Raw genomic sequence first — 72,089 nt, 5'->3', positions numbered from 1 at the left:
AATCTGAATATTCATATCACAATTAAGAAGATTTGCATTGAAATTATGCCAAGTAGCATTCAGCATCAAAAATTCTCTTTTTATCATTTACCTACTTGAGGACGAGTAGGAATTAAGCTTGGGGATGCCTGATACGTCTCCAATGTATCTATAATTTTTGATTGCTCCATGCTATATTATCTACTGTTTTGGACTATATTGGGCTTTATTTTCCACTTTTATATTATTTTTGGGACTAACCTATTAACCGGAGGCCCAGCCCAGAATTGTTGTTTTTTGCCTATTTTAGTGTTTCAAAGAAACGGAATATGAAACGGAGTCCAAATGGAATAAAACCTTCGGGAACGTGATTTTCTCACCGAACGTGATCCAGGAGACTTGGACCCTACGCCAAGGCATCGGAGAGGCGGTCACGAGGGTGGGGGCGCCCCCCCTAGGGCGCGCCCCCTTGCCTCGTGGGCCCCTCGATGCTCCACCGACGTACTTCTTCCTCCTATATATACCTACGTACCCCCAAACGATCAGAACAGGAGCCAAAAACCTAATTCCACCACCGCAACTTTCTATATCCACGAGATCCCATCTTGGGGCCTGTTCTGGAGCTCCGCCGGAGAGGGCCGTCATCACGGAGGGCTTCTACATCATCATAGCCTCTCCGATGAAGTGTGAGTAGTTTACCTCAGACCTTCGGGTCCATAGTTAGTAGCTAGATGGCTTCTTCTCTCTTTTTGGATCTCAATACAAAGTTCTCCCCCTCTCTTGTGGAGATCTATCCGATGTAATCTTCTTTTTGCGGTGTGTTTGTTGAGATCGATGAATTGTGGGTTTATGATCAAGTCTATTTATGAATAATATTTGAATCTTCTCTGAATTCTTTTATGTATGATTGGTTATCTTTGCAAGTCTCTTCGAATTATCCGTTTGGTTGGCCAACTAGATTGGTAGTTCTTGCCATGGGAAAAGTGCTTAGATTTGGGTTCGATCTTGCGGTGTCCTTTCCCAGTGACAGAAGGGGCAGCAAGGCACGTATTGCATCGTTGCCATCGAGGATAACAAGATGGGGTTTATTTCATATTGCATGAATTTATCTCTCTACATCATGTCATTTTGCTTAAGGTGTTACTCTGTTTTTAACTTAATACTCTAGATGCATGCTGGATAGCGGTCGATGAGTGGAGTAATAGTAGTAGATGCAGAATGATTTCGGTCTACTTGTCATGGACGTGATGCCTATATACATGATCATGCCTAGATATTCTCATAACTATGCTCAATTCTGTCAATTTCTCAACAGTAATTTGTTCACCCACCGTATAATACTTATGCTCTTGAGAGAAGTCACTAGTGAAACCTATGGCCCCCGGGTCTATTCTCATCATATCAATCTCCATCACTTTAATCTTGCTTTGCTTTTTACTTTGCCTTTACTTTTTACTTTGCATCTTTATACCAAAAATACCAAAAATATTATATCTATCAGATCTCACTCTCGTAAGTGACCATGAAGGGATTGACAACCCCTAATCGCGTTGGTTGCGAGTAGCTATCGTTTTGTGCAGGTATGAGGGACTTGAGCGTGGCCTCCTACTGGATTGATACCTTGGTTCTCAAAAACTGAGGGAAATACTTACGCTACTTTGCTGCATCATCCCTTCCTCTTCGGGGAAAACCAACGCAAGCTCAAGAGGTAGCAGATGCCCCTGCGGCCCCGACAAGGCTCCTTGCCGAAAACACTCGCATGGCCCCGGCAAGACCCTTGCCGAGGGCGGTCACAAGACCTCGGCAAGACCCTTGCCGGGAATATACACGGGACCGCGACAAGACCTTGCCGCCCCGTCACCACCCCAGCTCAGCGGCCAACCCACCAACTGAGGCTAGTACCCATGTGGCAGTATGTGGATGCTAATCCAGCTAGTCAAGCACCTGCGTGGTGGAATGCAGATCTTCATGAAGACCCTACCACCACACCATCTCAGCGACCTGCCAGCTTACATGGCGGTGCATGCCTCGTTGGCCTGGACGCGTGCCGGAGTGAGAAGGAACGGCGAGGGACGGGACATGCCTCGCTGCCATCCCCAATAAAGCAACGGGACACCTAAGGAGCGCATTTAATGTGCCTTGTCCCATAATGACAGGCGATAAGCTTGTACACTATTTACCTTTCCACCTCCTGTGTGCCACTATGGCGACCCCTTTTTGACTATAAAAGGAGGTCCGAGGTGTACTGGAGGAGGATTCAGATCTTTTGGACTACACACGCACCGCAGCTAGTTCGGAAGCTCAAGAACACTCAAATATACAACAAAGCAGGACTAGGATACTACGCATCCTTGCGGCCCGAACTTGGGTAAACGATCTTTGTGCTGGCTACTAGACCCTCTCTTTGCACAACCCCGCACCCGCCAACCGTAGAAGGGATCCCAGTGATTCCACAGGTGTCATTTCCATCGACACAAAGCTTTCTTAAGTATTTCAAATGCTTCTACACAATCATCATCAAAGACAAATGGAACATCTTTTTGTAAGAGATTAGTCTGAGGCCCAGAAATTTTAGATAAGTCCTTAATGAACCTCCTATAAAAACCGGCATGACCAAGGAAACTTCTTATATCTTTAATGTCCTTAGGACATGGCATCTTTTCAATAGCATCAACTTTAGCTTTATCAACTTCAATACCTCTTTCAGAAATTTTATGCCCCAAGACAATACCTTCATTAACCATAAAGTGGCACTTCTCCCAATTCAACACAAGATTAGTTTCTTCACATCTCTGCAAAACTCGATCAAGGTTGCTTAAGAAATCATCAAAAGAAGTTCCATATACGGACAAATCATCCATGAAAACCTCAACAATCTTTTCACAAAAGCCAGAGAATATAGCAGTCATACATCTTTGAAAGGTAGTAGGTGCATTGCATAAACCAAAAGGCATACGTCTATAAGCAAAGCTACCGAAAGGGCAAGTGAAAGTTGTATTTTCTTGATCCTCTTTTGACACAGGTATTTGAGAGAAACCAGAATAACCATCTAGAAAGCAGAAATGCGTATGTTTGGATAATCTTTATAGCATTTGACCAATAAAAGGTAAAGGGTAATGATCCTTTTTAGTAGCTTTGTTTAATTTGCGGAAATCAATTACTATTTTATAACCTGTAACAACTCTTTGTGGGATCAATTCATCTTTATCATTAGGAACAACAGTAATACCTCCCTTCTTAGGGACACAATGGACAGGACTTACCCACTGACTATCTGCAACGGGATAAATTATACCTGCCTCCAGAAGCTTTAGTATTTCTTTTCTTACCGCTTCTTTCATCTTAGGATTTAACCGTCGTTGGTGATCAACAACCGGTTTCGCATCTTTCTCCAATTTTATTTTGTGCTAGCATAGAGTGGGACTAATGCCCTTAAGATCATCAAGAGTATATCCAGTAGCAGCGCGGTGCTTCTTCAGAGTTTTCAATAATTTCTTTTCTTCATGCTTTGAAAGGTTAGCACTAATAATAACAGGATATATCTCTTTCTCATCAAGATAAGCATGTTTAAGAGTATCAAGCAAAGGTTTAAGCTCAAACACGGGATCACCCTTGGGTGGAGGAGGATCCCCTAGAATTTCAATAGGCAACTTGTTTTTCAAAATAGGTCCCTGTTTAAACAATACTTCATCTATTTCCCTTCTTTCATTCATAAACATATCATTTTCATGGTTGAGAAAATTCTGTTCTAAAGGATCATTAGGAGGCACGACAATAGAAGAAATACCAATAAGTTCATCTTTACTAGGCAATTCTTTATCATGGGGTCGTCTACGGAATTTAGCAAAATTAAACTCATGAGACATATCTCCCAACTGTTTAAAGAAATACCAATAGTAACAACATCCTTTTTGTAATCTATCCTAGCATTAACAGTATTCAAGAAGGGTCTAACAAATATAATGGGACAAAAGTTATCTTGTGGGGAACCAAGAAAAAGAAAATCAACAGGATATTTAACTTTCCCACACAAGACTTCAACATCTCTAACAATCCCAACTGGTGAAATAGTGTCTCTATTGGCAAGCTTAATTGTAACATCAATTTCCTCTATCTTAGCAGGTGGAATATCATGCATAATTTCTTTGTATAAGGAATAAGGTATTGCACTTGCACTAGCATCCATATCACATAAGCCATGATAGAAATGATCTCCTATTTTAACAGAAATAACAGGCATGCCTACAACAGGTCTATGTTTATTTTTAGTATCGGGTCTAGCAATTCTAGCACCTTCATCACAGAAGTAAATAACATGCCCATCAATATTATCAGACAAGAGATCTTTAACCATAGCAATACTAGGTTCAACTTTAATTTTCTTAGAGGGTGTAGGTCTTCTAGTATTACTCTTACGAACCACAATTGAAGATTTAGCATGATCCTTTATTCTAACAGGGAAAGGTAGTTTCTCAATATAAGCAGTAGGAACAACAGGATCAACATTATAAGTGATAGTATTTTCTTCAACTTTAATAGGTGCAACTACTTTTACTTCAATGGGAGGATTATATTTAAACCACTTCTCCTTAGGGAGATCAACATGGATAGCAAAGGATTCACAGAAAGAAGCTACTATCTCAGAGTCAAGTCCATATTTAGTGCTAAATTCACGAAAGGCATCGGTATCCATAAAAGATTTAACACAATCAAACTTTGGGGTTATACCTGACTCCTTACCTTCGTCGAGATCCCAATCTTCAGAGTTGTGTTTAGTTCTCTCCAATAAATACCATTTGAATTCAATAGTCTTCATCATAAAAGAACCAATACAAGAAGTATCGAGCATGGAGTGATTATTGAGAGAAAGCCGAGCATAAAAATTTTGAATAATAATTTCTCTTCAGAGCTCATGATTGGGGCATGAATATAACATTGACTTAAGCCTCGCCCAAGCTTGAGCGGTGCTTTCTCCTTCGCGAGGCAAAAAATTATATATATAATTACGATCACGACGAACAAGATGCATAGGATAAAACTTCTGATGAAATTCCAATTTCAATCGATTGTAGTTCAATGATCCCATATCATCACATAGCCTAAACCATGTCAATGCATTTCCCTTCAAAGATAAAGGGGAGACCTTCTTCTTGATAACATCCTCGGGCATAACTGCAAGCTTAAATAATCCACAAACTTCATCCACATAGATTAGGTGCAAATCGGGATGTAATGTTCCATCACCTGTGAAAGGATTAGCTAGAAGTTTCTCTATCATACCCGAAGGAATTTCAAAGTAAACATTTTCAGTAAGTTTAGTAATGTGACGCCCCGAGACCGTTGCGCCAGGTGTCTTCTAGTTATTCGCCGTCGTTGCCATGTCATTTGTTTGCGTGTTGCATCTTGTCATGTCATCATGTGCATTGCATCATCATGTTTCAAAACCTGCATCCGTCTGGGTTTCCCCCAGTTCTTTCTGTTGTCCGTTCTGAGCCCAGACACACTTGCACGCGGTCGCGGCATGTCCGAAATATTATTTTATAAGTGGCCAAAAAATGTTATCGGGATGGGATGAGAGTTGACGTGTGGTCTTATTATAGTGTAGATAGACCGCCTGTCAAGTTTCATCGCGTTCGGAGTCCGTTTGATGCCCCAATGGATAACTATAGTGGCAATATAGCCGGTCTAACGTCGGACGTTTTTGGTCTCCGAAAACAGTCGCTGGGCCTCCCTCTCTTCTCTTCTCTCAGCTCGAGATCGTCTACACAGCCCACTACCTACCGCCAGGGCCAACCTAACCTCTCTCGTCAGCCCGCTGCCCTCCCCTCGCGCACGTCCGGAAATTGGCCCGGACCCGGCCCGAGCAGTCGTCACCATTGTGTCCGGATCATCCCCAAACATCTACGAAACGTCTCCGTTTTCTTATTTGGGCTCCCTAGCCTATTTTTCCTGACCATCCCTTTACGATCGAAGGGTTCCGTTAGCCCCTAACCTAACCCACCAGCGTATATAATGGGCAACCCTAGGAATTAGGGATCCTGTCCCATCCTTCCATCCATCCAATCCATCCCCGTCACCACTCTTCTTGTTTTCAGCGCCCAACCAACCACCAAGCCGATCCAATCCATCCCCGACCAACCTCACCGGCCTCTGCTCGATCCCTCTCCTTCCTGACACCATGGACATGCCGCCGCCGCCTGTAGCTTCCACGCCCCCATACCCGTGCAACAGTGAGCAGCGCCTGAGCTCGCCTCATCTCCGCGCCGCTGACGAGCTTCGTTCAAGTAGGAGCTCCTGCAAGACCCTAGGAACGAGACCGCATGCTCGGCTTCGACCAGATCGCGTCGCCGCCCTTGGCGTTTGCCGTCCGCCGCCGTTCTTCACCGGATCCGGCCATCCCAGACTCGCCGAACCTTGCGCCATCCGCGACCTCCCCATTTTGTCCCTTTCACCAGAGTTGCGCCAAGTCCGTCGCCAGCCACCGTGTCGCCCTTGCTCCCTCGTCGCCGGCGGATCCAGCAGATGTGCGTCGGTGAGCCACAGGCCGTCGTGCCCCGGCCAGGCCATGTCCCTGCTCCTTGTCCTCTCTCTCTCTTACATCTCCCTCTCTCTTTCTTTGAACCAGCAGCGCCATGGATGGACACCGAAGGAGCCCGCCCCGGTCTCTAAACCCACACTCGTCGGAGCCGCGCTCCTCGTGCCCTGTGCTTCAAGTTCCTCCCGCTGGAGCCCCGAGTCCTCCTCTGCCCTGTGCCAAGCCCCTGCTTCCTCTGCATCTCTGCGTCGCTGCCAGCCTACGCCTCCTCTCCATCGATACGCTCTTCCTCGCGCACGCGCCTTCGTTGACCGAGATGGCCAGATGCGTGGGCCGCCTCCGCGCATCTGACCCAGCGCCAGCTCGTGTCTGGGCCACGTCCCTTCGCCATTTACCGCGGCCTACCCCCCTCCTCCTCAAACGAGCCAAAGCCCATGGGTGAGGCCACCCACAGCGCCCCTCTTTTGTTTTATTTCTCTTGTTGGGCCAGACAATTTCGGCCCAGTGTATTTTTTTTTCAGATCTGCGAGTTTGTCTTTTTTTAGAGACAGCAGTTTTGCAGAATGGCCCCTAAACTTCATGCATTTAATAACTTATATATGAAAGTTGATTAGAATTTTGTCTAGTTTAAAAATATTCAACTTTCATGCATGTTTGAAATATTTAAAATACTGTATGTGTAACTTTGTCCATATGCCATGCTAAAATGCTTTAATTCATAACTAAATAACCGTAGCTCGAATTTTAATAAACTTTATATGTATATGGGGTAGAATTTTGCCTAGTTTAACATGGTGGCTTTACTTTGCATGTTTAACAACTCTAAAATTTTGTTTAGGGCAGAACAGCACCAAATCTAAAATATGCATATGGGGATTTACCGGAATTTGGTGTTCGTTGTTTCCGGCCTCATTTAAACTTGCTTAGATAGGTTGTTTTGCTTTTTTCTTCACCCCTTGCCATGCTAATCAACATTGAATATTGTTGAGTACATAAACGAGATCGAACTAAATAACTTGTTGTGGTGTTTCGTCAATTTGCAACTCGTTGCAGGTTGAGCTCCACTTAATTTGTAGGATTGTTTGTGCTTTTTGCCATGCCATGCTTCATTAAACCGCACATGCATCATACTTGATTGTGCATCATGCCACGTTCATGTCGTGGTTGTTTACTATGATGTTTGCTTCTTTCCGGTGTTGCTTCTTCAGGTTGGTTCCGATAACGTCGTGTGTGTGAGGATCTGGTCGACTACGTTCGTTTGACTTCTTCATGGACTCGTTCTTCTTCCTTGCGGGATTTCAGGCAAGATGACCATACCCTCGAAATCACTTCTATCTTTGCTTGCTAGATGCTCGCTCTTTTTCTATGCCTATGCTGCGATACCTACCACTTGCTTATCATGCCTCCCATGTTGTTAAGCCAAGCCTCTAACCCACCTTGTCCTAGCAAACCGTTGTTTGGCTATGTTACCGCTTTGCTCGGCCCGTCTTATAGCGTTGTTAGTTGCAGGTGAAGATTGGAGGTTGTTCCATGTTGGAACATGGATATTTGTTGGGATATCACAATATCTCTTATTTATATAAATGCATCTATATACTTGGTAAAGGGTGGAAGGCTCGGCCTTATGCCTGGTGTTTTATTCCACTCATGCCGCCCTAGTTTCCCACATAACGGTATTATGTTCCCGAATTTTGCGTTCCTTACACGGTTGGGTTATAATGGGAACCCCTTGACAGTTCGCTTTGAATAAAACTCCTCCAGCAAGGCCCAACCTTGGTTTTACCATTCGCCACCTAGCCTTTTTCCCTTGGGAGTCGCACATCCCGAGGGTCATCTTTATTTTAACCCCCCGGGCCAGTGCTTGTCTAAGTGTTGGTCCAAACTAGAGCCCCTTGCAGCGCCACCTCGGGGAAACTCGAGGGTTGGTTTTAGTTGTACGGATTGCTTATCTGGTGTTGCCCTGAGAACAAGATTTGTCCAGCTCCTATCGGGATGTCGGTGCATCGGGCGGTCTTGCTGGACTTGTTTTACCATTGTCGAGGATGTCTTGTAACCGGGATGCCGAGTCTGATCAAATTGTCTTGGGAGAAGGAATATCCTTTGTTGACCGTGAGAGCTTGTGATGGGCAAAGTTGGGACACCCCTGCAGGGATTTGAACTTTCGAAAGCTGTGCCCGCGGTTATGGGCAGATGGGAATTTGTTAATGTCCGGTTGTGGAAAACCTAAAGTTTATCTTAATTAAAATGCATCAACCGCATGTGTAACCGTGATGGTCTCTTCTCGCCGGGGTCCAGGAAGTGAACACGGTGTTGAAGTTATGTTTGACGTAGGTTGTTCTAGGATCACTTCTTAATCATAGTTCATCAATCGTGCCTTTGCCTTCTCTTCTCGCTCTCATTTGCATATGTTAGCCACCATACATGCTAGTCGCTTGCTGCAGCTCCACCTCATACCTTTTACCCTTCCTATAAGCTTAAATAGTCTTGATCGCGAGGGTGTGAGATTGCTGAGTCCCCGTGACTCACAGATACTTCCAAAACCAGTGTGCAGGTGCCGATGAAACCGTGCAGGTGATGCAACTCAGCTCAAGGAGGAGCTCGATGAACATCTCGTTCATTGTGTTGTTTCGTTTCAGTTGATCAGTAGTGGAGCCCAGTTGGGATGATCGGGGATCTGTGTAGCATTTGGGGTAGTCTTCTTTTATTTTGGTTCCGTAGTCGGACCTTGAGTGTATCTGGATGATGTAATGTTTTATTCATGTATTGTGTGAAGTGGCGAGTGTAAGCCAGCTATGTATCTCTTTCCCTTATGTATTACATGGGTTGTGTGAAGCTTACCTCACTTGCGACATTGCTTTCAATGCGGTTATGCCTCTAAGTCGTGCTTCGACATGGGGGAGATATGGCCGCATCGAGGGCGCTACAAGTTGGTAATCAGAGCCTTCCCCGACCTTAGGAGCCCCCTGCTTGATCGAATCACTAGCGTTGTTGAGTCTAGAGAAATATTTTGAGTCCTTTAGGATTATATATATCGGAGTGTTAGGATTTCTTTTTACTCCCCAGTCCCTTCGTCGCTCTGGTGAGACATCCTGACGTAGGGTCACGCGGGTATCTTGGAATCGTTCTGATGGTTTTGTGACGAGAACATTGTTCTTGGTGCCTCCTGTCATTTAGGGGTTGTGGCAGTGTCCTGGGGAGTTGAGCTCCGAGGTGTTGTCGTCACAATTTTATCGTTGCAGTTCTGGAATACCTGAGTTTCGCCGACATCAAAAATCTCTTTTATGCAGTTGTTGGTGAGATAACATCGACGCCACCCAGTACGGGGCGGGAGTTCGGGAGTATTGCCATAACTCGTATAATGGATGCTTTTCGAAGGTTGAGGTAAACGATTTCCGAAGGTTTCTTGGTTATGTGTTGAAGGATGGATACAGCTGGATGTAGGATTTGCTAGTTTTGGGTGAGATATTATGCTTCCCCTGTATCCCCAACACCTGATTGCATAACCGGAAAGTTTTGGGAGTTTATAAGTGGGAATTCAAGTAGATCTTAGGATATCTTTCCGACAGATGTATGATATGAAATTGGGGTTCGACGTCTAGTGGTCCGCCTATCCACGGTTGGTTTTACAGTGGTCTCGTTGTGTCTTAAAGAGTCCTTGGCTATGCCGACTCGGGGACGCTTCGTATGTCATGTGCACTGCCTTGTACATGATGGTGCTATATGATCGAGCCCGTGTAGGCCCCACCATGAAAACTTCAGACGAAATCTCTATCATATGTTTGTTCTGGCTTATTCTGCAAGACAATCCTTTTGTTTTGTTTTCATTGTGGTATTTGAGTTGCTTCGAAGTCAAGTGTTGATTCCAAACCTTCCCTAAGCGGTGTTCTCATACTTCTTTGTGGATGCTAATCCTTCTTGATCATCGAGTTTGTCATTTCAATTTCTTGTCAACCGGTGTGCTTCTCTTCCAGTGGATCCGATCATTTCAACATCCGCAAGATCAACTCAAGCTCTCTCAACGGTGTTTGTTTCATCCTTCCCAAGGTGCCTTTGTTTTCCCATGCTCCCACCCTTGGTTCTTCAAGGAGTCGGATTTCTTTATCGAGTATCCATCTTATTGATGTGAAGTGTCTCCATTCTTTTCCGTCAATGTCCTTATTCGGTGATTCTCATGAAGATCCTAACGGAACCTCAAGTTCATCATTATTCATTCTTTTCTTCTCCGGTGGATTAAAATCAAGCTTTGGTGTTGATCATATCCGTTTTCCTCGTTTCAAATACCTTCTCATGCTAGTGCACCTCATATTGTTTCACTTCTCGCTATTTAATTATTCCGGAGTGCTCAAGATATCTCGAAGATTCGTGTTTTCCACTCTGCATTCGTTAAAGATCTTTCGAGGTTGTTATCTCATTTAAGTCATTTAATTCAACCGGTGCAACCTCTCTTTTAAATCATTTCAACGGTGTTTCTTTTGAGTAGGCCCTAACCCACAGGTCTTTTCCCAGGATCTTACCTGACTCTTCTTATTTTTCCAGAGCTTCTCAAATTCTCTCCAAAGTTTGACATAAGAATGAACTGCCATCATTCAAATGTTTTTCTCCAAGATCTTTCAAATTCTTTTCATTGTTGCCTCAACCTTTCCATTCTTCTTTCCGGTGTGCCTCAATAATTCTTGGTGGTGTTTCTCGTCGTCATTCTCAACATTTGAATACCGAAGAAGAGTTTTACCTCCATATCTTATCTGTTCTCTCAGAGATTCATGATTCTAGCTTGTTTCCATCCCCTCTTAATTGTTTTGGTTATGAGAATTCTTTTCACCCATCTGAAGCAATTCAGGAGTATTTTTCAGTTTGTTTATTTGGAGGCCATTGTCGGTGTCAAAACCGGCGGATCTCGGGTAGGGGGTCCCGAACTGTGCGTCTAGGCCGGATGGTAACAGGAGGCAGGGGACACGAAGTTTTACCCAGGTTCGGGCCCTCTTGATGGAGGTAAAACCCTGTTGGAAATATGCCCTAGAGGCAATAATAAAATGATTATTATATTTCCTTGTTCATGATAATTGTCTATTATTCATGCTATAATTGTATTATCCGGAAATCGTAATACATGTGTGAATACATAGACCACAATGTGTCCCTAGTGAGCCTCTAGTTGACTAGCTCATTGATCAATACATAGTCATGGTTTCCTGGCTATGGACATGGGGATGTCATTGATAACGGGATCACATCATTAGGAGAATGATGTGATGGACAAGACCCAAACCTAAGCATAGCACAAAGATCGTGTAGTTCATTTGCTATAGCTTTTCTGGATGTCAGGTATCATTTCCTTAGACCATGAGATTGTGCAACTCCCGGATACCGTAGGAGTGCCTTGGGTGTGCCAAACGTCACAACGTAACTGGGTGACTATAAAGGTACATTACAGGTATCTCCGGAAGTGTCTATTGGGTTGGCACGAATCGAGACTGGGATTTGTCACTCCGTATGACGGAGAGGTATCTCTAGGCCCACTCGGTAATGCATCATCATAATGAGCTCAATGTGATCAAGTGGTTGATCACGGGATCATGCATTACGGTACGAGTAAAGTGACTTGCTGGTAACGAGACTGAACAAGGTATTGGGATACCGACGATCGAGTCTCGGGCAAGTAACATACCGATTGACAAAGGGAATTGAGTACGGGATTGATTAGGTCCTCGACATCGTGGTTCATCTGATGAGATCATCGAGGAGCATGTGGGAGCCAACATGGGTATCCATATCCCGCTGTTGGTTATTGACTAGAGAGTCGTCTCGGTCATGTCTGCTTGTCTCCCGAACCCGTAGGGTCTACACACTTAAGGTTCGGTGACGCTAGGGTTGTATAGATATGAGTATGCAGTAATCCGAAAGTTGTTAGGAGTCCCGGATGAGATCCTGGACGTCACGAGGAGTTCCGTAATTGTCCGCAGGTGAAGAATTATATATAGGAAGTGTAGTTTCGGCCATCGGGAAAGTTTCGGGGTCACCGGTATTGTACCGGGACCACCGGATGGGTCCCGGGGGTCCACCGGGTGGGGCTACCCATCCCGGAGGGTCCCATGGGCTGAAGTGGGGAGGGGAACCAGCCCATAGTGGGCTGGTGCGCCCCCCCCCTTGGGCCCCCCATGCGCCTAGGGTTGGGAACCCTAGGGGAGGGGGCGCCTCCACTTGCCTTGGGGGGTACTCCACCCCCTTGGCCGCCGCCCCCCTAGGAGATCCCATCTCCTAGGGCCGGCGCACCCCCCTAGGGGGCCTATATAAAGGGGGGGAGGGCAGCCGCACCACAAGCCTTGGCGCCTCCCTCTCCCCTGCTACACCTCTCCCTCTTGCAGAAGCTCGGCGAAGCGCTGCTGCGTTCACTGCTGCATCCACCACCACGCCGTCGTGCTGCTGGATATTCATCAACCTCTCCTTCCCCCTTACTGGATCAAGAAGGAGGAGACGTCATTTGCTCCATACGTGTGTTGAACGCGGAGGTGCCGTCCGTTCGGCACTTGGTCATCGGTGATTTGGATCACGGCGAGTACGACTCCATCATCCCCGTTCTCTTGAACGCTTCCGCGCGTGATCTACAAGGGTATGTAGATGCACTCTCCTCTCGTTGCTAGTTGACTCCATAGATTGATCTTGGTGAAACGTAGGAATTTTTTTTTCTGCTACGATCCCCAATAGTGGCATCATGAGCTAGGTCTATGCGTAGTTACTATGCACGAGTAGAACACAAAGTAGTTGTGGGCATCGATATTGTCAATTTGCTTGCCGCTACTAGTCTTATCTTGATTCGGCGGCATCGTGGGATGAAGCGGCCCGGACCAACCTTACACGTACGCTTACGTGAGACCGGTTCCACCGATTGACATGCACTAGTTGCATAAGGTGGCTAGCGGGTGTCTGTCTCTCCCACTTTAGTCGGATCGGATTCGATGAACAGGGTCCTTATGAAGGGTAAATATAAATTGGCAATTCACATTGTGGTTTGGGCGTAGGTAAGAAACGTTCTTGCTAGAAACCTATAGCAGCCACGTAAAAACTTGCAACAACAATTAGAGGACGTCTAACTTGTTTTTGGAGCAAGTGTTTTGTGATGTGATATGGCCAAAAGTTGTGATGAATGATGAATGATATATGTGATGTATGAGATTGATCATGTTCTTGTAATAGGGATCACGACTTGCATGTCGATGAGTATGACAACCGGCAGGAGCCATAGGAGTTGTCTTTATTTATTTATGACCTGCGTGTCAACATCAACGTCATGTAATTACTTTACTTTATTGCTAAAGCGTTAGCCATAGTAGTAGAAGTAATAGTTGGCGAACAACTTCATGGAGACACGATGATGGAGATCATGATGATGGAGATCATGGTGTCATGCCGGTGACAAGATGATCATGGAGCCCCAAGACGGAGATCAAAGGAGCTATATGATATTGGCCATATCATGTCACTATTATTTGATTGCATGTGATGTTTATCATGTTTTTGCATCTTGTTTACTTAGAACGACGGTAGTAAATAAGATGATCCCTCATAATAATTTCAAGAAAGTGTTCCCCCTAACTGTGCGCCGTTGCGACAGTTCGTTGTTTCGAAGCACCACGTGATGATCGGGTGTGATAGATTCCAACGTTCACATACAACGGGTGTAAGACAGATTTACGCACGCAATACACTTAGGTTGACTTGATGATCCTAGCATGTACAGACATGGCCTCGGAACACAGAAGACCGAAAGGTCAAGCATGAGTCATATAGAAGATACGATCAACATGAAGATGTTCACCGATGTTGACTAGTTCGTCTCACGTGATGATCGGACACGGCCTAGTCAACTCGGATCATGTTATACTTAGATGACTGGAGGGATGTTTATATAAGTGGGACTTCATTGAATAGTTTGATTAGATGAACTTAATTATCATGAACTTAGTCTAAAATCTTTACAATATGTCTTGTAGATCAAATGGCCAACGTTGTCCTCAACTTCAACGCGTTCCTAGAGAAAACCAAGCTGAAAGACGATGGCAGCAACTATACGGACTGGGTCCGGAACCTGAGGATCATCCTCATAGCTGCCAAGAAAGATTATGTCCTAGAAGCACCGCTAGGTGACGCACCCGTCCCACAGAACCAAGACGTTATGAACACTTGGCAGACACGTGCTGATGATTACTCCCTCGTTCAGTGCGGCATGATTTACAGCTTAGAACCGGGGCTCCAAAAGCGTTTTGAGCGACACGGAGCATATGAGATGTTCGAAGAGCTGAAAATGGTTTTCCAAGCTCATGCCCGGGTCGAGAGATATGAAGTCTCCGACAAGTTCTTCAGCTGTAAGATGGAGGAAAATAGTTCTGTCAGTGAGCACATACTCAAAATGTCTGGGTTGCATAACCGCTTGACTCAGCTGGGAGTTAATCTCCCGGATGACGCGGTCATTGACAGAATCCTTCAGTCGCTTCCACCAAGCTACAAGAGCTTTGTGATGAACTTCAATATGCAGGGGATGGAAAAGACCATTCCTGAAGTATTTGCAATGCTGAAATCAGCAGAGGTAGAAGTCAAAAAGGAACATCAAGTATTGATGGTGAATAAAACCACTAAGTTCAAGAAAGGCAAGGGTAAGAAGAACTTCAAGAAGGACGGCAAGGGAGTTGCCGCGCCCGGTAAGCAAGCTGCCGGGAAGAAGCCAAAGAATGGACCCAAGCCTGAGACTGAGTGCTTTTATTGCAAGGGAAGTGGTTAATGGAAGCGGAACTGCCCCAAATACTTAGCAGACAAGAAGGCCGACATCCCAAAAGGTATATGTGATATACATGTAATTGATGTGTACCTTACCAGTACTCGTAGTAGCTCCTGGGTATTTGATACCGGTGCGGTTGCTCACATTTGTAACTCAAAGCAGGAGCTGCGGAATAAGCGGAGACTGGCGAAGGACGAGGTGACAATGCGCGTCGGGAATGGTTCCAAGGTCGATGTGATCACCGTCGGCACGCTACCTCTACATTTACCTACGGGATTAGTTTTAAACCTCAATAATTGTTATTTAGTGCCAGCTTTGAGCATGAACATTGTGTCAGGAACTCGTTTAATACGAGATGGCTACTCATTTAAATCCGAGAATAATGGTTGTTCTATTTATATGAGAGATTTGTTTTATGGTAATGCTCCGATGGTGAATGGTTTATTCTTAATGAATCTCGAGCGTAATGCTACACATATTCATAGTGTGAATACCAAAAGATGTAAGGTTGATAATGATAGTCCCACATACTTGTGGCAATGCTGCCTTGGTCACATAGGTGTCAAACGCATGAAGAAACTCCATGCAGATGGACTTTTAGAGTCTCTTGATTACGAATCATTTGACACGCGCGAACCATGCCTCATGGGTAAAATGACCAAGACTCCGTTCTCAGGAACAATGGAGCGAGCAACCAACTTATTGGAAATCATACATACTGATGTGTGTGGCCCAATGAGTGTTGAGGCTCGCGGTGGCTATCGTTATGTCCTCACCCTCACTGATGACTTGAGTAGATATGGGTATGTCTACTTAATGAAACACAAGTCTGAGACCTTTGAAAAGTTCAAGGAATTTCAGAGTGAGGTTGAGAATCAACGTTACAGGAAAATCAAGTTCTTGCGATCAGATCGTGGGGGAGAATACTTGAGTCATGAATTTGGCACACACTTAAGAAAATGTGGAATAGTTTCACAACTCACGCCGCCTGGAACACCTCAGCATAATGGTGTGTCCGAACATCGTAATCGCACTCTATTAGATATGGTGCGATCTATGATATCTCTTACCGATTTACCGCTATCATTTTGGGGTTATGCTTTAGAGACTGCCGCATTCACTTTAAATAGGGCTCCGTCGAAATCCCTTGAGACGACACCGTATGAATTATGGTTTGGGAAGAAACCTAAGCTGTCGTTTCTAAAAGTTTGGGGATGCGATGCTTATGTCAAGAAACTTCAACCTGAAAAGCTCGAACCCAAGTCAGAAAAATGCGTCTTCATAGGATACCCTAAAGAAACTGTTGCGTATACCTTCTACCTCAGATCCGAAGGCAAGATCTTTGTTGCCAAGAATGGGTCCTTTCTAGAGAAAGAGTTTCTCTCGAAAGAAATAAGTGGAAGGAAGGTAGAACTTGATGAAGTATTACCTCTTGAACCGGTAAATGGCGCAGCTCAAGAAAATGTTCCTGAGGTGCCTGCACCGACTAGAGAGGAAGTTGTTGATGATGATCATGAAACTTCAGATCAAGTTGCTGCTGAACTTCGTAGGTCCACAAGGACACGTTCTACACCAGAGTGGTACGGCAACCCTGTCTTGGAAATCATGTTGTTAGACAACGGTGAACCTTCGAACTATGAAGAAGCGATGGTGGGCCCGGATTCCGAAAAATGGCTGGAAGCCATGAAATCCGAGATAGGATCCATGTATGAAAACGAAGTATGGACTTTGACTGACATGCCCGTTGATCGGCGAGCCATAGAAAATAAATGGATCTTTAAGAAGAAGACACACGCGGATGGTAATGTGACCATCTATAAAGCTCGGCTTATCGCTAAGGGTTATCGACAAGTTCAAGGGGTTGACTACGATGAGACTTTCTCACCCGTAGCGAAGCTAAAGTCCGTCCGAATCATGTTAGCAATTGCCGCATTCTATGATTATGAGATATGGCAAATGGACGTCAAAACGGCATTCCTTAATGGTTTCCTTAAGGAAGAATTGTATATGATGCAGCCGGAAGGTTTTGTCGATCCTAAGAATGGTGACAAGGTGTGCAAGCTCCAACGCTCGATTTATGGGATGGTGCAAGCATCTCGGAGTTGGAACATTCGCTTTGATGAGATGATCAAAGCGTTTGGGTTTATGCAGACTTATGGAGAAGCCTGCGTTTACAAGAAAGTGAGTGGGAGCTCTGTAGCATTTCTCATATTGTATGTGGATGACATACTGTTGATGGGAAATGATATAGAATTCTTGGAAAGCATAAAGGCCTATTTGAACAAGTGTTTTTCAATGAAGGACCTTGGAGAAGCTGCTTATATATTAGGCATCAAGATCTATAGATATAGATCGAGACGCCTCATTGGTCTTTCACAGGGTAAGTACCTTGACAAGATACTGAAGAAGTTCAAAATGGATCAGTCAAAGAAGGGGTTCTTGCCTGTATTGCAAGGTACGAGATTGAGCTTGGCTCAATGCCCGACCACGGCAGAAGATAGAGAAAAGATTAGTGTCGTCCCCTATGCCTCGGCCATAGGGTCTATCATGTATGCTATGCTGTGTACCAGACCTGATGTACACCTTGCCGTGAGTTTGGTAGGAAGGTACCAAAGTAATCCCGGCATGGAACACTGGACAGCGGTCAAAAATATCCTGAAGTACCTGAAAAGGACTAAGGAAATGTTTCTCGTTTATGGAGGTGACAAAGAGCTCGTCGTAAAGGGTTACGTCGATGCTAGCTTCGACACAGATCTGGATGACTCTAAGTCACAAACCGGATACGTGTATATTTTGAATGGTGGGGCAGTAAGCTGGTGAAGTTTGTGACGCCCCGAGACCGATGTGCCAGTTGTCGTCCAGTTATTCGTTGTTGTTGCCATGTCATTTGCTTGCGTGTCGCATCTTGCCATGTCATCATGTGCATTGCATTATCATGTTTTCAAAACTTGCATCCGTCTCGGTCTCCTGGTTCTCTCTGTTGTCCGTTCTGAGCCCAGGTACACTTGCACGCGCCCGCGGCATGTCCGAAATATTATTTTATAAGTGGCCGGAAAATGTTCTCAAAATGGGATGAAAGTTGGCGTGCGGTGTTTTTATGTTGTAGGTAGGTCGCCTGTCAATTTTCGTCGCATTCGGAGTTCGTTTGACGCCCCAACGATTAACTATAGCGGCAGTATAGCCGGTCTAACGTCGGACATCTTCGGTCTCCGAAAACAGTCGCCGGGCCTCCCTCTCTTCTCTCCTCTCAGCTCGAGACCGTCTACACAGCCCACGACCTACTGCCAGGTCCAACCTAACCTCTCTCGTCACAGTGCACCGACCCCTCGCGCGCATGTCCGAAATCTGTCCCGGACCCGACCCGGACTGTCGCCACCGTTGTGTCCGGAACATCCCCAAACATCTACAAAACGTCTCCGTTTTGTTAATTGGACTTCTTAGTCTATTTTTTCTTGACCGCCCGATTATGATCGGACGGACCGAATACCCCCCTAACCGAATCCAATAACGTATATAAGTGGGCAACCCTAAATTTTAGGCGACTTGTCTCATCCATCATCCTGGCCGCCGCCACCTGCCTGCCTTCTCTTTCCTCGGGATCTCACCCGATCCAATCCACCAACCAGCGCTCCCCCATGTTCCTCCTCGATCCTCATCACTCACAGCCTCCAACACCCATCGACCGAGCCAGTTGAGGGCCTCGTCCCCGAGCCGAGCTCCATGGAAGAGGTGTAGCGCTCCGTCCTTCGCTGCCTTACGTCCGAGCACCTGCTGCATCGAGCTCCCGCAGAAGCTCCTCCGTCATGGATGTTGGGTCCCAAGGGCGTGCCTCTCCTCCTCCTTCATCCCGTCGCCTCGCCGCTCCAGCAACCGGGTCATGCCACCGCTCCCCGTCTCCTCCTCCTCCTCTCTTTTTCCTGCTCTCTCTCCCGTGCTCACCTCTCTCTCCCTCTCGTTCTACAGGACCCCAAATTGTTGCCGGAGCCATAAACAACGCGCCAAGTCCCGCAGCCGGCAGCGCCCCGGCCGTCCTCGTCCATGCGCTCGAGACAACGAGCTAGGACCTCGCTGCGTCCCTGGTCTCCTCCGAGCGCCGCCCCTTTGCGTTCTCCTCGCAGTCGAGCCGCCCAAGTCCCAGGACGCCATGGTCGGCCTCCTATTCTCGATCCCCATGGCGCCTCGACCTCCTCTCCAGCCGCGCGCTAAAACCAGTTCCTCTTCGCCCAGATCCGCCGCCCTGCTCTGTTCTTCGCCGTTTGCCGCTAGGACCTGCACCGTCGGAGTCATCCTCCTCGCCTGCAACCACGGCAGCACCAAGCTCCTGTGCCCGCGGCCACTGCCTCGACCGCCTCCTGTTCGTCGGGAGAGGACGAATGCCTCGAGCGTTGATTGCGTCCACCTCCTCGCTAGGCCCAGCACGCTCCTCCTTGCCCCTGTCAGCCCAAGATGCAAGCCGGCCTGTTGGCCCAATGTGAGATTTCCGCCCAGCCCTTGGACCGTGCATGGTTGGGCCAGCTAGATACGGCCCGTTATGTTTTCTTCCTGTCCAGCGATTTTAGTAATTATCCAGATGCTGCCTGTTTTGCAGAAAAGCCCCTAAACTTCATGCATTTAATAACTTCACAACCGAGCATCGGATTAAAACAAACTTTATATGTAAAATGTCTAGAATTTTGTGTAGTTTCATAATATGTCGTTTTCATCCATGTTTGAAATGTTTAAAATGCTGTTTGTTTAAATTTGCTTAAATAACTTGCTAAAATGCTTTATTTCATAACTATTTAACCATAACTCCGAATTTAACAAACTTTATATGTAAATGGGGTGGAAAATGCCTAGTTTAACATGGTGGCCTCACTTTGCATGTTTAACAACTATAAAATATGGTTTAGGGAAGAACAGTACCATAACCAAAATATGCTCATGAGGATTTTCCGGATTTGTTGTTCGTTGTTTCCAGTCCCATTTAAATTGTTTAGATAGTATAGTTTTATTATGCTTCACCCTCTTGCCATGTTAATCAACATTCAATCTTGTTGGGTACATAAACGAGAGAGAGCTAAATAAGTCATGTGGTGTTTTCTTCAATATGCAACTCCGTTGCATATTGAGCTCCACTTAATTTGTAGTTTTGTTTGTGCACTTTGCCATGCCATGCCTCTTTAAACCGGACATGCATCATACTTGGTTGCGCATCGTGCCATGCTTATGTGTTGTTTGTTTACTATGTTGTGTGCTTCTTTCCGGTGTTGCTTCTTAGGGTTAGTTCCGGTAACATCGTGATTGTGAGGATCCGTTCGACTTCGCCCGTGTGTCTTCTTCGTGGACTCGTTCTTCTTCCTTCCGGGATTTCAGGCAAGATGACCATACCCTCGAAATCACTTCTATCTTTGCTTGCTTAGTTGCTCGCTCTTTTGCTATGCCTATGCTGCGATACCTACCACTTGCTCATCATGCCACCCATATTGTTGAACCAAGCCTCTAACCCACCTTGTCCTAGCAAACCGTTGATTGGCTATGTTACCGCATCGCTCAGCCCCTCTTATAGCGTTGTTAGTTGCAGGTGAAGATTGAAGTTTGTTCCTTGTTGGGACATGGAGATGTTGTTCCTTGTTGGAACATGTTTACTTGTTGGGATATCACAATATATCTTATTTAATTAATGCATTTATATACTTGGTAAAGGGTGGAAGGCTCGGCCTTATGCCTGGTGTTTTGTTCCACTCTTGCCGCCCTAGCTTCCATCATATCGGTGTTATGTTCCTGGATTTTGCGTTCCTTACGCGGTTGGGTTATAATGGGAACCCCTTGATAGTTCGCCTTGATTACAGCTTTTCCAGCAATGCCCAACCTTGGTTTTACTATTTGCCACCTAGCCTTTTCTTTTCCCTTGGGAGTCGCGCTCCTGAGGGTCATCATTATTTTACCCCCCCCCCCGGGCCAGTGCTCCTCTAAGTGTTGGTCCAACCTGTCAGCTGCCGGTGGCCACCAGGGGCAACTCTGGGCTGGCCTACCCGTACCTAAGACAATCTGAGTGTGCCCTGAGAACGAGATATGTGCAGCTCCTATCGGTATTTGTCGGCACATTCGGGCGGTGTTGCTAGATTGGTTTTAACTTGTCGAAGTGTCTTGAAGAACCGGGATACCGAGTCTGATCGGAATGTCTCGGGAGGAGGTCTATTCCTTCGTTGACCGTGAGAGCTTGTGATGGGCTAAGTTGGGACACCCCTGCAGGGATTTGAACTTTTGAAAGCCGTGCCCACGGTTATGGGCAGATGGGAATTTGTTAATGTCCGGTTGTAGATAACTTGAACCTTAACTTAATTAAAATACATCAACCGCGTGTGTAACCGTGATGGTCTCTTCTCGGCGGAGTCCGGGAAGTGAACACGGTGTTGGAGTTATGCTTGACGTAGGTTGTTTTAGGATCACTTCTTGATCATAATTTTATCGACCGTGCTTTGCCTTCTCTTCTCGCTCTCATTTGCGTATGTTAGCCACCATATATGCTAGTCGCTTGCTGTAGCTCCACCTCATACCTTTTACCTTACCCATAAGCTTAAATAGTCTTGATCACGAGGGTGCGAGATTGCTGAGTCCCTGTGGATCACAGATACTTCCAAAACCAGTTTGCAGGTGCCGATGTTACAAAGAAGGTGACGCAACCAAGCTCAAGGAGGAGCTCGATGAAGATCTTGTCCTTTGTGTTGTTTCGTTCTAGTTGATCAGTAGTGGAGCCCAGTTGGGGTCGATCGAGGACCTTTGTCGCTTTTGGGGTTCTTCTTTTATTTTGTTTCTGTAGTCGGACCATGAGTGTATTTGGATGATGTAATGTTTTATTCATGTAATTGTGTGAAGTAGCGATTGTAAGCCAACTATGTATCTTTCCCTTATGTATTACATGGGTTGTGTGAAGATTACCTCACTTGCGACATTGCTTTCAATGCGGTTATGCCTCTAAGTCGTGCTTCGACACGTGGGAGATATAGCTGCATCGAGGGCCTTACAAGTTGGTATCAGAGCCTTCCCTGACCTTAGGAGCCCCATTGCTTGATCGTTTTTAGCGGCCGAGTTGTGTCTAGAAAAATGTTTTGAGTCATCTAGGAATTATATATCGGAGAGTTTAGGAATTCTTTTTACTTCCCAGTCTCCTCATCGCTCTGGTAAGGCATCCTGACGTAGAGTTTTGACTCTTCTCTTCTCAAATTTCACTAAAAAAAATTTAGGATCACGCGGGTATCTTGGAATCCTTCCGATGGTTTTGTGACGAGAACATTGTCTTGGTGCCTCCTATCAGGGGTTTTGTGGCAGTGTCCCGGGGAGTTGAGCTCCGAGGTGTTGTCGTCATAATTTTATCGTTACAGTTCTAGAATACCTGAGATTAGTTTCACCGACATCGAAAATCTCTTTTATGCAGTTGTTGGTGAGATAACCTCGACGCCACCCAGTACCGGGGCGGGAGTTCGGGAGTATTGCCATAACTCGTATAACGGATGCTTTTTGAAGGTTGACGTAGACGATTTCTGAAGGTTTCTTGGTTATGTGTTGAAGGATGGATACAGCTGGATGTAGGATTTGCTAGTTTTGGGTGAGATATTATTCTTCCCCTGTATCCCCAACACCTGATTGCATAACCGGAAAGGTTCGGGACTTTCATAGGTGGGAATTCAAGTAGCTCTTAGGATATCTTTCCGACAGATGTACGATATGAAATTGGGGTTCGACGTCTAGTGGTCCGCCTATTCATGGTCGGTTTTACAGTGGTCTGTAGGATCGAAAGTATGTCTAGAGGGGGGGGTGATTAGACTACTTGACCAAATAAAAACTTAACCTTTTCCCAATTTTAGTTCTTGGCAGATTTTAGCTATTGTAGGACAAGTCAAGCAATCATCACACAATTCAAGCAAGCATGCAAAGAGTATATTGGCAGCGGAAAGTAAAGCATGCAACTTGCAAGAATGTAAAGGGAAGGGTTTGGAGAATTCAAACGCAATTGGAGACACGGATGTGTTTCCCGTCGTTCGGATAGGTGGTGCTATCCTACATCCACGTTGATGGAGACTTCAACCCACGAAGGGTAACGGTCGCGCGAGTCCACGGAGGGCTCCACCCACGAAGGGTAATGGTTGCGCGAGTCCACGGAGGGCTCCACCCATGAAGGGTCCATGAAGAAGCTACCACCCACGAAGGGTCCACGAAGAAGCAACCTTGTCTATCCCACCATGGCCATCGCCCACGAAGGACTTGCCTCACTAGCGGTAGATCTTCACGAAGTAGGCGATCTCCTTGCCCTTACAAACTCCTTGGTTCAAATCCACAATCTTGCCGGAGGCTCCCAAGTGACACCTAGCCAATCTAGGAGACACCACTCTCCAAGAAGTAACAAATGGTGTGTTCATGATGAACTCCTTGCTCTTGTGCTTTAAATGATAGTCTCCCCAACACTCAACTCTCTCTCATAGGATTTGGATTTTGTGGAAAGAAGATTTGAGTGGAAAGCAACTTGGGGAAGGCTAGAGATCAAGATTCATATGGTAGGAATGGAATATCTTGGTCTCAACACATGAGTAGGTGGTTCTCTCTCAGAACATATGAGTTGGAGTTGTGTATGTGTTCTCATAGCTCTCACCACGAATGAAGAGGAGGTGGAGGGGTATATATAGCCTCCACACAAAATCCAACCGTTACACACAGTTTTCCAATCTCGATGGGACCGAATCAACAAACTCGGTCGGACCGAAAAGGTAAACCCCGTTAGAGATTTTCGGTGGGACTGACATGCAACTCGGTAGGACCGATATGGTTAGGGTTTGGGCATAACGTAATCTCGGTGAGACCGATTACACAAACTCGGTGAGACCGAGTTTGGTAATAAGCTAACCAGGGAGTTGGTCAGGTAAACTCGGTGGGACCGATTTGCTCTTTCGGTGAGACCGAAAAGTTACAAAAAGGAAACAAAGAGTTTACACTGCAATCTCGGTGGGACCGATTCGCTCTTTCGGTGAGACCGAAAAGTTACGAAAGGGAAACAAAGAGTTTGCAATCCCATCTCGGTGAGACCGAGATCCCTATCGGTAGAACCGAATTGCTAGGGTTTGGCAGTGGCTTATGACAAGTGAAACTCGGTGGCGCCGGATAGAAAGAATCGGTAGGACCGAGTTTGGCTTAGGGTTTAGGTCATATGTGGATATGGGAAAGTAGTTGAGGGTTTTGGAGCATATCACTAAGCACTTGAAGCAAGAGGCTCATTAAGCAACACCCCATCCCTCCTTGATAGTATTGGCTTTTCCTAAAGACTCAATGTGATCTTGGATCACTAAAATATAAAATGAGGAGTCTTGAGCTTTTGAGCTTGAGGCAATCCTTTGTCCTTAGCATTTTGAGGGTTCCACTTTCACATCCATGCCATGCCAATCATTGAGCTTTCCTGAAATAGTCATCTTGGAATAGCATTAGCTCAATGAGCTATATGTTGTTATGAATTACCAAAACCACCTAGGGATAGTTGCACTTTCAATCTCCCCCTTTTTGGTAATTGATGACAACATATAGATCAAAGCTTCGACAAATGATAATAAGCATGAAATATATCGTCGCCTTGAGAAGTATGTGACAAGTAAGAGCTCCCCCTAAATTTGTGCATATTTAAAATTTGCTTTGGACTGCAAATGCACAAAGAGTTAGAGTCATGGGTTACTCTTCCATGTCACATACATCTTGGTGGAGCGCTTAAAATGATAAGAATGAAATACATGCACTCATCACCAAGAATAGTGAATGATCACATAAGATAGATAAGATGATAATATTAAGCAAACATTAAGTGTAGCTTATGATCAAACACATGATCATCAATGTCTCACGAGCAATGACATAGTATCTCACACAAAAGCAAACAAAGTTCGAAAAACCACCACATAAAACAAGAGAGAATAAAAGCAACACTCTCTCTCGAAGCCTATGATCTATACATTTTCTCCCCTTTGGCAACAAGTTACCAAAAAGTTCCTAGAAAATGCATAGTGCTAAGTCGACACTCAGGCTTGATCTTCAGGTGGTGGTGGAGTCCGGAGCACTCCAAGGACGAAGCCTTCTGTAGACGTGGTCGGAGTCGAGGCTGAAGTGGACGCTAGAGCTGGTGGAACTGAGGCTGTAGCTGGTGCAGACGTGGTGGCTCTGGGGTCAGCAACTGGCACTGCAGACGACCTCGGACCTCGTGGCACTCTGGCAAAGGCATCAGTTGTAGTCTTGCCTCTCCTCTCCTGCATGTCATCCTGGAGCTGCTCCACTACAGTCTGAATCTCTGTCACTTTGACATCCAAGTCATAGAACTTTTGTTCCATGATCCTCTCTAAGCTTGCCTGGTTCTGAGTTAGGGTGGCTAGTCCTTTCTCAATCCGCAGGGTGGATGCAATCAAGTAACCAAGCTGCTCTTGTTTGGTTTTCAGGAAATATTCAGATGCCTCCTCTTGAGTAGGCATCTTGGCAGCTTTCTCCTTCCTCGCCTTCTCCTTCTTGGCTTGTGCTTGGGCAGATGATGGCTCATTCTCAGTCATGACCACTTGATTATCTTCAAAGTCTAGATGGATGGGCAGGTGTTCCTTGTCCAATAAGTATATGCCCGTGCCCATCTTAGAGTTGATGAGCTCCTGAATCTGTGGGGCATATCCACAGCTCCTCTTCTGGTCTGCTGCTGTCCTCTTGATTGTTTCAATCATAAGGCTCATGACTTTGAATTTCTGTGGCACGTCAAAGATATGAAGCAAGTTGATCGCGTGGCCCCTGATCATCTTGTGATCTCCAGACTTGGGCAATAGGGTGTGCCTAAGAATCCAGTTGATGGTTGGCAGCCCTGACAGAAGATAGTGTACTAAGCCAAACTTGAACGTATCAAGTGCTTCATTTGGAATCTCCTTGTACATGTTTGACATTGAGTTGTGGTCCATCTTCTTCTTGGCATAAATGTCCAAGTCATCGTCATGCTCTTCTGGGGCATTAATCAGCTGAGCCCATTCAGCAACTGTAGACTGGTACCTCGTACCCTCTGACATCCATACAATCCTGCCATCTGGATAGAAATGTTCCGTGGAGTAGAATTGCATAATAAGTTCCTCGTTCCACTTTGTGAGCTTCTGCCCAACAAAGTCTGCTAATCCACAAGCATTGAAGCTGTCTTGCACTCCAGGATAGTGCTCTTCATTGTCCTTGATGTACTCCCAATCAACCCATCTCATGTCACAAACTATGGGCTTCTTGTCCAACAAAACTGTCTCATAGAAGTCCTGATGTTCCTTAGTGTGAAACCTGTAATCAACAGCAGTTCTTCTCCTTGAAGCATACGGATCTGCTTCTCTCCACTTCCTCAGCCCTGAGTCTCTTCTGAGCTTCATGTCCTCAGCCACAGGATGAGCATCATTGTGGTCTGGGATCTTGGGCTTGAGCTTTCTCAGAACATGCTCTTCATCATCTTCTTCAGCAGCTTCAGGCACTGGGGCCTTGTTCTTTTCAGTTGCAGGTATGCTCCTCGTATTTCTCTTTGGAGCTGTCTTGACCTTTGATGCAGCCTTGGGTGCTTCCTTGGGCTTAGATGCAGTAGCCCCTGATTTGATAGCGTCACCCATTAGCTTGGGTGCCTTAGGTGCTGGTGCAGCAACCTCTTCTTCTTCCTCTTCTTCCATGATGGAAGCCTTTCCAAGCACTCTGGCTACGGTCTTCTTGACCCTTTCCTTCCTTTTATTTCCTTCAGCAGCAACTGGCTCTATGGTTGCAGGCTTTTCAGGATTCTGAGTTGAGGCTCTGGCCTTTGGCATAGGCTGCCTACCTGCTGGCCTTTTGATTTTAAATCCTGGCTTTGTGCCTTGAGCTGAGCCATGTTCCTTCTCGAGCACTACTCTCTTTGAAGTTGCTTCCTCTTCTGCCACATAGTCCTCATCCTCTGATTCTGAGGTTCTCTTCTTCCTTTGTCCTGTGGCAGCTTTTGGCAGATTGCTAGGGGTGCTCCTGCTGCCTTCATCTGAAGAACTTGAGGGACAAGTGCCCTCACTCATCTGCACTGGCTGTTCTGACATGTTCTGGCTATCACTTTGGTCTGACATGATGAACAAGCTGACTGCTGACCCTGTGAATAGTGTATAGATGAGGTAGAGTGGATGAGCATCACAAAATGCAGAGATTTTTGCAAAAGAATAATTCAAAAACTTAGTTTTAGTTTCCCACTGAAAGCATCTCTGATCTACCGATTTCTAAACTCGGTGATACCGAAGCAGTTTTGGCACCTAAACTAGTGAACTCGGTCAGACCAAGTCACAGTTCGGTGGCACCGAGACTGCTAGGGTTTCACAGAGTTCCAAAATCGGTCACACCGATAAGTAATTCTTGGTCAGACCGAGTCTCACTTGTGCAATGGCATAAGCCAAATCGGTGGGACCGAGTTTTTCAGCTCGGTGCGTCCGAGATGGTTTCGGCGGAAACCTAACCCTAAAATTTTCGAATTAAACCTAATCTATGAGTTCATTGACTGGATAGAAGTTTAACAAACGTGGCAAGAATCATGATGATCACAATGTGCTAAGAATCGGATTGGGGAATAGCACAAAGATCGAGTCCATACCCTAGTTCGGCGGAGACTCGCTACGGCGGCAACGGTGGGGTTGAATTTCCGTTGACGGCGACGGAGACCAGCGACTGGAGGCGGCTGGCGGCGAGGAGACGATCCGGAGACCAAGTTGGCAGAGCAGGCTATCGCGCGGGCGAAGGGGTTCGGAGAAATTTCCAAATTTTTGCCCGTGACTATATATAGCCCGACCCTGTCGGTGCGACCGAGTGGAACAACTCGGTGGCACCGAGATGCAAAACTGTATACAGTTGTTGCAACTCGGTGTGACCGAATGGTTCAAATCGGTTGCACCGAGATCGAAAACCTAGATCAACTTAACGATCTCGGTAGGACCGAAAGTAGGGTATCGGTCAGACCGAGAATCATAAAGAGGTTTTGGAAGTTTAGGTCTATGACGAATCGGGGACTCCGAGCGCTCCTCACACAGAGTGGTTCGAATCTGACTTGATCAAATTTTGTGATGTAGCATGAATAGAGTTTGAGACGAGAAAAGCATAGATAGCTAGAGGAGGTTCTTAGGCATTCTTGTCCATCCACTTGGCAAAAGAAGATAAAACCAAACAATCAAAACAACAAGTGGATGTCCTCGAATGAGTAAAATATGCAACCAGCATGCTCACATAATAAGATGGCAAATGAAATATGTGACAAGGCATGCACAACCAATTCTAGCATTTATCAAGCAATTTGCGATGACTAGGTCATCTATATATGAGTATATTGACTTAGGAGTCAAGTGAGAACACTTGATCATAGGTCATACTCATTGTTTAAGCTCAAGTGGGGTTACAACTTTTACATAAAGCATTGTTTTGTTCACATCTTTAGAGTTGCTTTAGCTCAAGTCTTAGAGTAAAGCTCCCCCTAGATGTGATATCCCCCCTAAGAGGGATGAACTAACCTTGGGTTTTGTCGATGATGACTTCATGTAGATGTTGAAGATGTGGATGCTCAATGTTGATGTAGATCACTTGGAGCTATCCATTTGAGTGAATTGCACTTTCAATACCTACATGGGTTAGTCCCACAAGGAACAAACAAGGATATCCATAGACATAGAGTGATGCACACACAAGATGATGTCCATGAAAACTTTTAGGTTACCTTGTCCCTTGTCTTACCAACAAGAGGGTTTGTGACTCCTTGAACTAGTGCAAGATGTGGAAGTTGATTGCACTTGTTCTTGCCAAAATGATAAGAGTGAAGTATGTTGGCGGAGTCACCCTCAAGAACTCTCTAGTTCTTCTTCTTTTGGATCCACACCATCTTGATGGGAATCCTTGGAGTTGTAGTCGTACTTGATGAAGTGGAACTTGAAGTAGCCTTGGGAATCCACTTGACTAAGGTCTTAGGAGCTTCTTCAAATGCATCAATTTCCTCTTGAAGCTTGTCCTTGCCTTTTTGCTTGTAGTCTTGTGGTGGAAGATCATCTTGAGCTTGTGTCCCCTTGAAAGAAGTATCATACTTCTCTTGTTGAGGAACAAACTTTGTCTTGGGGTATTGATCTTCTTCCCACTCAACTCCATTGGCATTGAACTTTCGTTCAAAACCAACACCTTGATTCCTCGGGTGCATTCCTTGCTTGCGCACAATTTCCTCGAATTGCTTACTCCCGGCAAGGCTTTTGTACACTCCTTTCTCTATAATTCCCTTCAATAAGCTATTTTCTTGCTCAAGTGTAACTTGGCTAAGAGAATCATTAGTGGAATCAAGAGAACTACTAGAAGCAACAATATTGGATTTAGCATGATCATTGTTACTGCTAGAGGAAGAATCTTTCTTGTTCTTGTTACTAGACTTGACTTGAGGCATGTAAGTGGATAAGAGTAAACGCTTGGCGATGTAAGAAGAACTTTTCTTGCGGAGATCACCATTGATTTCTTTTAAGAACTCATGCTCTTGCTCAAGATTGAGCTTTTTAAAGCGTAATTTCTCATGAGCTCTTAAAAGTTCTCGATGATCTTCGAAGATAGTTTCATGAGATATCTTAAGAGTGTTTAGTTCTTTAGTTAGAGCCTCAATCTTCTCCTTATCATTGTCATTCGTTTTATCTTGATTAGTATGATTAATTGACATTTCATCATAGTATTCATCACTAGAGTTGTCAACAAGCAAATCATCACCTAACAAGTCATCTTCATCACTATTGAAATCAACATACTCGGGGTGTGTTACCTTAGGACCTTTTGCCATGAAGCATCTTCCAATTCCTTCATTTGGTGAGTCAAATATGTCGTAGGAGTTGGTTGACACAAGTGCTAGACTGGCAACACCTTCATCTTGAGTATCTTCGGAGTCGGAGTGATAACTTCTCTCGGAGTGGCTGTTGGAGTCGGAGCCGGATACCCATTCACCAACATGAGCTTGATGTCTTCATTTTGTGTAGCTCCTTGATGATTTTTCCTTCCTTTCCGAATCCTTGCTTCTCCGTGAGTATCTTCGTTCATAACGATCATCTCTACTCCTTCTCTCCCTTGGTGGTGATTCTTTGCTTCTTCTTTTTGGAGAATCTTCTCTTCTCTTGTAGGGAGCCGTACACTCATTGGAAGAGTGTCCGGGTCTTCCACAACTGTAGCAGTTTCGCTCTCGACTAGAAGATCTTTTGTCATTGTAGGACCTTGACTTGAAGCTTCTATCTTTGCTTCTACTCTTGTAGAACTTGTTGAAGTTCTTCACCATTAAGCTCAATTCTTCATTGAAGTTTTGTTTCTCACATGATGATGTAGGGGCTTCACATGAGGCTTTGTAGGCACCATTTGATTTGTTGTGAAGTTCCTCTTTATCCTTAAGTGACTTCTCATGAGCAACAATTCTTCCAATCACCTCCGTTGGCTTGAGATCTTTGTAATTGGGCATCATTTGGATCAATGTGCACACGGTATCATATTTTCCATCCAAGGCTCTTAGAATCTTCTTGATGATGAATCTATCGGTCATCTCTTCACTTCCTAAGCCGGCAATCTCATTTGTGATGAGAGCAAGCCTAGAGTACATTTCAGCGACACCTTCACCATCCTTCATTTTGAACTTGTCAAGTTGACTTTGAAGCACATCCAACTTGGATTCCTTGACGGAGTCGGTGCCTTCGTGCATATCAATCAAAGTGTCCCAAATTTCCTTTGCATTCTCAAGACAGCTGATTTTGTTGAATTCTTCGGGGCACAATCCGTTGAAGAGAATATCACAAGCTTGAGCATTGTATTGCAACATCTTCAACTCATCCATGGTAGCTTCACGGTTTGGTTCTTTCCCATCAAAGAAGTCACCTTGCAAACCAACACACACAATAGCCCAAACGGCGGGGTTATGTCCAAGAATATGCATTTTCATTTTATGCTTCCAACTAGCAAAATTAGTACCAACAAAGTAAGGACCTCTACAGTGATAATTTCCCTCGCTAGACGCCATACTCTCCTAGGTTGCGAAACCAAGGCTATGACCACCAAAAGCTATGGAGATCAAAGCAAATGGAGACCAAAGCTCTGATACCACTTGTAGGATCGAAAGTATGTCTAGAGGGGGGTGATTAGACTACTTGACCAAATAAAAACTTAACCTTTTCCCAATTTTAGTTCTTGGCAGATTTTAGCTATTGTAGGACAAGTCAAGCAATCATCACACAATTCAAGCAAGCATGCAAAGAGTATATTGGCAGCGGAAAGTAAAGCATGCAACTTGCAAGAATGTAAAGGGAAGGGTTTGGAGAATTCAAACACAATTGGAGACACGGATGTTTTTCCCGTGGTTTGGATAGGTGGTGCTATCCTACATCCACGTTGATGGAGACTTCAACCCACGAAGGGTAACGGGCGCGCGAGTCCACAGAGGGCTCCACCCACGAAGGGTAATGGTTGCGCGAGTCCACGGAGGGCTCCACCCACGAAGGGTCCACGAAGAAGCAACCACCCACGAAGGGTCCACGAAGAAGCAACCTTGTCTATCCCACCATGGCCATCGCCCACGAAGGACTTGCCTCACTAGCAGTAGATCTTCACGAAGTAGGCGATCTCCTTGCCCTTACAAACTCCTTGGTTCAACTCCACAATCTTGTCGGAGGCTCCCAAGTGACACCTAGCCAATCTAGGAGACACCACTCTCCAAGAAGTAACAAATGGTGTGTTGATGATGAACTCCTTGCTCTTGTGCTTCAAATGATAGTCTCCCCAACACTCAACTCTCTCTCATAGGATTTGTATTTTGTGGAAAGAAGATTTGAGTGGAAAGCAACTTGGGGAAGGCTAGAGATCAAGATTCATATGGTAGGAATGGAATATCTTGGTCTCAACACATGAGTAGGTGGTTCTCTCTTAGAACATATGAGTTGGAATTGTGTATGTGTTCTCATAGCTCTCTCCACGAATTAAGAGGAGGTGGAGGGGTATATATAGCCTCCACACAAAATCCAACCGTTACACAAAGTTTTCCAATCTCGGTGGGACCGAATCAACAAACTCGGTCGGACCGAAAAGGTGAACCTAGTGACCGTTAGAGATTTTCGGTGGGACTGACATGCAACTCGGTAGGACCGATATGGTTAGGGTTTGGGCATAACGTAATCTCGGTGAGACCGATTACACAAACTCGGTGAGATCGAGTTTGGTAATAAGCTAACTAGAGAGTTGGTCAGGTAAACTCGGTGGGACCGATTTGCTCTTTCGGTGAGACCGAAAAGTTACAAAAAGGAAACAAAGAGTTTACGCTGCAATCTCGATGGGACCGATTCGCTCTTTCGGTGAGACCAAAAAGTTACGAAAGGGAAACAGAGAGTTTGCAATCCCATCTCGGTGAGACCGAGATCCCTATCGGTAGAACTGAATTGCTAGGGTTTGGCAGTGGCTTATGACAAGTGAAACTCGGTGGCGCCGGATAGAAAGAATCGGTAGGACCGAGTTTGGCTTAGGGTTTAGGTCATATGTGGATATGGGAAAGTAGTTGAGGGTTTTGGAGCATATCACTAAGCACATGAAGCAAGAGGCTCATTAAGCAACACCTCATCCCTCCTTGATAGTATTGGCTTTTCCTAAAGACTCAATGTGATCTTGGATCACTAAAATATAAAATGAAGAGTCTTGAGCTTTTGAGCTTGAGCCAATCCTTTCTCCTTAGCATTTTGAGGGTTCCACTTTCACATCCATGCCATGCCAATCATTGAGATTTCCTGAAATAGTCATCTTGGAATAGCATTAGCTCAATGAGCTATATGTTGTTATGAATTACCAAAACCACCTAGGGATAGTTGCACTTTCATGGTCTCGTTGTGTCTTAAAGAGTCCTTGGCTATGCCAACTCGGGGATGCTTCGTATGTCATGTGCACTGCCTTGTACATGATGGTGCTGTACGATCGAGCCCGTGTAGGCCCCACCCCGAAAACTTCGGACGAAATCTCTATCTTATGTTTGTTCTGACTTATTCTGCAAGCCAATCCTTTGTTTTTGTTTGGAGTTGTGGTATTCGAGTTGCTTCAATGTCAAGTGTTGATTCCATACCTTCCTCAAATGGTGTTCTCATACTCCGATGTGGATACCAATCCTTCTTGATCATCAAGATTGTCTCGTCAATCCTTTTCACCGGCGTGTTTCTCTTCAAGTGGATCCGATCATTCCAATATCAGCAAGATCTATTACTAGTTCTGAACGGTGTTGTTTTCATCCATCTCCAAGTTGCTTTTGTTTTTCCCGCCCACCCACCCCTTTTTCTGCAAGGACTTAGATTTCTTATTCAATTATCCTTCTATTGATGGGAAGCCTCTCCATTTCTTTTTACGTTAATGTTCTTATCCGGTGATTCTCATGAAGATTTTAACGGAGCTTCAAGTTCGTCACTCTTCACTCATTTTCTTCTCCGGTGGATTCAATTCAAGCTTTGTTGATCATATTCCTTTCCTCATTTCAAGGCTTTCTCATGCCGGTGCAATTCTTAATCGTTCACCTCTTGATATCCTATTATCCCGGAGTGCTCAAGATATCTTAGAAGGCTCGTCTTTTCATTCAAGATCAGTTCAACCTATTTCCAGGTTGTTATCTCATTCAATCCATTTAATTCAACCGGTGCAACCTCTCTTTTAAATCATTTCAACGGTGCTTCTCTTGAGTGGGCCCTAACCCACAGGTCTTTTCTCAGGATCTTACCTGACTCTTCCAATCTTCCCGGAGCTATCCTCATATTTCTTTTCAAAGTTTGGCATAAGAATGAGTTATCATCAGTCAAATGCTTTTCTCCAAGATCTTTCAATTTTTTTCATCATTGGCTCTACCTTTTCTATTATTCATTCCGAAGTGTCTATTTCCATCATAATTCCTAGATTTTGAAGAGAGAAGAAGATTTTCCCTCCAAATCATATCCGTTCTCTCAAGATTCATGGTGCTAGCTTGTTGCCAGCCTCTCATAATTATTTTCGATTGTGAGAATCCTTTTTCACCCATCAGGAGATATTCAAGGGTATTTTCAGTTCGATTATCCAGAGCCCATAATTTCAGAAGACTTGTTCATTCTCAGCTTTCAGCTCTCGTTCCCCAAATCTCATCGGTGCATCGTTCAAATATCCTCTAATCAGTTCATGATCTCTTCGTTCTTTTGTATCTAAACTCTCTCATGTATCTTCGTTCATTTGCTAATTCTTCTCGGTGTTCCTTTATCTACCCTTCAGTCATTTTAATTCTTACGGTGGTTCGTTCAAGAGTTTTCTTCCTTCGTGTATCATATCTATGCATTCGTGCTTTTCAAATTCTACCGGTGGATCGTTGAAGACTTTCTCAAGTTTGCGCTATATCTCGCTTAATCCTTTCTACGAGAATAAGTAGTATGCCAATTCCATTGATTGTCATCAATTTAATTGGTGAAGGATAAGCATAATGTAATTCTTATTCTTGTTTCATCCAAGTGATTAATTCCTTATTCCGGAGGCTCACAAAATTCTTGATCTCAATTGTTTCATCTTCTATTTTCCCGGAGTTCCTACCTCTCGCAATTATATCACCATGGAGATCCATCTAATCATTGCAAGGCTTCAACCTTATTCTTTTCATCCTTCATTTCGTTTGATCATTCTTTTATTACCGGAGTTCTTTATGGAGGCTACATGATGGTTCACAAAGGATGTAATTCCTTCTCGAGGTGTTCATCGAGATTCTTTTCTAAGGAACTCAAGTTTGCTTCATCTTGTAATCCGGAGTGCAATTCTTCCTTCTGTATCAATAGAGGTGGTATTATGTCATTCTTTATAATTTGAGTTCATGTTTCATGATTCACATGTTGTCAAGGATGAGATATTTTAAATCCATCAATCTCGTCAATTGAGTTATCTTGGGTTATATTTCACCTAAAACTTTCCCTAAGGATTGTTGCTAATTATGGTGCTTTTAAATGATCCAAGATCTTCTTTATCCTCCCGGTGGAAATATCTTTCTCGCCAATTTGTTCATACCAATCCAATTCTTTTCCCGCAAGTGGCAGGTTGTCACCTCTTAATTGAGATGTATTCCATAAGACCATATCAAGCGTATTCTTTTCGTTGTTGGTGTTCCAACAACTCCGTTCGACCCTTCTCCTAAAGATGCCTTTTCAAACTGTTTTGTGGCAGAACTTGGCATTTTCTTCTCCATTCTCCTATTTCTATTATCTATCTTCTATTCTTTAGTTCCGGAGGCATTGCGATGTTGTTATTTTCACCCGTCATCTCGTTTTGTCAAAGATCATGTTCTTTTCATGCCTATCCATTTAACCGGAGTGTTGTGCCCTTCTGTTCAAGTTCTTTTCGTCTTATCAAGTTTCATATCTCTTTCTACCGGAGTGCTGTCCGAATTTGTTCTTCCTTGTCCCTCTTTTCTAACAGAGTGTTTTTCAACTTCGTGCATCTCCGTTGTATTCTTTTCTCGAAATGGCTTAACCTCTCAAGGTTCTTTGGTTTCTCTCGTTTGTCAAAGAAGCAACTTAGTCTTACCTCTTCTCTTTCTCTTTCGTTTTTCACTCCGATGCCATTCTAGATCTCGGGACGAGATCCTCTCGTAGTGGTGGAGTGTTGTGACGCCCCGAGACCGATGTGCCAGTTGTCGTCCAGTTATTCGTTGTTGTTTCCATGTCATTTGCTTGCGTGTTGCATCTTGCTATGTCATCATGTGCATTGCATCATCATGTTTTCAAAACTTGCATCCGTCCCGGTCTCCTGGTTCTCTCTGTTGTCCGTTCTGAGCCCAGGTACACTTGCACGCGCCCGCGGCATGTCCGAAATATTATTTTATAAGTGGCCGGAAAATGTTCTCAAAATGGGATGAAAGTTGGCGTGCGGTGTTTTTATGTTGTAGGTAGGCCGCCTGTCAATTTTCGTCGCATTCGGAGTTCGTTTGACGCCCCAACGATTAACTATAGCGGCAGTATAGCCGGTCTAACGTTGGACGTTTTCGGTCTCCGAAAACAGTCGCCGGGCCTCCCTATCTTCTCTCCTCTCAGCTCGAGACCGTCTACACAGCCCACGACCTACTGCCAGGTCCAACCTAACCTCTCTCGTCACAGTGCACCGACCCCTCGCGCGCGCGTCCGAAATCTGTCCCGGACCCGACCCGGACTGTCGCCATCGTTGTGTCCGGAACATCCCCAAACATCTACAAAACGTCTCTGTTTTGTTAATTGGACTTCTTAGTCTATTTTTTCTTGACCGCCCGATTATGATCGGACGGACCGAATACCCCCCTAACCTAATCCAATAACGTATATAAGTGGGCAACCCTAAATTTTAGGCGACTTGTCTCATCCATCATCCTGGCCGCCGCCACCTGCCTGCCTTCTCTTTCCTCGGGATCTCACCCGATCCAATCCACAAACCAGCGCTCCCCCATGTTTCTCCTCGATCCTCATCACTCACAGCCTCCAACACCCATCGACTGAGCCAGTCGAGGGCCTCGTCCCCGAGCCGAGCTCCATGGAAGAGGTGCAGCGCTCCGTCCTTTGCTGCCTTGCGTCCGAGCACCTGCCGCATCGAGCTCCCGCAGAAGCTCCTCCGTCATGGACGCCGGGTCCCAAGGGCGTGCCTCTCCTCCTCCTACATCCCGTCGCCTCGCCGCTCCAGCAACCGGGTCATGCCACCGCTCCCCGTCTCCTCCTCCTCCTCCTCTCTTTTTCCAGCTCTCTCTCCTGAGCTCACCTCTCTCTCCCTCTCATTCTGCAAGACGCCAAATTGTTGCCGGAGCCATAAACAACGCGCCAAGTCCCGCCACCGGCAGCGCCCCAGCCGTCCTCGTCCATGCGCTCGAGACAGCGAGCTAGGACCTCGCTGCGTCCCTGGTCTCCTCCGAGCGCCGCCCCTTTGCGTTCTCCACCGCGGTCGAGCCGCCCAAGTCCCAGGACGCCATGGTCGGCCTCCTCTGTTCAATCACCATGGCGCCTCGACCTCCTCTCCAGCCGCGCGCTAAAACCAGTTCCTCTTCGCCCAGATCCGCCGCCCTGCTCTGTTCTTCGCCGTTTGCCGCTAGGACCTGCGCCGCCGGAGTCATCCTCCTCGCCTGCAACCACGGCAGCACCAAGCTTCTGTGCCCGCGGCCCCTGCCTCGACCGTCTCCTGTTCGTCGGGAGAGGACGAACGCCTCGAGCGTTGACTGCGTCCACCTCCTCGCTAGGCCAAACACGCTCCTCCTTGCCCCTGTCAGCCCAAGATGCAAGCCGGCCTGTTAGCCCAATGTGAGATTTCCGCCCAGCCCTTGGACCGTGCATGTTTAACAACTATAAAATATGGTTTAGGGCAGAACAGTACCATAACCAAAATATGCTCATGAGGATTTTCTGGATTTGTTGTTCGTTGTTTCCGGACCCATTTAAATTGTTTAGATAGTATAGTTTTATTATGCTTCACCCTCTTGCCATGTTAATCAACATTTAATCTTGTTGGGTACATAAACGAGAGAGAGCTAAATAAGTCATGTGGTGTTTTCTTCAATATGCAACTCCGTTGCATATTGAGCTCCACTTAATTTGTAGTTTTGTTTGTGCACTTTGCCATGCCATGCCTCTTTAAACCGGACATGCATCATACTTGGTTGCGCATCGTGCCATGCTTATGTGTTGTTTGTTTACTATGTTGTGTGCTTCTTTCCGGTGTTGCTTCTTAGGGTTGGTTCCGGTAATGTCGTGATTGTGAGGATCCGTTCGACTTCGCCCGTGTGTCTTCTTCGTGGACTCGTTCTTCTTCCTTGCGGGATTTCAGGCAAGATGACCATACCCTCGAAATCACTTCTATCTTTGCTTGCTTAGTTGCTCGCTCTTTTGCTATGCCTATGATGCGATACCTACCACTTGCTCATCATGCCACCCATATTGTTGAACCAAGCCTCTAACCCACCTTGTCCTAGCAAACCGTTGATTGGCTATGTTACCGCTTTGCTCAGCCCCTCTTATAGCGTTGTTAGTTGCAGGTGAAGATTGAAGTTTGTTCCTTGTTGGGACATGGAGATGTTGTTCCTTGTTGGAACAGTTTACTTGTTGGGATATCACAATATATCTTATTTAATTAATGCATCTATATACTTGGTAAAGGGTGGAAGGCTCGGCCTTATGCCTGGTGTTTTGTTCCACTCTTGCCGCCCTAGCTTCCGTCATATCGGTGTTATGTTCCTGGATTTTGCGTTCCTTACGCGGTTGGGTTATAATGGGAACCCCTTGATAGTTCGCCTTGATTAAAGCTTTTCCAGCAATGCCCAACCTTGGTTTTACCATTTGCCACCTAGCCTTTTATTTTCCCTTGGGAGTCGTGCTCCTGAGGGTCATCATTATTTTACCCCCCCCCCCCCCCCCCCCCGAGCCAGTGCTCCTCTCAGTGTTGGTCCAACCTGTTAGCTGCCGGTGGCCACCAGGGGAAACTCTGGGCTGGCCTACCCGTACCTAAGACAATCTGAGTGTGCCCTGAGAACGAGATATGTGCAGCTCCTATCGGGATTTGTCGGCACATTCGGGCGGTGTTGCTGGATTGGTTTGAACTTGTCGAAGTGTCTTGAAGAACCGGGATACCGAGTCTGATCGGAATGTCTCGGGAGGAGGTCTATTCCTTCGTTGACCGTGGGAGCTTGTGATGGGCTAAGTTGGGACACCCCTGCAGGGATTTGAACTTTCGAAAGCTGTGCCCGCGGTTATGGGCAGATGGGAATTTGTTAATGTCCAGTTGTAGATAACTTGAACCTTAACTTAATTAAAATACATCAACCGCGTGTGTAACCGTGATGGTGTCTTCTCGGCGGAGTCCGGGAAGTGAACACGGTGTTGGAGTTATGCTTGACGTTGGTTGTTTTAGGATCACTTCTTAATCATAATTTTATCGACCGTGCTTTGCCTTCTCTTCTCTCTCTCATTTGCGTATGTTAGCCACCATATATGCTAGTCGCTTGCTGTAGCTCCACCTCATACCTTTTACCTTACCCATAAGTTTAAATAGTCTTGATCGCGAGGGTGCAAGATTGCTGAGTCCTTGTGGCTCACAGATACTTCCAAAACCTGTTTGCAGGTGCCGATGTTACAGAGCAGGTGACGCAACCAAGCTCAAGGAGGAGCTCGATGAAGATCTTGTCCTTTGTGTTGTTTCGTTCTAGTTGATCAGTACTGTAGCCCAGTTGGGGTCGATCGGGGACCTTTGTCGCTTTTGGGGTTCATCTTTTATTTTGGTTCCGTAGTCGGACCATGAGTGTATTTGGATGATGTAATGTTTTATTCATGTAATTGTGTGAAGTGGCGATTGTAAGCCAACTATGTATCTTTCCCTTATGTATTACATGGGTTGTGTGAAGATTACCTCATTTGCGACATTGCTTTCAATGCGGTTATGCCTCTAAGTCGTGCTTCGACACGTGGGAGATATAGCTGCATCGAGGGCGTTACACAATTGCAAGCAAAGCGTTGTGGCGGGATCTACATGTGAAGCAGAGTACATGGCCGCCTCAGAGGCAGCACACAAAGCAGTCTGGGTGAAGGAGTTCATTACCGACCTAGGAGTCATACCCAATGCGTCGGGCCCGATGACTCTCTTCTGTGACAAAAACGGAGCTATTGCCCTTGCCAAGGAGCCCAGGTTTTACAGGAAGACCAGGCATATCAAGTGTCGCTTCTGTAGGATCGAAAGTATGTCTAGAGGGAGGGTGATTAGACTACTTGACCAAATAAAAACTTAACCTTTTCCCAATTTTAGTTCTTGGCAAATTTTAGCTATTGTAGGACAAGTCAAGCAATCATCACACAATTCAAGCAAGCATGCAAAGAGTATATTGGCAGCGGAAAGTAAAGCATGCAACTTGCAAGAATGTAAAGGGATGGGTTTGGAGAATTCAAACGCAATTGGAGACACGGATGTTTTTCCCATGGTTCGGATAGGTGGTGCTATCCTACATCCACGTTGATGGAGACTTCAACCCACAAAGGGTAACGGTTGCGCGAGTCCACAGAGGGCTCCACCCACGAAGGGTAATGGTTGCGCGAGTCCACGGAGGGCTCCACCCACGAAGGGTCCACGAAGAAACAACCACCCACGAAGGGTCCACGAAGAAGCAACCTTGTCTATCCCACCATGGCCATCGCCCACGAAGGACTTGCCTCACTAGCGGTAGATCTTCACGAAGTAGGCGATCTCCTTGCCCTTACAAACTCCTTGGTTCAACTCCACAATCTTGTCGGAGGCTCCCAAGTGACACCTAGCCAATCTAGGAGACACCACTCTCCAAGAAGTAACAAATGGTGTGTTGATGATGAACTCCTTGCTCTTGTGCTTCAAATGATAGTCTCCCCAACGCTCAACTCTCTCTCATAGGATTTGGATTTTGTGGAAAGAAGATTTGAGTGGAAAGCAACTTGGGGAAGGCTAGAGATCAAGATTCATATGGTAGGAATGGAATATCTTGGTCTCAACACATGAGTAGGTGGTTCTCTCTCAGAACATATGAGTTGGAATTGTGTATGTGTTCTGATGGCTCTCTCCACGAATGAAGAGGAGGTGGAGGGGTATATATAGCCTCCACACAAAATCCAGACGTTACACACAGTTTTCCAATCTTGGTGGGACCGAATCAACAAACTCGGTCGGACCGAAAAGGTAAACCTAGTGACTGTTAGAGATTTTCGGTGGGACTGACATGGAACTCGGTAGGACCGATATGGTTAGGGTTTGGGCATAACGTAATCTCGGTGAGACCGATTACATAAACTCGGTGAGACCGAGTTTGGTAATAAGCTAACCAGAGAGTTGGTCAGGCAAACTCGGTGGGACCGATTTGCTCTTTCGGTGAGACCGAAAAGTTACAAAAGGGAAACAAGGAGTTTACATTGCAATCTGGTGGGACCGATTCGCTCTTTCGGTGAGACCGAAAAGTTACGAAAGGGAAACAGAGAGTTTGCAATCCCATCTCGGTGAGACCGAGATCCCTATCGGTAGAACCGAATTGCTAAGGTTTGGCAGTGGCTTATGACAAGTGAAACTCGGTGGCGCCGGATAGAAAGAATCGGTAGGACCGAGTTTGGCTTAGGGTTTAGGTAATATGTGGATATGGGAAAGTAGTTGAGGGTTTTGGAGCATATCACTAAGCACATGAAGCAAAAGGCTCGTTAAGCAAAACCTCATCCCTCCTTGATAGCATTGGCTTTTCCTAAAGAATCAATGTGATCTTGGATCACTAAAATATAAAATGAAGAGTCTTGAGCTTTTGAGCTTGAGCCAATCCTTTGTCCTTAGCATTTTGAGGGTTCCACTTTCACATCCATGCCATGCCAATCATTGAGCTTTCCTGAAATAGTCATCTTGTAATAGCATTAGCTCAATGAGCTATATGTTGTTATGAATTACCAAAACCACCTAGGGATAGTCGCACTTTCAATCTCCCCCTTTTTGGTAATTGATGACAACATATAGATCAAAGCTTCGACAAATGATAATAAGCATGAAATATATCGTCGCTTTGAGAAGTATGTGACAAGTAAGAGCTCCCCCTAATTTTGTGCATATTTAAAATTTGCTTTGGACTGCAAATGCACAAAGAGTTAGAGTCATGGGTTACTCTTCCATGTCACATACATCTTGGTGGAGCGCTTAAAATGATAAGAATGAAATACATGCACTCATCACCAAGAATAGTGAATGATCACATAAGATAGATAAGATGATAATATTAAGCAAACATTAAGTGTAGCTTATGATCAAACACATGATCATCAATGTCTCACGAGCAATGACATAGTATCTCACACAAAAGCAAACAAAGTTCGAAAAACCACCAAATAAAACAAGAGAGAATAAAAGCAACACTCTCTCTCTCGAAGCCTATGATCTATACATTTTCTCCCCCTTTGGCAACAAGTAACCAAAAAGTTCCTAGAAAATGCATAGTGCTAAGTCGACACTCAGGCTTGATCTTCAGGTGGTGGTGGAGTCCGGAGCAATGAATCTCTCCTGAGTTTCATATCCTCAGCCACAGGATGAGCATCGTTGTGGTCTGGGATCTTGGGCTTGAGCTTTCTAAGAACATTCTCTTCTTCTTCTTCTGCAGCTTCAGGCACTGGGTCCTTGTTCTTCTCAGTAGCTGGGATGCTTCTTGTGTTCCTCTTTGGCTTTGGCTTTGGAGCTGGCTTGGCCTTGGAAGCAGCTGCCCCTGTTCTTATGGCATCACCCATCAGCTTGGGTGCCTTAGGTGCTGGTGCAGCTACCTGTTCTTCTTCCTCCTCATATTCCATGATGGAAGCCTTGCCAAGCACTCTGGCTACAGTTTTCTTCATCCTTTCTTTCCTCTTCTTGCCTTCAGCAGCAACTGGCTCAATGGGAGTGGGCTTCTCAGTTGAAGCTCTGGCCTTTGACATAGGCTGCCTGCCTGCTGGCCTTTTGATCATCATCCCTAGTTTTATGTCCTGTGCTGGCTCAACTCTCTTGGAAGTTGCTTCCTCTTCTGCCACATAATCCTCATCTTCTGAGTCTGAGGTTCTCTTCTTTCTCTGTCTTGTGGCAGCTTTAGGCAGATTGCTAGGGGTGCTCCTACTGCCATCATCTGAGGAACTTGAGGGACTAGTGCCCTCACTCATCTGCACTTGCTGCTCTGACAAGTTCTGGCTATCACTTTGGTCTGACATGATGCAAACTCTGACTGCTGACCCTGTGAATAGGTTATAGATGAGATAGAGTGGATAAGCATCACAAAATGCAGAGATTTTTGCAAAAGAACAATTCAAAAACTTAGTTTTAGTTTCCCACTGAAAGCATCTCGGATCTACCGATTTCTAAACTCGGTGATACCGAAGCAGTTTTGGCACCTAAACTAGTGAACTCGGTCAGACCGAGTCACAGTTCGGTGGCACCGAGACTGCTAGGGTTTCACAGAGTTCCAAAATCGGTCACACCGATAAGTAATTCTCGGTCAGAACGAGTCTCACTTGTGCAATGGCATAAGCCAAATCGGTGGGACCGAGTTTTTCAACTCGGTGGGTCCGAGAAGGTTTCGGCGGAAACCTAACCCTAAAATTTTCGAATTAAACCTAATCTACGAGTTCATTGACTGGATAGAAGTTTAACAAACGTGGCAAGAATCATGATGATCACAATGTGCTAAGAATCGGATTGGGGAATAGCACAAAGATCGAGTCCATACCCTAGTTCGGCGGAGACTCGCTATAGCGGCAATGGCGGGGTTGAATTTCCATTGACGGCGACGGAGACCAGCGACTGGAGGCGGCTGGCGGCGAGGAGACGATCCGGAGACCAAGTTGGCAGAGCAGGCTATCGCGCGGGCGAAGGGGTTCGGAGAAATTTCCAAATTTTTGCCCGTGACTGTATATAGCCCGAACCTGTCGGTGTGACCAAGTGGAACAACTCGGTGGCACCGAGATGCAAAACTGTATACAGTTGTTGCAACTCGGTGTGACCGAATGGTTCAAATCGGTTGCATCGAGATCGAAAACCTAGATCAACTTAATGTTCTCGGTAGGACCGAAAGTAGGGTATCGGTCAGACCGAGAATCATAAAGAGGTTTTGGAAGTTTAAGTCTATGACGAATCGGGGACTCCGAGCGCTCCTCACACAGAGTGGTTCGAATCTGACTTGATCAAATTTTGTGATGTAGCATGAATAGAGTTTGAGACGAGAAAAGCATAGATAGCTAGAGGAGGTTCTTAGGCATTCTTGTCCATCCACTTGGCAAAAGGAAATAAAACCAAACAATCAAAACAACAAGTGGATGTCCTCGAATGAGTAAAATATGCAACCAGCATGCTCACACAATAAGATGGCAAATGAAATATGTGACAAGGCATGCACAACCAATCCTAGCATCTATCAAGCAATTTGCGATTACAAGGTCATCTATATATGAGTATATTGACTTAGGAGTCAAGTGAGAACACTTGATCATAGGTCATACTCATCGTTTAAGCTCAAGTGGGGTTACCACTTTTACATAAAGCATTGTTGTGTTCACATCTTTAGAGTTGCTTTAGCTCAAGTCTTAGAGTAAAGCTCCCCCTAGATGTGATATCCCCCCTTAGAGGGATGAACTAACCTCGGGTTTTGTCGATGATGACTTCATGTAGATGTTGAAGATGTGGATGCTCAATGTTGATGTAGATCACTTCGAGCTATCCATTTGAGTGAATTGCACTTTCAATACCTACATGGGTTAGTCCCACAAGGAACAAACAAGGATATCCATAGACATAGAGTGATGCACACACAAGATGATGTCCATGAAAACTTTTAGGTTACCTTGTCCCTTGTCTTACCAACAAGAGGGTTTGTGACTCCTTGAACTAGTGCAAGATGTGGAAGTTGATTGCACTTGTTCTTGCCAAAATGATAAGAGTGAAGTATGTTGGCGGAGTCACCCTCAAGAACTCTCTAGTTCTTCTTCTTTTGGATCCACACCATCTTGATGGGAATCCTTGGAGTTGTAGTCGTACTTGATGAAGTGGAACTTGAAGTAGTCTTGGGAATCCACTTGACTAAGGTCTTAGGAGCTTCTTCAAATGCATCAATTTCCTCTTGAAGCTTGTCCTTGCCTTTTTGCTTGTAGTCTTGTGGTGGAAGATCATCTTGAGCTTGTGTCCCCTTGAAAGAAGTATCATACTTCTCTTGTTGAGGAACAAACTTTGTCTTGGGGTATTGATCTTCTTCCCACTCAACTCCATTGGCATTGAACTTTCGTTCAAAACCAACACCTTGATTCTTCCGGTGCATTCCTTGCTTGCACACAATTTCCACGAATTGCTTATTGCCGGCAAGGCTTTTGTACACTCCTTTCTCTATAATTCCCTTCAATAAGCTATTTTCTTGCACAAGTGTAACTTGGCTAAGAGAATCATTAGTGGAATCAAGAGAACTACTAGAAGCAACAATATTGGATTTAGCATGATCATTGTTACTGCTAGAGGAAGAATCTTTCTTGTTCTTGTTACTAGACTTGACTTGAAGCATGTAAGTGGATAAGAGTAAACGCTTGGCAATGTAAGAAGAACTTTTCTTGCGGAGATCATCATTGATTGCTTTTAAGAACTCATGCTCTTGCTCAAGATTGAGCTTTTCAAAGCGTAATTTCTCATGAGCTCTTAAAAGTTCTCAATGATCTTCGAAGATAGTTTCATGAGCTAACTTAAGAGTGTTTAGTTCTTTAGTTAGAGCCTCAATCTTCTCCTTATCATTGTCATTCGTTTTATCTTGATTAGCATGATTAATTGACGTTTCATCATAGTATTCATCACTAGAGTTGTCAACAAGCAAATCATCACCTACCAAGTCATCTTCATCACTATTGAAATCAACATACTCGGGGTGTGTTACCTTAGGACCTTTGGCCATGAAGCATCTTCCAATTCCTTCATTTGGTGAGTCAAATATGTCGTAGGAGTTGGTTGATACAAGTGCTACACCGGCAACACCTTCATCTTGAGTATCTTCGGAGTCGGAGTGATAACTTCTCTCGGAGTGGTTGTCGGAGTCGGAGCCGGATACCCATTCACCAACATGAGCTTGATGTCTTCGTTTTGTGTAGCTCCTTGATGATTTTTCCTTCCTTTCCGAATCCTTGCTTCTCCGTGAGTATCTTCGTTCATAACGATCATCTCTACTCCTTCTCTCTCTTGGTGGTGATTCTTTGCTTCTTCTTTTTGGAGAATCTTCTCTTCTCTTGTAGGGAGCCGTACACTCATTGGAAGAGTGTCCGGGTCTTCCACAACTGTAGCAGTTTCGCTCTCGACTAGAAGTTCTTTTGTCATTGTAGGACCTTGACTTGAAGCTTCTATCTTTGCTTCTACTCTTGTAGAACTTGTTGAAGTTCTTCACCATTAAGCTCAATTCTTCATTGAAGTTTTGTTTCTCACTTGATGATGTAGGGGATTCACATGAGGCTTTGTAGGCACCACTTGATTTGTTGTGAAGTTCCTCTTTATCCTTAAGTGACATCTCATGAGCAACAATTCTTCCAATCACCTCCGTTGGCTTCAGATCTTTGTAATTGGGCATCATTTGGATCAATGTGCACACGGTATCATATTTTCCATCTAAGGCTCTTAGAATATTCTTGATGATGAATCTATCGGTCATCTCTTCACTTCCTAAGCCGGCAATCTCATTTGTGATGAGAGCAAGCCTAGAGTACATTTCAGCGACACCTTCACCATCCTTCATTTTGAACTTGTCAAGTTGACTTTGAAGCACATCCAACTTGGATTCCTTGACAGAGTCGGTACCTTCGTGCATATCAATCAAAGTGTCCCAAATTTCCTTTGCATTCTCAAGACGGCTGATTTTGTTGAATTCTTCGGGGCACAATCCGTTGAAGAGAATATCACAAGCTTGAGCATTGTATTGCAACATCTTCAACTCATCCGCGGTAGCTTCACGGTTTGGTTCTTTCCCATCAAAGAAGTCACCTTGCAAACCAACACACACAATAGCCCAAACGGCGGGGTTATGTCCAAGAATATGCATTTTCATTTTATGCTTCCAACTAGCAAAATTAGTACCATCATAGTAAGAACCTCTACGGTGATAATTTCCCTCGCTAGACGCCATACTCTCCTAGGTTGTGAAACCAAGGCTATGACCACCAAATGCTATGGAGATCAAGGCAAATGGAGACCAAAGCTCTGATACCACTTGTAGGATTGAAAGTATGTCTAGAGGGGGGGTGATTAGACTACTTGACCAAATAAAAACTTAACCTTTTCCCAATTTTAGTTCTTGGCAGATTTTAGCTATTGTAGGACAAGTCAAGCAATCATCACACAATTCAAGCAAGCATGCAAAGAGTATATTGGCTGCGGAAAGTAAAGCATGCAACTTGCAAGAATGTAAAGGGAAGGGTTTGGAGAATTCCAACGCAATTGGAGACACGGATGTTTTTCCCGTGGTTCGGATAGGTGGTGCTATCCTACATCCACGTTGATGGAGACTTCAACCCACAAAGGGTAACGGTTGCGCGAGTCCACAGAGGGCTCCACCCACGAAGGGTAATGGTTGCGCGAGTCCACGGAGGGCTCCACCCATGAAGGGTCCACGAAGAAGCAACCACCTACGAAGGGTCCACGAAGAAGCAACCTTGTCTATCCCACCATGGCCATCACCCACGAAGGACTTGCCTCACTAGCGGTAGATCTTCACGAAGTAGGCGATCTCCTTGCCCTTACAAACTCCTTGGTTCAACTCCACAATCTTGTCGGAGGATCCCAAGTGACACCTAGCCAATCTAGGAGACACCACTCTCCAAGAAGTAACAAATGGTGTGTTGATGATGAACTCCTTGCTCTTGTGCTTCAAATGATAGTCTCCCCAACACTCAAATCTCTCTCATAGGATTTGGATTTTGTGGAAAGAAGATTTGAGTGGAAAGCAACTTGGGGAAGGCTAGAGATCAAGATTCATATGGTAGGAATGGAATATCTTGGTCCCAACACATGAGTAGGTGGTTCTCTCTCAGAACATATGAGTTGGAATTGTGTATGTGTTCTGATGGCTCTCTCCATGAATGAAGAGGAGGTGGAGGGGTATATATAGCCTCCACACAAAATCCAACCGTTTCACACAGTTTTCCAATCTTGGTGGGACCGAATCAACAAACTCGGTCGGACCGAAAAGGTAAACCTAGTGACCGTTAGAGATTTTCGGTGGGACTGACATGCAACTCGGTAGGACCAATATGGTTAGGGTTTGGGCATAACGTAATCTCGGTGAGACCGATTACACAAACTCGGTGAGACCGAGTTTGGTAATAAGCTAACCAGAGAGTTGGTCAGGCAAACTCGGTGGGACCGATTTGCTCTTTCGGTGAGACCGAAAAGTTACAAAAGGGAAACAAAGAGTTTACATTGCAATCTCGATGGGACCGATTCGCTCTTTCGGTGAGACCGAAAAGTTACGAAAGGGAAACAGAGAGTTTGCAATCCCATCTCGGTGAGACCGAGATCCCTATCGGTAGAACCGAATTGCTAGGGTTTGGCAGTGGCTTATGACAAGTGAAACTCGGTGGCGCCGGATAGAAAGAATCGGTAGGACCGAGTTTGGCTTAGGATTTAGGTCATATGTGGATATGGGAAAGTAGTTGAGGGTTTTGGAGCATATCACTAAGCACATGAAGCAAAAGGCTCATTAAGCAACACCTCATCCCTCCTTGATAGTATTGGCTTTTCCTAAAGACTCAATGTGATCTTGGATCACTAAAATATAAAATGAAGAGTCTTGAGCGTTTGAGCTTGAGCCAATCCTTTGTCCTTAGCATTTTGAGGGTTCCACTTTCACATCCATGCCATGCCAATCATTGAGCTTTCCTGAAATAGTCATCTTGGAATAGCATTAGCTCAATGAGCTATATGTTGTTATGAATTACCAAAACCACCTAGGGATAGTTGTACTTTCAGCTTCAACTCCATTCGTGAAAGTGTTCAAAATGGAGACATGGAGATTTGTAAAGTACATACGGACCTGAATGTAGCAGATCCGTTGACTAAACCTCTCCCTAGAGCAAAACATGATCAACACCAGAATTCCATGGGTGTTTGATTCATCACAATGTAACTAGATGATTGACTCTAGTGCAAGTGGGAGATTGTTGGAAATATGCCCTAGAGGCAATAATAAAATGATTATTATATTTCCTTGTTCATGATAATTGTCTATTATTCATGCTATAATTGTATTATCCGGAAATCGTAATACATGTGTGAATACATAGACCACAATGTGTCCCTAGTAAGCCTCTAGTTGACTAGCTCGTTGATCAATAGATAGTCATGGTTTCCTGGCTATGGACATGGGGATGTCATTGATAACGGTGTCACATCATTAGGAGAATGATGTGATGGACAAGACCCAGACCTAAGCATAGCACAAAGATCGTGTAGTTCGATTGCTGTAGCTTTTCTGGTTGTCAGGTATCATTTCCTTAGACCATGAGATTGTGCAACTCCCGGATACCGTAGGAGTGCCTTGGGTGTGCCAAACGTCACAACGTAACTGGTGACTATAAAGGTACATTACAGGTATCTCCGAAAGTGTCTGTTGGGTTGGCACGAATCGAGACTGGGATTTGTCACTCCGTATGACGGAGAGGTATCTCTGGGCCCACTCGGTAATGCATCATCATAATGAGCTCAATGTGATCAAGTGGTTGATCACGGGATCATGCATTACGGTACGAGTAAAGTGACTTGCTGGTAACGAGACTGAACAAGGTATTGGGATACCGACGATCGAGTCTCGGGCAAGTAACGTACCGATTGATAAAGGGAATTGAGTACGGGATTAATTAGGTCCTCGACATCGTGGTTCATCCGATGAGATCATCGAGGAGCATGTGGGAGCCAACATGGGTATCGAGATCCCGCTGTTGGTTATTGACCAAAGAGTCGTCTCGGTCATGTCTGCTTGTCTCCCGAACCCGTAGGTTCTACACACTTAAGGTTCGGTGACGCTAGGGTTGTATAGATATGAGTATGCAGTAATCCGAAAGTTGTTCGGAGTCCCGGATGAGATCCTGGACATCACGAGGAGTTCCGGCATTGTCCGAAGGTGAAGAATTATATATAGGAAGTGTAGTTTCGGCCATCGGGAAAGTTTCGGGGTCACCGGTATTGTACCGGGACCACCGGATGGGTCCCGGGGGTCCATCGGGTGGGGCCACCCATCCCGGAGGGTCCCATGGGCTGAAGTGGGGAGGGGAACTAGCCCATAGTGGGCTGGTGCGCCCCCCCCTTGGCCCCCCCATGCGCCTAGGGTTGGGAACCCTAGGGGAGGGGGCGCCTCCACTTTCCTTGGGGGGTACTCCACCCCCTTGGCCGCCGCCCCCCTAGGAGATCCCATCTCCTAGGGCCGGCGCACCCCCCTAGGGGACCTATATAAAGGGGGGGAGGGAGGGAAGCCGCACCTCAAGCCTTGGCGCCTCCCTCTCCCCTGCTACACCTCTCCCTCTCGCAGAAGCTCGGCGAAGCCCTGCTGCGTTCACTGCTGCATCCACCACCACGCCGTCGTGCTGCTGGATCTTCATCAACCTCTCCTTCCCCCTTGCTGGATCAATAAGGAGGAGACGTCATTCGCTCCGTATGTGTGTTGAACGAGGAGGTGCCGTCCGTTCGGCACTTGGTCATCGGTGATTTGGATCACGGCGAGTACAACTCCATCATCCCCGTTCTCTTGAACGCTTCTGCGCGCGATCTACAAGGGTATGTAGATGCACTCTCCTCTCCTTGCTAGTTGACTCCATAGATTGATCTTGGTGAAACGTAGGAATTTTTTTTGTTTTCTGCTACGATCCCCAACAAACCCTACGTCCTGCTTGATTAATATTGATGATATGGGTAGTACAAGAGTAGATCTACCACGAGATCAGAGAGGCTAAACCCTAGAAGCTAGCCTATGGTATGATTGTTGTTCTGTATGTTGTCCTACGAACTAAAACCCTTCGGTTTATATAGACACCGGAGAGGGCTAGGGTTACACAAAGTCGGTTACAATGGTAGGAGATCTACATATCCGTATCGCCAAGCTTGCCTTCCACGCCAAGGAAAGTCCCTTCCAGACACGGGACGGAGTCTTCAATCTTGTATCTTCATAGTCCAGGAGTCCGGCTGAAGGTATAGTCCGGCCATCTGGACACCCCCTAATCCAGGACTTCCTTAGTAGCCCCTGAACCAGGCTTCAATGACGACGAGTCCGGCGCGCAGATTGTCTTCGGCATTGCAAGGCGGGTTCCTCCTCCAAGTACTTCATAGAAGATTTTGAACACAAAGATAGTGTCCAGCTTTGCAAAATAAGTTTCAACATATTGCCATAGAGAGAATAATATTTACACAAATCTAATCGGCTGACATATTCCATAGTGTGACACACCACGGCCAAGCCTTTATCCGAGTCGTTTTATTATCCCACCTCAGCGCGTCATGCGAGGCGGTTTCCTTGGCACGTCTTGTTAAAGCAGAGATCGCGTCCCCCTTATTCTGGGATTCTCATCAATACGGGCATGGGTAACCCAACCGCTTCTAGGACTCCTAGATTAGAGGCAAGTCCAAATGGACACGGAGAGGACGCTTGATATTCACCCTCTTTATAAAGGGACAAGGCTTTTATTTTTCCCTCCCGTGCTCAATCGAATCCTTCCCCCACCTCAAGCTCAAACGCCCAAAGTTCAGGTCCGGTTCTCCGAACCTTCAGTCATGTCCGGATCTAGCCTTCAAGGCTGATGGATGCCTTCCTCCATCACGGAAGAAGACATCAAAAAGTTGAGGGAGGCCAGATATCTGACCGCCGAGATTTTGCATCGGCTGCCTCCCCGAGGGTAGGCCGTCCCCTCCCCCGAACCCAACGAGACCGTCGTGTTCGTCTCCCACTTCCTCCGAGGTCTAGGCCTTGCTCTGGATCCTTTCGTCAGGGGCTTGATGTTTTATTACGGGCTAGATTTCCATGATCTAGCTCCGGACTCCTTTCTTCATATCACGACATTTATTGTCGTGTGTGAGGCCTTCCTCCGAGTTACCCCTCACTTTGGCCTATGGCTCAAGACCTTTGAAGTAAAGCCGAAGATGATCGAGGGGTAACATGCAGCGTGTGGAGGTGCCTCAATACGCAAGATGACGAGAGCTCCATGGCCCAAAGGTTCCATCACAGAGGTGTCTGAATTGTGGCAACAGGAGTGGGTCTACATCACGGCTCCTAGAAGTGCCAAGTGGGCGGCCGCCCCTGTTTTACGCTCAGGCCCTCCACCACAACTGATGTCATGGATCAGTAGAGGTCTGAGCTGGGGTCCAGCCAAGGACGTGCCTATACTGCAAAGCCCCATTCGAGATCTCTTCAATGGAGATTTCATTTTGGTTGCGGTAATACAAGTTATGCTGGTTCGTTAAGTCCAGCCTTGCAAACGCCGGCCCCTTCGATTGTGGGAGTTCAATCCCGAGGGACTGCGTGTCATTCAAAATTTTCTTGTCTTGACGCACGAGGAGATGTACAAGTCATTCTTCGGACCTCAGGTAGAGTGTCCGGAAATCACCGAGGACGTGGGCATGAGTAGTAACCGCGCCGCCGAACAGGTAAGGAATCTTCCGGCCGAACATACTATCTCTCCTTTGTTACGAAGTTATTTCTGAGAGTTCGCTTTTTGACCAGGACTGGCTAACAAAGGCGAAGTTGATTTGGTGTTCGGCCCCCCTCCCTGAGGGTTTGGAAAATCCGGTATTGGAAAAGATGCTCCAGACCGCACCTTGCCCGGAGCCCTTGAAGGAAGATACTGTGGAGGATAATACGGGCGGACGCGGGCCCCCAACGCTGCCCATTCTAACCGAGGGAGCGAGCGTCTCCATGAAGGAAGACGACCAGCAGAGGAAAAGGACTGCGCCTGGTGATTCAGAAGCAGAAGCTTCCAAACGGGAGAAGAAGTCTCCCATAGAGGGTCCTACCTTGGGGGGTGTTGTTGCCACAAAAAGTCCGCGGGGGGATCAATTCACCCGCGAGTCGTAAGTGACCCAAAATACTTTAATAGTACAGATATGCCATCTTTTTCTTCTGAGAAAATAACCAGCACATATATCTTTGCAGTTCGGGCCTTAGCCCCTCTCAAATGAGCTCGTCTTCGGGGGATCTTCTTCTAGAGAAGATGGAGAGGGAATCGCCTCCTCCGGACTCCAACGCTCCGGAAGCGGGCGACCCCGAAGTGTCGTCGCGGAGGGCCTCTCCGAGTCGGGTGAGGCCAGAAGATAATCCCATTGACCCCCGAAGCTCCCAGTGTCCTGCTCCCGAAGAGAGCAGACAAAAGAGTCCGACACCGTCTAGTGTGCGATCGGATGTTCTGAGGGAGTTGGTGGGGCGAGCGGCCATCTCAGATGAACACTGTGTGCTGATGAATACGGTGATGAAGAGAATCTCGTCCGCCGAAAGCGGATTGCATGAAGCTTTTATGAGTCTACTGACAGGCTTTGAGGTACGTAAAAGAATGTATGATAGTCCTGCACATGCTAGGTGTGCCCTGTGTAGATAGTAGCCCCTGAGACTCTGGTTGTCATCGGAAACGATGACGAACAGAGGATCATATTCCCAGGTAATAACCATATTGCCTCTATGTGCAGGTGATGGAAGCTCCAGTGGCTAGCCGGACTAGCGAGTTTGCCCATTTAGAACGGCAGTTGGATGCGGCAGACGCCGACATCGAGCTTGTTAACAAAAGGCTTGACGAGGCACAGGTAAGTGTCATTATCTGGTAAACGCCACATAGGAAGAGCAGCATGATGCCAGTATCTTTAATATGTTGTGACTGCAGATGGAGCTGCCACTGTTGAAGCCTTGCGGGCAGAACTTGCCCGAGCCAAGGAACAAGCGAGGTTGGTTAATGCGGCTGCTTTGAAGGCGGCCGAAGAGTTGCAAGCCGAGAAGGCCGCACATGGCGAGAGCCGAGATAAGATGGCCAAGATGGCCATAGAATTAAAAGCCACCACCGACCGTTGTCGGGTTCTTGAAAAGGAAAACCAAGCGAAGGCATCAGACCTTGAGAAGGCTGCTGCGACGAGAAAAGACCTCCGCTCTGCTATGAGGGCAAAGAAGGAGGAGTTGCAGGAAGCGAGGGATATTGTAGCTGGGAAATCCTTTATGCTGCGGAGGAAGTTCGGAGATCCACGGTATGCCCCTTTGGATCGGCTGTGGAGTTCGGAGGATGTGTATATGGATTTGGCGGCGAGCGCTACCGATGCGGCCAAGTACTTCCAGGGTCAGACGGACCGTGAAGTAGACCAGCTGTTTTGGAGACAATTCCATTCTCCCGCGCGTCCGCTTTCATTGACTGATCAATTAGCCGAATGGGCCGAACTGAATAGGTTGTCCGGACTCGCCATGAGGTCTGTTGTGGATCAGCTATGGCCGGAAAGGCCAAAACCGAACAGCTATTTCAGCTTGGTGCAGCAGTTCCTTGACGTGGTACCGCGCATTAATGCGATGAAGAGGTCGGCGTGCATAGAGGGCTCACGGATGGCCTTTACCCGTGTTAAAGCATACTGGGCGGAGATGGATGCTACCACTGTTGCAGCGCGGGATTCGGCCATAGGTCGAAGGGCTGCTGAGCACTACTTTCAAGAAGTTCTTGAGGGTGCTCGTTTGATAGAGACCCAGCGCTCAAAAAATATTATGTTTGAGTGATATGTAATCTCATTGTAAGTGAAATGCTTTTATAAATTTTACAAGGCTATTTTTATACTTTTGCCTGAAAGTAATATGATGCCTCCTGGGCGGCCGTTTATGTATACATGTGTATAACCTGAAAGATTGCAGCCGTCGGCTTCAACCCCCACGCATATAATGTGGAGGTGCTCGCAAAAAACACGCGTTCACACTTAACCCAACGTCTTGGTCCTATTAAGGAGGTGATAGCGGAGCGGGCGAGGCAACCGGACTATATTGCTTTAGCACTTTCACTTAGCCATAGGAGTTTGACAGTGGGGCTACTAGATAGCCCCTGGTGGCTCCGCACTCGCCCGATTCCGTGGTGCGTACATGCCTGGCCGGAAAACGACCCTTTTGTTAAGGCGGAGGAATTCTAACATTCCCACAGGTCATCGAGTGGTTGACCAGTCTCACGCTATATCATGACAGTCAGTTTTCGGCTTTCTCTACTGAGGTGCTCGTCCGGATGAACCAGGGCACAATCGCAGTAGTTCTCCTGGTGCTACCTTAGCCGGTAAAGCGAAATGTAAGGCACCAAAACCCAGGAGCCGGGCAAACCCAACATTTGACCAAAGACAATGATTCGAAGCTGATGCATATAGGGCCAAACTCGCGACGTCGAACACTCCCTAAGGTATTCGGTCTTTGTGGTATAAATCGGGCCTAGATAATGGCCTTTGTAAGAAGCCCCTTGTGTCTAGGTACGTGCATTGTTCTGGCGTGGCCACATGCCAAGACGTCAGCATCCTTCTCAACGGTGGATATGTATCAACAAGAGACAGTAAAAAAGGTTTACGCAGGGTCTTAATCTAAAAAGAATCCTTGGAGCGGGTCCCTGCTGCACGTCTGCGCCTGTGTCTCCGTTGTGCCGTATCCTGGACGGGTGTAGCACGATGATCGTCTGTAAAAGAGAGGAAGTTAAGTGAAAAAGTTGTCGTGCAAAAAGATAGTTTTTAAAGAAACCATGTATAATTCAAGATGATAAGAAATTGCCACTTGTCTGCGCGCATTGAGCCCCTTGTATTGACAAATAGGGGTGTGACCACTTATTCGGTATAAATAGCGGCGCCGGACTTGATTAGTTGTGTCTGAGGTCTTGACGACCTATTTGGATGCTTTCACTCGTCCGGGCGCCTTTAGTGAGATCGCTTGATATTTCCGTTCACTAAAATGATGCCACGTGGACCGGGCATCTTGAGTGTGAGGGAGGCGTAGTGTGGTATTGCATTAAAGCGAGCGAAAGCTTCACGTCCGAGCAGTGCTTGATAGCCACTTTGGAACGGAGCGATGTGGAAGGTTAATTGCTCGCGACGGAAGTTATCGGGGGAGCCGAATATAACTTGTAGTAGGAGGGAGCCCGTACAACGAGCCCCTGGGCCTGGCGTTACTCCTTTAAAGGTAGTATTGCTATGGCGAATTTTTGTTGGGTCTAACCCCATCCCGCGGATTGTATCCCGATATATTAGGTTTAGATTGCTGCCACCGTCCATCAAGACTCGTGTGAAGTGATATCCGCCAATTACTGGGTCTAATACCAGGGCAGTCCATCCTGCATGTCGGATACTTGCTGAGTAATCGCGATGGTCGAAAGTGGTCGGTTGAGACGACCAGTGGTAGGACTTCGCGATGACAGGCACTTGGGTATGTTTTACTGGGAGTGCCACATTGTTTTTTCCCTTGATCACGTGTAACACGTTTACTATTTTGACTTCTGGTGGAAATTTCTTTTGTTCCCCGGTGTCTTGTTTGGGAGGCTCGTCTTCGTCTTCACTTGGTGTATCCTCCCCCTTGTGTACGGCGTTGAGCTTGCCGGACTGCTTGAAGACCCAACATTCTCTATGGGTATGATTAGCAGGTTTACCAGGGGTACTATGGATCTGACATACCTGGTCCAGAATTTTCTTGAGGCTGGACAGTTCATCCCTGGTGCCTTTAGAGGGCGGCTTTTGACCTAGCCGAGAGCTTTTGAATCCGGCGGTTACTGTCGTGCTCTTCGTGCTGTCATCTTTATTCCGGCGTTTGTTATTGTTGTTGCGCCGTGATTTCCCGTTTCCATCCCTAACTTCAGATGTACTGGGGTCGCTGGTGCTGCATCTGGCTAGCCAGCTGTCCTCGCCTGCACAAAAGCGGGTCATGAGGCTTGTTAATGAGGCCATCGTTCTCGGCTTGTTTTGGCCGAGGTGTCTAGCGAGCCATTCATCACGGACGCTATGCTTAAAAGCTGCCAAGGCTTCGGCGTCCGGACAGTCGACAATCTGGTTCTTTTTAGTGAGAAACCTGTTCCAAAGCTTTCGGGCTGACTCTCCGGGCTGTTGAGTTATATGACTCAAATCGTTCGCATCCGGAGGTCAGACATAAGTCCCTTGAAAATTTGCCCGAAAGGCGTCTGCTGCTCCGGGTGCCTGTCCGGTGTTATGTCGCCCGGACCATTATCCTTGATAGAATTTGTTTCTTCGGTTTGATTATCCGGATTGCCGTTGTCCTGCAGCGGTTTGCCCTGCTCCAGTGCTAGGTCTGTGTAATCGTTATTTCGGTCGAGGCGGGATTTGGGGCGGCGCTTGCGTCGCCGCTTTGACTGCTTTTCGAGGGAACAAGCCTTCGGTGCGTCCTCCCGCTCCTCGTCGTCATCTTTTGGTGCATCCACCATGTATACGTCATATGACGAGGTGGCTTTCCAGGGCCTAATAGGCGCTGGTTCTTCAACGTCTCCTTCATCGGCGTCCATACCGTCGATGTCTTCGGAGTCGAAGTCGAGCATGTCGGTTAAATCGTCGACAGTGGCTACAAAGTGGGTGGTGGGTGGGCTTTGAATTTCTTCATTGTCCGTATCCCAACCTTGTTGACCGTAGTCCGGCCAGGGCTCTCCTGATAAAAAGAGAGACTTTAGTGTCTTCAGAATATCGTCAAAGGCGAGTGCTGAAAGATGTCCGCGGCAGTGAACTCCATGATCGGCGCCCAATCAGATTCGATCAGGGGCGCGGAGGGTTCGGAGTCCGGAGAGGAGTCCGGCTCCTTGGAGTCACGAGTCTCGCGGAGTGCGGGGCTGGTGTTCAGCTCGATCGCCGTTGGGATCGCAGCCCCCGAGGCGGCGTCCAACCACACATCCTCGGTCGGCGCAGTTGGCCCCGAATTAAGGGTCGAAGCCGATGCGGGTGCGGCCTCCAGGGCACTGTCCGGCGGCAGAGCTAGATCATGCTCGTCGTGACAGTGCGGCGCGCTCGGCAGTGGCTCGAATCCGTCGAAGATCAAGTCCCCGCGGATGTCAGCCGTGTAGTTTAAACTTCCAAATCTGACCTGATGGCCAGGGGCGTAGCTTTCGATCTGCTCGAGATGGCCAAGTGAATTGGCCCGCAGTGCGAAGCGGACGAAGACGAAGATCTGTCCGGGGAGGAAGGTCTCACCCTGGACTGCATCGCCATTGATGATCGTAGGAGCCATTAAGCGTGACGGCGACGACACAGAGGAACTCTCAATGAAAGCACCAATGTCGGTGTCAAAACCGGCGGATCTCGGGTAGGGGGTCCCGAACTGTGCGTCTAGGCCGGATGGTAACAGGAGGTAGGGGACACGAAGTTTTACCCAGGTTCGGGCCCTCTTGATGGAGGTAAAACCCTACGTCCTTCTTGATTAATATTGATGATATGGGTAGTAGAAGAGTAGATCTACCACGAGATCAGAGAGGCTAAACCCTAGAAGCTAGCCTATGGTATGATTGTTGTTCTGTATGTTGTCCTACGGACTAAAACCCTCCGGTTTATATAGACATCGGAGAGGGCTAAGGTTACACAAAGTCGGTTACAATGGTAGGAGATCTACATATCTGTATCACCAAGCTTGCCTTCCACGCCAAGGAAAGTCCCTTCCGGACACGGGACGAAGTCTTCAATCTTGTATCTTCATAGTCCAGGAGTCCGGCTGAAGCTATAGTCCGGCCATACGGACACCCCCTAATCTAGGACTCCCTCAGCCATCATCTCAGAATTATTCATTCTCAGCTTTCAGCTCTCTTTCTCTAAATCTTACCGGTGCATCATTCAAATATTCTCTAATCAATTCGTGATCCCTTCATTCTCATGTATCTAAATTTTCTCAAGTATCCTCGTTCATTTCATAATTCTTCCCGGTGTTCCTTTATATTTTCTTCGTTCATTTCCAATTATTACGGTGGTTCATTCAAGTTTCTCTTATTTCGTTTATCATATCAATTTATTTGTTATTTCTATCCTACCGGTGGTTCATTGAAGACCTTCTCAAGTTGACGTTATATCTATCTTAACCCTTTCTACGAGAATAAGTAGTATGCAAAATCCGTTGATTGTCATCAATTTAATTGGTGAAGGATAAGCATAATGTAATTCTTATTCTTGTTGCATCCAAATGATTCAATTCCTTATTCCGGAGTGGTTCATCATACATATTCTTGGTTACAAGTGCTCATCTTTCTTTCCCAGAGTTCCAAGCTCTCGCAATTATGTAATCACGGAGATCTATCTAAATCTTTACAAGGTTTCACCTTGTGTTTTCAACTACCCTTTCTTTTTGTTTGATCATTCTTTTTGTTACCGAAGTTCTTCATGAAGGTTCTACATGGTGGTTCATCAAGGATTTAATTCCTTCTGGAAGTGCTCATCAAGATTTTTGTCTATCAAGCTGAAGTTTTCCTCATATTGTAATCCGGAGTGCAATTCTTTCTTCTGTACCATTGGAGGTGGTATTACATCATTCTTGATAATTTGAGTTCATGTTTCATAATTCACATGTTGTTAAGAGTGAGGTATTTTAAACCCATCAGCTTCTTCCTTGGAGTTATCTTGGGTTATACTTCACCTAAAGCCTTCCCTAAGGATTGTTGCTATCTATGGTGCTCATAAATGACCCAAGTTCTTTCATTTATCCCCCCTGTGAGATAAGTTTCTCGTCTCCTTGTTCATATCAATCCAATCTTTTGTTTTCCGTTAGTGGCAGAATTTCACCTCAGTTTTGAGATGTTTTCCATAAGCCCACTACAAGTTTATTCGTTTCGTTGTTGACAATCCAACAACTCCGTTCTAGCTCTTGTTGTAAGCGTGCTCTCTCAAGACCTTGTTTTTTTTCCTCCTCCGTTCATTACATTCCATTCTCTCATTTCTTTCGGAGGCATTGTGATGTTGCTCTCTTCAAACCTTCTTCTTGTTCTTATCAGGATCTTGCTCTTTTCATGCTTATCCATTTAACCGGAGTGTTGTGACCTTTTGCTCAAGTTCTTTTTGCCTTATCAAGTCTTGCATCCCTTCTCAACAGGAGTGCTGCCCAAATTTGTTCTTCCCTGTTTCTCTTTTCTAGCGGAGTGTTTTCAACTTCGTTCATCTCCGTTTTATTCTTTTCTCGAGATGGCTTTACCTTTTCAAGGTTCTTTGGTTTCACTCGTTTGTCAAAGAAGCAATTTGTTTTACCTCTTCTCTTCCTCTTCCGTTGTCCCTCCGGTGCCATTCTAGATCTCGGGACGAGATCCTCTTGTAGTGGTGGAGTGTTGTGACGCCCCGAGACCGTTGCGCAAGGTGTCTTCCAGTTATTCGCTGTCGTTGCCATGTCATTTGTTTGCGTGTTGCATCTTGTCATGTCATCGTGTGCATTGCATCATCATGTTTCAAAACCTGCATCCGTCCGGGTTTCCCCCAGTTCTTTCCGTTGTCCGCTCTGAGCCCAGACACACTTGCATGCGCCCACGGCATGTCCGAAATATTATTTTATAAGTGGCCAAAAAAATTTCTCGGGATGGCATGAGAGTTGACGTGTGGTCTTATTATAGTGTAGATAGACCGCCTGTCAAGTTTCATCGCGTTCGGAGTCCGTTTGACACCCCAACAGATAACTACATCGGCAATATAGCCGGTCTAACGTCAGACGTTTTCGGTCTCCGAAAACAGTCGCCGGGCCTCCCTCTCTTCTCTTCTCTCAGCTCGAGACCGTCTACACAACCCACTACCTACCGCCAGGGCCAACCTAACCACTCTCGTCAGCCCGCGGCCCTCCCCTCCCGCGCTTCCGGAAATTGTCCCGGACCCGACCCGAGCAGTCGTCACCGTTGTGTCCGGATCATCCCCAAATATCTACAAAACGTCTGCATTTTTTTATTTGGGCTCCCTAGTCTATTTTTCCCGACTGTCCATTTACGATCAGAGGGTTCCGTTAGCCCCTAACCTAACCCACTAGCGTATATAGTGGGCAACGGGATCATGTCCCATCCTACCATCCATCCAATCGATCCCCGCCGCCACTCTTCTTGTTTTCAGTGCCCAACCAACCACCAAGCCGATCCAATCCATCCCCGACCAACCTCACCGGCCTCTACTCGATCCCTCTCCTTCCTGACGCCATGGACATGCCACCACCGCCTGTACCTTCCACGCCCCCATGCCCGTGCGGCAGCGAGCAGCGCCTGAGCTCGCCTCATCTCCGCGCCGCTGACGAGCTTCGTTCAAGTAGGAGCTCCCGCAAGACGCCAGGAACGAGACCCCATGCTCGGCTTCGACCAGATCGCGTCGCCGCCCTTTGCGATTGCCGTCTGCCACCGTTCTTCACCGGATCCGGCCGTCCCAGACTCACCGAACCTTGCGCAATCCGCGACCTCCCCGTTTCGTCCCTTTCGCCAGAGTTGCACCAAGTCCGTCGCCAGCCACCGTGTCACTCTCGCTCCCTCGTCGTCGGCGGGTCCAGCAGATGTGCGTCGGTGATCCACAGGCCGTCATACCCCGGCCAGGCCATGTCCCTGCTCCTTGTCCTCTCTCTCTCTTACATCTCCCTCTCTCTTTCTTTGAACCAGCAGCGTCATGGATGGCCACCGAAGGAGCCCGCCCCGGTCTCTGAACCCACGCTCGTCGAAGCCGCGCCTCCTCGTGCCCTGTGCTTCAAGTTCCTCCCGCTGGAGCCCCGAGTCCTCCTCTGCCCTGCGCCAAGCCCCTGCTTCCTCTGCATCTCTGTGTCGCTGCCTGCCTACACCTCCTCTCCATCGATATGCTCTCCCTCGCGCACGCGCCTTCGTTGACCGAGACGGTTAGATGCGTGGGCCGCCTCCGCACATCTGACCCAGCGCCAGCTCGCGTCTGGGCCACGTCCCTTCGCCATTAACCGCGGCCTACCCCCTCCTCCTGAAACGGGCCGAAGCCCATGGGTGAGGCCACCCACAGCGCCCCTCTTTTGTTTTATTTCTCTTGTTGGGCCAGACAGTTTCGGCCCTATGTATTTTTTTTTCAGATCTGCGAGTTTGTCTTTTTTAGAGACAGCAGTTTTGCAGAATGGCCCCTAAACTTCATGCATTTAAGTACTTCACAACCGTGCATCGGATCTAAATAATTTATATATGAAAGTTGCTTAGAATTTTGTCTAGTTTAATTATAGTCAACTTTCATGCATGTTTGAAATATTTAAAATGTTGTATGTGTAACTTTGTCCATATGCCATGCTAAAATGCTTTAATTCATAACTAAATAACTGTAGCTCGTATTTTAATAAAATTTATATGTATATGGGGTAGAATTTTGCCTAGTTTAACATGGTGGCTTCACTTTGCATGTTTAATAACTCTAAAATTGTGTTTAGGGCAGAACGGCACCAAATCTAAAATATGCATATGGGGATTTACCGAAATTTGTTGTTCGTTGTTTCCGGCCTCATTTAAACTTGCCTAGATAGGTAGTTTTGCTTTTTTCTTCACCCCTTGCCATGCTAATAAACATTGAATATTGTTGAGTACATAAACGAGATCGAACTAAATAACTTGTTGTGGTGTTTTGTCAATTTGCAACTCGTTGCAGGTTGAGCTCCACTTAATTTGTAGGATTGTTTGTGCTTTTGCCATGCCATGCTTCATTAAACCGGACATGCATCATACTTGATTGTGCATCATGCCATGTTCATGTCGTGGTTGTTTACTATGATGTTTGCTTCTTTCCGGTGTTGCTTCTTCGGGTTGGTTCCGATAACGTCGTGTGTGTGAGGATCCGGTCGACTACGTCCGTTTGACTTCTTCATCGACTCGTTCTTCTTCCTTGCAGGATTTCAGGCAAGATGACCATACCCTCGAAATCACTTCTATCTTTGCTTGCTAGATGCTTGCTCTTTTGCTATGCCTATGCTGCGATACCTACCACTTGCTTATCATGCCTCCCATGTTGTTAAGCAAAGCCTCTAACCCACCTTGTCCTAGCAAACAGTTGTTTGGCTATGTTACCGCTTTGCTCAACCCCTCTTATAGCGTTGTTAGTTGCAGGTGAAGATTGGAGGTTGTTCCATGTTGGAACATGGATATTTGTTGGGATATCACAATATCTCTTATTTATATAAATGCATCTATATACTTGGTAAAGGGTGGAAGGCTCGGCCTTATGCCTGGTGTTTTGTTCCACTCTTGCCGCCCTAGTTTCCGTCATATCGGTATTATGTTCCTGGATTTTGCGTTCCTTACACGGTTGGGTTATAATGGGAACCCCTTGATAGTTCGCTTTGAATAAAACTCCTCCAGCAAGGCCCAACCTTGGTTTTACCATTCGCCACCTAGCCTTTTTCCCTTGGGAGTCGCACATCCCGAGGGTCATCTTTATTTTAACCCCCCCGGGCCAGTGCTTGTCTAAGTGTTGGTCCAAACTAGAGCCCCTTGTAGTGCCACCTCGGGGAAACTCGAGGGCTGGTTTTAGTTGTACGGATTGCTTATCCGGTGTTGCCCTGAGAACGAGATATGTGCAGCTCCTACCGGGATGTTGGCGCATCGGGCGGTCTTGCTGGACTTGTTTTACCATTATCAAGGATGTCTTGTAACCGGGATGCCGAGTCTGATCGGATTGTCTTGGGAGAAGGAATATTCTTCATTGACCGTGAGAGCTTGTGATGGGCTAAGTTGGGACACCCCTACAGGGATTTGAACTTTCAAAAGCCGTGCCCGCGGTTATGGGCAGATGGGAATTTGTTAATGTCTGGTTGTAGAAAACCTAAAGTTTATCTGGATTAAAATGCATCAACCGCGTGTGTAACCGTGATGGTCTCTTCTCGGCGGGGTCCGGGAAGTGAACACGGTGTTGAAGTTATGTTTGACGTAGGTTGTTCTAGGATCACTTCTTGATCATAGTTCATCGATCATGCCTTTGCCTTCTCTTCTCGCTCTCATTTGTGTATGTTCGCCACCATACATGCTAGTCGCTTGCTGCAGCTCCACCTCATACCTTTTACCCTTCCTATAAGCTTAAATAGTCTTGATCGCGAGGGTATGAGATTGCTGAGTCCCCGTGACTCACAGATACTTCCAAAACCAGTGTGCAGGTGCCGATGAAACCGTGCAGGTGACGCAACTGAGCTCAAGGAGTAGCTCGATGAATATCTCGTTCATTGTGTTGTTTCATTTCAGTTGATCAATAGTGGAGCCCAGTTGGGACGATCGGGGATCTGTGTAGCATTTGGGGTAGTCTTCTTTTATTTTGGTTCCGTAGTCAGACCTTGAGTGTATCTGGATGATGTAATGTTTTATTCATGTATTGTGTGAAGTGGCGAGTGTAAGCCAGCTATGTATCTCTTTCCCTTATGTATTACATGGGTTGTGTGAAGATTACCTCACTTGCGACATTGTTTTCAATGCGGTTATGCCTCTAAGTCGTGCTTCTACACGTGGGAGATATAGCCGCATCAAGGGCGCTATAGGTTGGTAATCAGAGCCTTCCCCGACCTTAGGAGCCCCCTGCTTGATCGAATCGCTGGCGTTGTTGAGTCTAGAAAAATGTTTTGAGTCATTTAGGATTATATATATCGGAGTGTTAGGAATTCTTTTTACTCCCCAGTCCCTTCGTCGCTCTGGTGAGACATCCTGACGTAGAGTTTTGACTCTTCTCTTCTCAAATTTCACTAAAAAAATTAGGGTCACGCGGGTATCTTGGAATCGTTCCAATGGTTTTGTGACGAGAACATTGTTCTTGATGCCTCCTGTCATTTAGGGGTTGTGGCAGTGTCCCGGGGAGTTGAGCTCCGAGGTGTTGTCGTCACAATTTTATCGTTGCAGTTCTGGAATACCTGAGTTTCACCGACATCAAAAATCTCTTTTATGTAGTTGTTGGCGAGATAACCTCGACGCCACCCAGTACTGGGGCGGGAGTTCGGGAGTATTGCCATAACTCGTATAACGGATGCTTTTCGAAGGTTGAGCTAAACGATTTCCGAAGGTTCCTTGGTTATGTGTTGAAGGATGGATACAGCTGGATGTAGGATTTGCTAGTTTTGGGTGAGATATTATGCTTCCCCTGTTTCCCCACCACCTGATTGCATAACCAGAAAGTTTCGGGAGTTTATAAGTGGGAATTCAAGTAGATCTTAGGATATCTTTCTGACAGATGTATGATATGAAATTGGGGTTCGACGTCTAGTGGTCCGCCTATCCACGGTTGGTTTTACAGTGGTCTCGCTGTGTCGTAAAGAGTCCTTGGCTATGCCGACTCGGGGACGCTTTGTACGTCATGTGCACTACCTTGTACATGATGGTGCTGTACGATCGAGCCCGTGTAGGCCCCACCACGAAAACTTCGGACAAAATCTCTATCATATGTTTGTTCTGGCTTATTCTGCAAGCCAATCCTTTTGTTTTGTTTCATTGTGGTATTCGAGTTGCTTCAAAGTCAAGTGTTGATTCCAAACCTTCCCTAAGCGGTGTTCTCATACTTCTTTGTGGATGCTAATCCTTCTTGATCATCGAGTTTGTCATTTCAACTTCTTGTCAACCGGTGTGCTTCTATTCAAGTGGATCCGATCATTTCAACATCCGCAAGATCAACTCAAGCTCTCTCAACAGTGTTTGTTTCATCCTTCCCAAGGTGCCTTTGTTTTCCCACCCTCCCACCCTTGGTTCTTCAAGGACTCGGATTTCTTTATCGAGTATCCATCTTATTCATGTGAAGTCTCTCCATTTTTTTCCGTCAATGTCCTTATCCGGTGATTCTCATGAAGATCCTAATGGAACCTCAAGTTCATCATTATTCATTATTTTTTTCTCCGGTGGATTCAAATCAAGCTTTGGTGTTGATCATATCCTTTTTCCTCGTTTCAAATACCTTCTCATGCTGCTGCACCTCATATTCTTTCACTTCTCACTATTTAATTGTTCCGGAGTGCTCAAGATATCTCGAAGATTCGTGTTTTCCACTCTGCATTCGTTCAAGATATTTTGAGGTTGTTATCTCATTCAAGTCATTTAATTCAACCGGCGCAACCTCTCTTTAAAATCATTTCAACGGTGTTTCTTTTGAGTGGGCCCTAACCCACAGGTCTTTTCCAGGATCTTACTTGACTCTTCTTATTTTGCCGGAGCTTCTCAAATTCTCTCCAAAGTTTGACGTAAGAATGAACTGTCATCAGTCAAATGCTTTTCTCCAAGATCTTTCAAATTCTATTCATCGTTGGCTCAACCTTTCCATTCTTCTTTCCGGTGTGCCTCAATAATTCTTGGTGGTGTTTCTTGTCGTCATTCTCGACATTTGAAGACCGAAGAAGAGTTCTACCTCCATATCTTATCCGTTCTCTCAGAGATTCATGATTCTAGCTTGTTTCCATCCCCTCTTAATTGTTTTGGTTATGAGAATCCTTTTCACCCATCCGAAGCAATTCAAGAGTATTTTTTAGTTTGTTTATCCGGAGGCCATCATCTCAGAATTATTCATTCTCAGCTTTCAGCTCTCTTTCTCTAAATCTTACCGGTGCATCATTCAAATATTCTCTAATAAATTCGTGATCCCTTCGTTATCATGTATCTAAATTTTCTCAAGTATCCTCGTTCATTTCATAATTCTTCCCGGTGTTCCTTTATATTTTCTTCGTTCATTTCCAATTATTACGGTGGTTCATTCAAGTTTCTCTTCTTTCGTTTATCATATCAATTTATTTTTTATTTCTATCCTACCGATGGTTCGTTGAAGACCTTCTCAAGTTGACGTTATATCTATCTTAACCCTTTCTACGAGAATAAGTAGTATGCAAAATCCATTGATTGTCATCAATTTAATTGGTGAAGGATAAGCATAATGTAATTCTTATTCTTGTTTCATCCAAATGATTCAATTCCTTATTCCAGAGTGGTTCATCATGCATATTCTTGTTTTCAAGTGCTCATCTTTCTTTCCTGGAGTTCCAAGCTATCGCAATTATGTAATCACGGAGATCTATCTAAATCTTACAAGGTTTCACCTTGTGTTTTCAACTACCCTTTCTTTTTTTTTGATCATTCTTTTTGTTACCGGAGTTCTTCATGAAGGTTCTACATCGTGGTTCATCAAGGATTTAATTCCTTCTCGAAGTGCTCATCAAGATTTTTGTCTATGAAGCTGAAGTTTTCCTCATATTGTAATCCGGAGTGCAATTCTTTCTTCCGTATCATTGGAGGTGGTATTACGTCATTCTTGACAATTTGAGTTCATGTTTCATAATTCACATGTTGTTAAGAATGAGGTATTTTAAACCCATCACCTTCTTCCTTGGAGTTATCTTGGGTTATACTTCACCTAAAGCCTTCCCTAAGGATTGTTGCTATCTATGGTGCTCATAAATGACCCAAGTTCTTTCATTTATCCCCCCGGTGAGATAAGTGTCTCGTCTCCTTGTTCATATCAATCCAATCTTTTGTTTTCCGTTAGTGGCAAAATTTCACCTCAGTTTTGAGATGTTTTCCATAAGCCCACTACAAGTTTATTCATTTCGTTGTTGATACCCCAACAACTCCATTCTAGCTCTTGTTGTAAGCGTGCTCTCTCAAGACCTTGTTTTTTCCTCCTCCGTTCATTACATTCCATTCTCTCATTTCTTTCGGAGGCATTGTGATGTTGCTCTCTTCAAACCTTCTTCTTATTCTTATCAGGATCTTGCTCTTTTCATGCTTATCCATTTAACCGGAGTGTTGTGACCTTTTGCTCAAGTTCTTTTCGTCTTATCAAATCTTGCACCCCTTCTCAACCGGAGTGCTGCCCAAATTTTTCTTCCCTGTTTCTCTTTTCTAGCGGAGTGTTTTCAACTTCGTTCATCTTTGTTGTATTCTTTTCTCGAAATGGTTTTACCTTTTCAAGGTTCTTTGGTTTCACTCATTTGTCAAAGAAGCAATTTGTTTTACCTCTTCTCTTCCTCTTCCGTTGTCCCTCCGGTGCCATTCTAGATCTCGAGACGAGATCCTCTCGTAGTGGTGGAGTGTTGTGACACCCCGAGACTGTTGCGCCAGGTGTCTTCCAGTTATTCGCTGTCATTTCCATGTGATTTGTTTGCGTGTTGCATCTTGTCATGTCATCGTGTGCATTGCATCATCATGTTTCAAAACCTGCATCCGTCCGGGTTTCCCCCAGTTCTTTCTGTTGTCCGTTCTGATCCTAGACACACTTGCACGCGCCCGCGGCATGTCCGAAATATTATTTTATAAGTGGCCAGAAAATGTTCTCGGGATGGGATGAGAGTTGACGTGTGGTCTTATTATAGTGTAGATAGACCGCCTGTCAAGTTTCATCGCGTTCGGAGTCCGTTTGACGCCCCAACGGATAACTACAGCGGCAATATAGCCGGTCTAACGTCGGGCGTTTTCGGTCACCGAAAACAGTCGCCGGGCCTCCCTCTCTTCTCTTCTCTCAGCTCGAGACCGTCTACACAGCCCACTACCTACCGCTAGGTCCAACCTAACCACTCTCGTCAGCCCACGGCCCTCCCCTCGCGCGCGTCCGGAAATTGTCCCGGACCCGACCCGAGTAGTCATCACCGTTGTGTCCGGATTATCCCCAAACATCTATGAAACGTCTCCGTTTTCTTATTTGGGCTCCCTAGCCTATTTTTCCCGACATTCCGTTTACGATCGGAGGGTTCCGTTATGTAACATCCCAAATTTTCAATTTGGAATGTTATACATTAGATCATCATGCATATCATATTTTATTTTGCATTTTGGTTGATCCTAGAAATTCTACGCAACTCAATGACCCACGGGGAGAGTTGGGGATTTCGTTATTTTCATTTTTGAGTTCTCTCAAATTTTGAGAATAGGATCATTTGATTTTATTTAATTTATCATCAATTATTTCTATTACAAAAATATGAGAGAGGGAATAAAATGACTTTCCCAAGATAAAGAAATATTGAGGATTTAATAAAAAAATCAAATAAGATTTTATTTCAGAGTTTTTCGATGTTTTATTTGAATTTAGTAAAAATGTGCGTTTTTCAAAATTGCATTTAGGGCCCAAATAAATGTTCACCTTGTGCGGCTTGATTTTAGAAGCCCGGGAAAATTTATTTCGGAATTTTTGGAGTCCGTTTAGTAGTTCTTTTTATTTTTCTTCCGAGCGGAATAAAAAAATGCGAACCGACTTAATGGGCCGTGTCCGACCTGGACACCGATCCGGGAGGCCTTTATAAGCCGAGGCCCGGCCCCGGGGGGAGAAACCCTAGCCAGCCCCAAACCCTAGCCGCGCCCCGCCCTAGAAGCCGTCGCCGCGCCGCCGCCGTCGTCCGCCGCCGCCGCCGGATCCCGCCGCCGAGGTTCGTCGCGCCTCATTTTCCGTGCCAAAAAAAAGAGAGAAAAAAATCGGTGTTCGTCATTTTTCTTTTTCTCGGATTAAATCCGCGATTTTTCTGATCGCGATTCCTGATCCAATTTTCGTTATAGTTTAACTTTTCGCTCGTTTATTGGAATCAGGCGATTCAAGCGCCTAGAGTTTCGTCTTGAAACCCTCTATCTGTTTAACCAACTTAAACAAGATTTTGCTACTGTTAAATTTTCCCTAGATCTAGATTACTAGAACGAAGTTGTTTTCTTTCGCCGTTTGACTTTCGTTGCTTCGTTCGATTTGATTCTTTTTGCCAACCGGAGTTCTTAAGTTGAACCTTCTGCTTAGATCTCTTATTTGAGTTTTACCTGTGCATTAGATGAGTACTTATTGTATGCTTGTTTGTTTGTCTGCGATAGAATACCCGGAGTGCGCCGCCTGTTACTTCGAATCGTTAGGTTTCGCGGATCATCAGCAAGGCAAGTAACACTTTGATCATACCTTTTCTACTACCCAGAGTTTTATTGCATTAGATCAATCCTCACACATTGCATGATTAGGATCTAATTAAATTGTGGGATGGGAAGTATGAGGTAGTACCTATTACCTGTTTATTTTCAAACCTTTGGGAGTTACTTCTACGTTTGCTTATTATGCCATGCTATGCTAGTAGACGTGGATTGGGTGAGTGAAATCCATGACAGATGTGAGATTGTTAATTAATGGTTTATCTAAGGTGGCAACTTAAACACACATCTGGGTGGATTGAGGCACCTGGGTATTCCAGGACTTGCCCTTGTTTTCTTTTGGACCGCCACCCAGGCTCAAAGGGATCATGAGACTATTCATACTAGAAACTTCCGTGTGCAGCCACAAGCTATTATGGGCTCTAGCATAGTTGACTAAGTCGTGCGAACTCTTACAGTGGTAGACTAGCAGATGTAGGGGATGTAGGTGGTACGGTCTACCCGATCGTAAGGTGCTAGCGCTTCTGAAAGACTATGTCTCGGTCATCCGTCTTCTCAAACACCATGTAGTGCGAGAAACCAAACGGAGGCGATCGAGTCTTGTGGGGAAAAGTGCGCAAACCTCTGCAGAGTGTTAACAAACTAATCATGGTTAGCCGTGTCCCCGGTTATGGACATCTTGAGTATCTAGTACCTGGATTATCATGTGAATCTCAACATGTTACTCTAAAATTAATTTTGTTGGGTTATGTTTAATGATGATGCTTAATTGGGATTGAGAATGCTGTCAACCATTCTCAATGTTTAACAACCACCATGATAGTAATAAATTTTATTCCTTTGAAGTAGGGAAAAATTGGCTTTACGCAAAACTGTAACCATAGAGCTTTCCACCAGCCAAATATGCATATAGTATAGCTGTTTCATTCCATTACTCTCTATGTGTTACTTGCCAGCATATTCCATGTGCTGACCCGTTTTCGGGCTGCAACGTTAATGTTGCAGACTTTTCAGACGACGATTAAGGAGTTTAGGTCGTGGTTCTATACTCAGTGATGCCGTTGGAGTTGATGGACTCCTCACTTATCTTCCAAGCCTTCAGCTGTTATAGTTATTAGATGGCCTTAAGCCATATTTATTGTAATAAGTTCTCTTTTGAGACACTCGATGTAATAAGAGTGTGATTGCTACTCTGCTATAAATCCTCCGAGTACTGTGTGGTGTCAGCATTACTGATCCAGGGATGACACCGGAGTACAGAGATCAGACTGTTTGAGGTCTGGTCGTTGTAGAGATGGTATCAGAGCACACGCTGACTGTAGGACACGACCACTAAGTTAGAGACCTAGAACACTTTTCACTCTCTTCTCTTCTGACCTCTCATCTTTTCTATTCTTTAGGATGGCGGATACAAGGAACAAGTTCACACAACCGGATGAAGATACACCCTTTGGACGCCACTTGAAGGAAGTCACTAGATACCTGAATATAGGAGTACCAAGCTTCACGATAACCTACAACGCCACTTTACCTGAAGAAGAGCGCTGGATGATTCAAGTTCAAGTTCCAGGAAGGACATTCATGCCAGTCACTGAGCCCATAGAATTTTCTTTTGATGCACCAACTTGGAGTCTAGGAAAGAGCATGGCAGCTCACATCGCCATGGGATGCATTGGAGAAGTCTACCGCAAGGATCTCAAGGATACTATCTACCAGATTTGTGGGCGCCGAGATGAACACTGGGAGATGATCAGCACCAGGAAGGATAGATCAATCGCAGCTTTTATCCAGGAGTTAAATCAGCACATTCAACGACAGGAGAACCAGATGTGCGCCGACATGATAGATCTGAAGAAGGCTAAGACTAGAATCAAGGAACTAGAGGAAGAACTCAAGGCTACACGTGAAGATTATGAAGAGGAAATTAAAGTATTGGTGGAGAAGAATGACGACCTGATCAAGAAGATTGGAATATTTATGGGAGACCCTACGCCAGTAGATGAAGACGAAGAACCCAAGGAAATTAGCCCGGAAGACTACATCATCATCGACGGCACCGACTCGGAAGCAGATAGTAGCGATGATTACTATGTTGATGAAGCTGGAGCAGATATCATGGAGTCAATGACCGTAGAATATTTCTAGTAGACCACCTCATTAGTAGTAGTAGTCCACCATGTAAATATAGTAGTCCGAACACTTTTGCGATAGATAGATCGATTGTATGCCCTTGTTTGATTGATTGAAGTGAATTGTTTGTTTTGCCTCATGTGCACATGGGTAGTGTTTTCTCTTTAGACCCCCTCTATTCTTATATCTCATCTTTTCTAAACCCTCAGATGCCTCCGAGACGTGACCCCGGATTTACCTTTCCACCGGAGCTCACCCAGTTGATCCAGCAGCAGAACACATTGATGCAGTTGTTAGTCCAGAATCAGAATCAGGGGAACAACAACAACAACCCACCACCACCACCACCTGTTGACCACTTAGCCCGTTTTCTTAGGCTGAATCCGCCAGTGTTTTCCAGTAGCACCGAGCCGATAGTAGCAGATGATTGGCTTCGCAAGACAGC

Source organism: Triticum urartu, chromosome 7, assembly GCF_003073215.2.
Source record: "Triticum urartu cultivar G1812 chromosome 7, Tu2.1, whole genome shotgun sequence".
In the NCBI taxonomy this organism is placed as follows: Eukaryota; Viridiplantae; Streptophyta; class Magnoliopsida; order Poales; family Poaceae; genus Triticum; species Triticum urartu.
This window is presented reverse-complemented; position numbering follows the sequence as displayed.